Source organism: Diabrotica undecimpunctata, chromosome 7 (assembly GCF_040954645.1).
Source record: "Diabrotica undecimpunctata isolate CICGRU chromosome 7, icDiaUnde3, whole genome shotgun sequence".
Taxonomy (NCBI): domain Eukaryota; kingdom Metazoa; phylum Arthropoda; class Insecta; order Coleoptera; family Chrysomelidae; genus Diabrotica; species Diabrotica undecimpunctata.
In genome coordinates, this window is record NC_092809.1 from 55,539,061 (window position 1) to 55,611,149 (window position 72,089).

General features: G+C 31.0%; 2 protein-coding genes across 2 annotated transcripts; both read right to left on the reverse strand.

Annotated features, from left to right (window-relative positions):
• Positions 1-13,420: 13,420 nt before the first annotated feature.
• On the reverse strand, positions 13,421-44,543 carry LOC140445372 (uncharacterized). The gene is made up of 2 exons (XM_072537350.1): positions 44,067-44,543; positions 13,421-14,248 (listed from the first exon to the last, which is right to left on the reverse strand). The coding sequence occupies exons 1-2, from the start codon at positions 44,446-44,448 to the stop codon at positions 13,473-13,475; spliced, it is 1,158 nt and encodes a 385-aa protein (XP_072393451.1). The 5' UTR covers positions 44,449-44,543; the 3' UTR covers positions 13,421-13,472.
• Positions 44,544-57,309: 12,766 nt separating this feature from the next.
• LOC140445373 (uncharacterized) lies at positions 57,310-65,914 on the reverse strand. The gene is made up of 2 exons (XM_072537352.1): positions 65,343-65,914; positions 57,310-58,230 (listed from the first exon to the last, which is right to left on the reverse strand). Exons 1-2 carry the CDS (start codon positions 65,776-65,778, stop codon positions 57,467-57,469), a joined length of 1,200 nt encoding a protein of 399 aa, XP_072393453.1. The 5' UTR covers positions 65,779-65,914; the 3' UTR covers positions 57,310-57,466.
• Between the last annotated feature and the right edge of the window lie 6,175 nt (positions 65,915-72,089).

A 72,089-nucleotide genomic window follows, 5' to 3' on the forward strand; every position in this document is an offset into this window, starting at 1 on the left:
TCTCTGCAAAACCTCCTGCAGACTACACAAAAAACACCTGATTCACTTCTCCAACCTCCGCTACTTATTTATGACACCAGGACCTCCTTTTGTCAACTTGATGCAAGTAAGAATACTTTCACATATACTTTATAAAATGCCCATGGTAGATACAAGGAACCTTTTTTAATCTACTTGTTATCTCCTTCAAACTATTCACTTCTTTTCGTTACGCCGGTATCCAAACTCACGAACCACACCTTATCTTGGGACACACGACTGTTTCCTTTCGATGACCAAAATATGACTAACTTCTCCTCTCTCATGATCGACTCACCAAATTCCCGTTTTAAAAACGACCGTCCAATCAAAAAGCTTAAATTGTGTTTATCATGATTTTGGAAAAGCCTAATTTCGGTTTCAGAGAAAACTAAATAGCTTACTTTAAAATTGGTTTTTTTCAATACATCATTTATACATATTTCAAAAGATTAAAATATGGTCATTTAATACTCGACTATACAAACAATGAAAAGATTATTAACTTTCAGGTAAAATGTCTTCTAATTCTAAACAAAGGTTTTTTGATAATTTTGTTTGCAACGGAAACAGGTCGTTTGCCAAACAAATTTCTATTCTTATCTACACTAAATCTTATCTTAAATTAATATATACATTTTTGTTTATAATGATTTCTTAAAATAATATTTCGATGGATATTTTTATTTGTTTTTCTTTGGTTGGGAAAGAAAAAGTATGACAAATCCCCGCCTTTGCATATGATAAAAATTACTGAATTATGCAGGAATTTTTCTCTATGCAAAAACAATAAAGAATAGTCTTTCAACATTTTATTAATTCCTTCTTTCACTTGTTGTCGATATTTATATGGGATCGGGTAAGTCTTCGATCGAAAATTTCCTAAGTCTTTCACCTTAAATGAATGTTCATACTCTTTGGCTACTCTGTTTTCTTCATTTATTAAATCTTCATACTTTCTCAATATTACACACAATTCCTTTTCTTTTTCTTCTCCACATATCAATTTTCTTTCTTTTCCCTCAATTTCTTTACACATATTTATTTTGTATTCTGCCTCCTCCATTTCACATACTTCTTCAAATACCACTGTTTCAATTGTATCCTTTTCGTCTTCTTCTGTTAATCTTTCTTCTTTTTCTTCTTCTGGGCTCATCTCTTCTTTTGAGGAAACCCACTTTTCACTTTCTTTTGCCAATCTCCTCTTTCTTCTCTGTCCTTGTTTCATTGCCAAATTCATTTCCACCGTTTGTTCTTTGTCTTAATCATTTTTTTGTTTCTCATTTTCCTTTTCCATTTTCTTACTGTCCTGTTCTTCTTCTTTTTCCTCTGTGATTTTCATCGTGATATTTTTGAAATCTATCACCACATGTTTTTCTGCCAATTCATCCACTCCTACGATCATATCATGCGACATGTTTGGCATCACAACACATTGTAGTGCATAAAATTTCTTATCCAATCGTACTTTTATTCGTATTCCTTCATTTATCGTTGCCAAAGTCCGTTTATTTGCGCCCATTAAATTTACCTTGGGAATTTTGTAAATTAAATTTGTTAAATTAACTTCCTCTATTAGTTTTCTGTTGATCAGTGTAATTTCCGATCCAGTATCAATCATAATTTTAATCGGTGTCTCGTTGATAAAACCATCTACAAATTTCAGATTTGCTCCACTTATTTTGTCCTTATTTTCTGTCAATTTTATGAATTCATTCGGGTGACAAAAAATTCCTGTTTGTTTCTTTGTCTTTAGTGAGCGCCTTCGTGAAAAGACGCTTGCTGTTCTTGTTCGCTTCTACTTCTGTCGCTTTGTCTCTCATCCTCATATTCCTCTATGTGTGTGTTGTTGACCGCTCTTCTATTTTCTCTTGGTCTCTCGGACCCGTATCGGTTTCCGCGATTTTCCGGTTCATTCGTTCTATTATTATTTCGGTTTTCCTGATATGTGCGATTGTTGTTTCTATTCTGGTTCTCTCGATATCTGTTTTCGTTCCATTGCCGATTTCTTTGTTCATAATTTACTCTTCCGTTGTCTCTACTTTCGTTTTCCCTCCTCGGGACAAATTCTCTTCTTGTGTACTCTCTCCTAAAGTTTTGTCCTCTATCTCTATAGTCTTGATTTTCTCGTTGTCTATAATTTTCTTGCGTTCTCCTCATTTTTCTTTCTCTTAATTTTGCTTCTCGTATTTGTAAGAATTGACATAAACTGTCAATATCTTTGTAGTTTTGTAGGGTTATGTGATCTTCTAAGGTATCTTCAAAATGTCTGGCTATTAGTTCCACTAGCTGTTCGGACGAATAGTTGTAATGTAAGTGTCTTGCATTGTTGTATAGTTGTAGGGCATATGTTTTTTCTGATATACCCATATTATCCTGGTATCTCCCATTTTGTAATTCCTTGTTTATCTCTATCTGTTGTATTTTCCCCCAGAAATAATTCAGAAATTTTTGTTCAAATGTTTGCCAATTTTGCAATTCTTCTTCTTTGCTATCAAACCATAAACTTGCCTCATCTTTAAGATGGTTCCTTATCGTTTCCTTTGCTGTTTCGAAATTACCGATATGTCGTACTTTCTTTTTTAAATTGTTAATGAAAATTACTGGGTGTAATTTTTTTACGTCCCCGCCAAACTGTATTTTTATGTCACCCGGACTTTGGATGAGTACTTCTCTCCTGTCTCCCATCTCTCGTTGTTTTCTGATATCCTCAATTTGTTTTTCTATTTCTTTCTTGTCTTCTTGTAAAGCCATTTCAAATTTTGTTTCTAACTGTTCTAATTCTTTTTTCTGTACAGTCTTAATATCTTTCATTTTAGTTTCTATTTCTTCTCTCTGCATCTCTAGTTCCTTTTTCTGGCAATTTCGTATCTCCTTCATTGTATTATGGATATCTTTAATCTCTGTCTCTTGTTTTGCATTCTTTAGGGTTATTTCTTCTATCTGTTGTATCAGTTCTTTCTTTATCCCCTCAACACATCCTTTAATTTCCTGTTCATAGTTTTCCAGACGCTGCTCTATATTCCTGTTATTTAGTTCTATTGCTTGTCTTGTTTCCCGTTGGTTTTCTTCCATTGTTTGTTTTGTTTCTTGTTGATTTCTATCCATTTTATCCATTTTCTTTGATGTTTCATTTTGGTTTTTCTCTATTGTTTGTGTCTGGATTTGCATCATTGCTAATAATTTTTCCAGCATCCCTGTTTCTTTTCTTTCCCCTATTATTGTAGCATTTCCTTCATTATCCGATTCTTCATCAATAATTGTTTCCTCTTCTATCTTATCCTCTTTCCTTTCTTGCGTTTTACTTTGACTCCTTGTGGTCGACATGTTCGTTAGATTATTTATCCCCGCCAAATATGAAGCTTTGAGATTTGTGCAATAATATCCCCGCCAAATATGAAATTCGAGTAATGTTGCAAAGACGAAAACTTTTCCTCTTATCCCAAACGCAATAAATTCAAATAAATGCAATTAAATTTTAAAACTTTTGTCAGTTGTAAAAATCAATCAAATATCATAAATTATATCATGTAAAAATTTGTACCTAGAGAAATTTGAAATGTAATGTCATAAAAGGAAATATTATAACTTTAACCATCGGCAAATAAATTTTCAATCAATCTACTTTCTTTCTCTATCCGTTTAAATTTTAACTAGAAATACTTTCTACGCCTTACACGTTGGGGGCCATTTGTTATGATTGTTTATTTTGAGTTCAAACTTAGTTTATTGAGCCAATAAAAAAATTATAACTTATCTGTTATCAAAAGTAAAATAATCCTTATATTACCTGTGTTCGATGGATTCAAAAGATTTTCTAGTTGTCTTTTATCGGGAAGAGAAGAAAGGATAATAATACAAATATATTATATTACAAAGATTTACGTTTCTTTATTTTATATGAACGAATAAAACAATTATTAAATTCTGTCGTTATCTTATCAATCAGCATACAAGAAAATAAATCAAATTATTATGATAATAAGATTATAAAACTACATACATTTATATTACGTGAAAAACCAATTTTACTTAAAATTTTCTTTACTTGAAAAAAAAAGAAACCACAAAACTTTAAACTTTTGATTAGCCTAACAAAGCCTCAGTTCTTAAATTTGAATGCTAATGACCATGATGTCGAAACGATCCTTCACAGATATAAAATTCAATTGTACAAACACTTACAGTTTATTTTCTTCTTGAGTTGTATGTTGGAACATACCCAGAAAAGTCCAGTCTCCTCAAAGATGTGATCTCCCCTTTTTGGCACCTCGGCTCCTCCTTTACGTCTCTGCAAAACCTCCTGCAGACTACACAAAAAACACCTGATTCACTTCTCCAACCTCCGCTACTTATTTATGACACCAGGACCTCCTTTTGTCAACTTGATGCCGTAAGAATACTTTCACATATACTTTATAAAATGCCCATGGTAGATACAAGGAACCTTTTTTAATCTACTTGTTATCTCCTTCAAACTATTCACTTCTTTTCGTTACGCCGGTATCCAAACTCACGAACCACACCTTATCTTGGGACACACGACTGTTTCCTTTCGATGACCAAAATATGACTAACTTCTCCTCTCTCATGATCGACTCACCAAATTTCCATTTTAAAAACGACCGTCCAATCAAAAAGCTTAAATTGTGTTTATCATGATTTTGGAAAAGCCTAATTTCGGTTGCAGAGAAAACTAAATAGCTTACTTTAAAATTGGTTTTTTTCAATACATCATTTATATATATATTTCAAAAGATTAAAATATGGTCATTTAATACTCGACTATACAAACAATGAAAAGATTATTAACTTTCAGGTAAAATGTCTTCTAATTCTAAACAAAGGTTTTTTGATAATTTTGTTGGCAACGGAAACAGGTCGTTTGCCAAACAAATTTCTATTCTTATCTACACTAAATCTTATCTTAAATTAATATATACATTTTTGTTTATAATGATTTCTTAAAATTTTATTTCGATGGATATTTTTATTTGTTTTTCTTTGGTTGGGAAAGAAAAAGTATGACAATATATAAACACTCTTTTTAGACTCAAAAAGTCCGACTCTGACCTCCTGTAAAAACAGGTATATGGGTATTTGACGACAGGTTTAGTTAAGAGCATAGGCGCTACATTATAGAAGTTTTCAGAGACTTTCGGCCCTCCGTGATAATGTAATCTTTCATTCTGCGTTTAAATTTTTCAAAAATACTTATTAGGTTTCTCAGGATTCGAAAACAATAAATGCATTTATAAAGCGTTGGTCAGAAATTTTGCGCCTACGCTCTTAACGTAAAACTACTGATCAGAAAAAAATGTTTATAATTGACTTATCAAAAACTGTCCCAATATAATAAATTCAAAAAGCTTTTACGAAAAAATTAAATATATCTTGTACACTTGCAGTTATCGTCTAAAATTAAGTACATATGAGGGGTCTAGATTCAAAACCGGACATTTCCACTTTCTGTCAATTTGAGTAAACTAAAGAAAAAAACAATTTACAACTTTACTTTTTAATATATTTTAGATTTTCTTTCTTCTGTCAATTTTAAAAACAATTAGATTGATACTGTTATAAATTTTAAAATATAGGATAAGGCGTAAACTAGAGAAAAAGGAATAAAAATTGGAAATGTCCATTTTTGCATCCAAACTGCTCAATTTTAGGTCCCTAAATATTGTTACGTAAAAATATGAGTCATATTAAAAACATGTAAACATCTTGTTTATTTACTTATGTTTTAGATTTTACGAGACCCTTCGATTAGCTGGCAGAAATTTACCTGAACCGGTCGAGACGATCACCCGGATTTACCTACTGGACGAGCCGATGTGAAAATACCAGTTTACCGCTAGTCGAGAGGGCTGTCGATGTTTCTAGCTCAACGGTACTGGCATATAAAACAGGAGCTTTCATGGAAGGGAACAGTTAGTTAATATCTGAAGACCCGCGCCAGCGATTTTAATTGTAGCGTTCGTATAAAATAAATTACGTATTATTAGTGGTTAATACACTTATATAAATTATCGTGCTTTTTAATAAATTAAAATAAGAACAATATAATAAATTTATAAAGACATTATAAATTAAATAAAGACATAGCAGTTAAATAAATTCACAACAATATACATATGTGATTGGAGAAAGTATAAGGGTAATAAAATAAACGAAAATACTCATTTAGATTAAAGGATTTATTTTATATTAAAATATTACACACAAAAACTAGAAATAAATTCCGTATGTTCACAGATTGGATTATTAAAATTCTGCGTATGTCGCTCATTCTCGTTGAAAGCTTTGGCATAGAATTCTAACTCCTGCATTTGCTTCCAGTTTGTACCGAAATGTTTGTTTAGTAGCTCGTTTACATCTTTAAGTTTTGCTTCTTTGGCCTTTACACCTGGAGGTAAAACTGCAGGATTTATACCAGTCAATGCTTTACCTTTATTCGTTACTAATAATGCAGTTCCAGTATCAGATTTGTAGATCGTCTCTCCTTGAACAAGAATTCTATGTTCTCGCAAACTCTTCTCTCGAAATATTGTAATTCTTGACGATTTGCTGATTTGGAATTGCCAACTTGAGAGCCCTTTCAATACCCCAATTTTTTATGTTTTCCAATCCATTAGTTCAAATTCTGGATATTTAATTACGGTTGTATTTTCAGAAAATATATCAAAATATTCTTGGGTTTGAATTAGTGTCGTTTTTCTTCGTACCACTTTCTCAATAATGCCAAAAACTCGATTAGCAGGTAAAAAGCTGGGTCCAGTAACTGGATAGACAAGTTGAATTTTATTAATATTAATAGGAGCATCATGTTTGTCACATAAATACAAGTGTCGAATTTTTGTTTTGTCCCCACATCCGTCCCATATGAGATGGACTGTATCTATTTCAGAGGGAAAATCTGTATGCTTTAGCCTGTGATATATTGCTGAAGCAATTTCACAGAAACCTTTTGGTCGATCAAGCTCGGTCCATGTGTATGTAAACACATTGTCTTTGGAAAGTTTTGCTTTTGAAGAGCCTTGTACTATTGTAAAATTATATACGTAGAGTTGTCTCGAATTGTAGTCTGCCTGATCGGGTATTTTTAGTAAAGGCATATTTTTCTGACAGTCAAAACTAAAAGTGTAAACATTGGAACTTTCATGCTTTAGTATTTCAAAGAAACTTTTGGCTCTTAATTTATGCAGTCGAAACTTATTGACTTTTTCTTGTTCATTCTCACACCGTTTAATATTTTCTCTCAAACAAAGAGAGGTAGAGCAGACATCTGTAGCAAGTAAACCAAACCTAATATTATATTTTGTGTCAAATATATTACGAAAAAAACAATCTATTACTTTCAATTTGTTAGTGACTGATTTATTGTACATACGACACAGTTTCTTAACATTAAGTTCTGGATCTAAGAACACTCTTATTCTTGAGTATGATCTGCAATAGTGTGATTAGTTACATTTAAGTGATTCGATAAATTTCTGAATTTTTTTCTGTGTGCTTTTTTTAAATAGGAAACTCAGTCACCGCCCCTTTGATCGATAGGCATTGTCCCCAATTTGTGAAATATGTTCATTACACCCAAAACTCGGTGTTTAGAAATACCAAGTATACCTAATAAAGCCTTTCTAAATACGGGTATTTTTTATTTGTTAACAGCAGTGTATATAAAATATTTTACACTCACTTCTCTTGCTTTTTTCTCCGCCTGATACTTATGACGTGTTGGTGCACGTAGTTCACAATGCTTTAAAATAAAAGTATATTGAACATCTTTTTTTTTTAATTCATAAAAATTGTTATAAAACCGCTGTATGTCCATCATTGAAAGATTTTGAAGCAGCATTGAAATGATTGTATTTTGTGACCACACGATGGACACTGGGGCAAACTGCTTGCAGAATATCTGCAACAATGAATTAACACTGGACGAAATGAATAAACGAGACGAAAAATATTTATAAAAATAGTTACCAATCTTAGGTATATTAATATTTTTACTCGTGAAACTTGATCAAACATATACAATTTTAATTGTATATATTATTTTGTTAAATACATGAATGAAACAATTAAAATTTTCATACATTTATAACGACAAAATCTTTCGAGTCATATAAAATAAAGTTACAGATTTTCGGAGCACTTGGCAACGTGGTCTAATATTTTGCTCATATTTTTGTGTCAATCACCGAGGTAAAATGTGTTGTAAATGGTTGTAACCTAAATATATTTAATTGCCGCCAAATATTATTGGTAATGTTTATAATACTGTTTTATATTTTAAAAGTTTAAAATCTTACCTTGCAACTTTTGTTCTTTTCCAAGAACTAGGATCGCGTTGTCTTTTCATTGAATCGCTGGTTGAAACTTGGGTGCAGGTTGTTTCCATTTTTTAATAAAAAAGCAAATCTGATTCCTATAATTGTTTAACTTGTTGAGTTACCGTTTCTCACTATCTGCTTATATTCAATAACACTAACAGTGTTGCCAAGCGACAACTGATGGCAATGTCCCGTTTTGAATCTTAAGCGTTGGAGGAAAAGTCCACTTTTGCATCTAAACCAATTCTTCACACCAAATTACTACTAGGAACTGTCCACTATTACTATTGTATTTAACTAATTTTTACCAAAAAATGTAAATGTCCGGTTTTGCATCTAGACCCCTCATATTCACAATTATCAACGTTGTTTTTTCACTTGAAAATAACAATTTTTATGCCCGTATTGGAGCATCATTACTGATTTCCATTCAGTGCCGTCTCTAACCCGAATTCTTGATTTGTATCTTTTCTCTTTCTATTTCTCTGTTTACTCTACACAATTATATTTTTTGCTATCCTCAGAATGATCACCATAGGGTTATTCTATAGCTGTATATCAAAATCTAGATAGGTCTCATTGAAATATATATAGTCGTTATTCTGGGGTTAAACTTTATATAAAAAATATTTCTTTAGTTGTATAATAGACAGTAATATTTTATTTATATTATTCCGTTGTTTAGCAATAAATCTTAAAGCTCGAGACAATCAATACGGCGTAAGATATCATTTAAGTGATGTAATTAACCCAAGAATCTCATTTATTAGTGGTAGTTGACCCTCAAGGGTTTTTATTGCGCTCCTTGTGCCACTTCACCGACCTGCCAGCATTAACAAATAGGCGAAGTTAGAGGATATGCCGAGCAGCACGGCCTCTTGCAATTAATCAAGACGTTATTATCATATTACACCGCTTGTGACACCTAAATGGCTACAAACATTATAGCACTGTAACTAACGTATCCAAAATGACGCTGCTTGTTGCAGACGGTCGAAGGGTATTAAAAAAAACTAATTTGTAATTGATATAGAGTAGGGCTTGTAGTTAACGGTAGAGAAGAGGTTAATGAAGGCTGTTTGGAATATCAGATTAGATCGATAGATTAGAATATTGCATTAAAATACATAAATTAGAATAATTTTGATAGAAGTAATTAGTAAAAAGGTAAAGAGGACTTAATTATTCTGATAGAAGCATTATCAAAAAATAAGATGTATAATAAAATATATTAACACATTTATTGACAACTTTGACGGTTGTACCCGTGAGCCGTGAGAAAAAATTCTATTTTTTCATTACAGCTGTCAGTTTTTTCATAATAACATCTCAGAGTAGTATTTTATTTTAGTTTTTATCAATTTATATTACAGAAAAAAAGAAACATACCAGGCACGTTGTCGGCACTGGACAATGTTTGTGAAACTGTAATGCCGCAGAACGCGTCAGGTGTGCTGTGCAAGAAAAAATATTTTATTGAGATACGTACACACAAATAAAATGCATTAAAAAATATATTTTAAAAATATAAATAACGGCGCAGTAATAAACAGAATAATAATAAAAATAGAAACGAAAATATTATTTTAACCTTGATCAGACAGGCCTCAAAATATTCCACAAAAGAAGGGCCGGGGTCTGAACGGACCCTATTTTTAAATGGGTGAACTATGCTTATACGAAAAAAAAACTGTACCAGTAACAAATTATTTTTATAATATTGAACATTTATTAGACTAGAGCATACACATTACTACAAAATACATTCTACTGCTGACGCTAACAGACTAAATAACAACTACATACCATACAATGTACACAAACTATCTCTGATTTTTCGTGTTCTAGACATACAAAATTGTTACATTTTACACATATTTTACTAGTTTTTCTGTCTTTGCCTCTACAACATACATGGCACCGCCTCCTTGTATTTTTTGTTTGTTCTCTGAAAACATCTGCCATATGACGCTTTTTATTCTTTTTGATGTGCTTATTGTTATCTGCCTGTAACATCTGAAAACATTCCTTTATAAGTTCCTTGCCCAGTGCCTAAATATACATTTTACGCTTACTCATATTGTGCTTTTTCCAATCAAGATATTTTAGTTGCCACAATTTATAGGAATTAATACCTGCGACGTCAATAAGATGAGAGAATATAACCATCGGAAAACGGTTTGTTTTTCTTTGTAACGTATATTCTTTATCTAACTTATCGATTGTATCGACAGTTCCTTTCGTTTTGTTGTAATGTAGAATAATTTCAGGTTTATAGGAGTGTTCTTCACCAGCCACTTTGCCGTCAACATGCTCACAAGTAAGATGACTGCAGTTCTTAGTTTTGGAACATAAAAGACTAACTTTCGATGTTTTCTAAAAGCAAACATACTGAATAATCCGCTTTATATCATCCATGGATCTAAACGTCCAAGTTTGAGAACCGTAGGTGAGAACAGGAAGTATACATTGATTTTACTCGTGTTACATTATACTCTTGTTTTTAAATATTGGAGATATTTTCTATTTTTTAGTATATAGGAAAGTTTTCCGAAGGATACCCAAGCCAACCGTATCATTCTCTTTATTTCTCCGGTCTGATTTTCTTTATTTAACTTAACTAGTTGTCCCAAATATACATATTCTTTTACTTGTTCTATAGTTGTTCGTGCTCTTGTAATTATTAATTCTTCTGGTTAGTTGGTCATAACTTTCGTTTTATTATAATTCATTTCTAGACCTATTTTGATTCCCTATTTAATTCATCCATCATATTTTGTAATTCTTCCCTTTTATCTGTTATTAATACAATATCGTCTGCATATCTCAAGTGATTCAAGTATTGGCCATTTATGTTAATACCCCGTTTTTCCCATTGTAATTTCCTCATAACGTCTTCCAAAGCTCGATGGAATAGTTTGGGTGATATAGTGACTTCTCGCCGTATCTTAATGGGCTCCGTTTGTTTAACTATTTTGATGGATGTTGTTGCTTAATCATATATATTGAAAATTAAGTCCGTATATCTATAGTCTATTCTCCCATTTTGTAAAGACTTCTTTACTGCCCAATGTTCCACCTTATCGAATGCTTTTTCAAAGTCTACAAATACCATATACATTGAGATTTGATATTCGTTGGCTTTTTCAATTAATATTTTTATCGCAGATGGGTGCTTGTACTGAATCCTTTTCTAACACCGGCTTGCTCTCTTAATTACTGGTAATTATCTAACTTAGTTGTTAATCTGTTTTTTAGTAGTTTAGTTAACAGTTTGTACATTACATTCAGTAGCGTTATGGGCCTATAGTTTTTCAGATCTTTCTATCGCCTTTCTTAAATAGTAATAATATTATTGCCCCGTTCCATGTGGTGGGTATTTGTTTTGTGTTCAATATTTTATTCATTAGTACATATAGGACTTCCACTGTAGTTTTTCCCCCATTTTTTAGCATTTTTACAGTTATTCCATCTTTCCCAGGATATTTGTTACTCTTCCTTTCTTTGAGTGCCTTTTTTTATTTCATTTTTACTGATTTCTGGTTGTAGGTCAGAGTTAACGTTCTTTATTTTCAGTTGTAACTGATTACGGATTTCTTGGGTTGGTTTTTGTTCTGTATTATAGAGATTTGTATAATATTCTTTGTTCGTTGTTCTTTATGATATTAATTTGTATGTTTCCCAGGTTCTGCTTTAAGCATTTCATGTTTCCATTTTTTTCAATTGTTTTCTCCATCTTTTCTTCCTGTACTCTCCGTTTACTCTCCTTGATATTTTTTCTAATAGTTTTGTTTATTTCTTTGTATTTAAGTAATGTTCTTCTTGTGTTCACAAGAATCTTTGTTTCCTGGGATATGAAACCTTCTTTTTTTTTTTGTTGTTGACTGTGCTATTTCTTTAACCACTTTCATTAGAGTTTCAGTAAATATCATGTTTATTCAATCGATATGTTTGTGTTCTATATCTTCCTTGATCGGCAATATTTCCTTTATTCTCTCTTCGTACGTCTGTTTTTCTTGTATTAGTTTTTCCATGTCTAATATCTGATTATTTTCCATTTTCTTTCTTGTTTCAAATCTACTATCAATGATCAGCTTGGCTCGGACTAGTCTATGGTTGCTACCAGTTGAGAGGCGATTTAGGGCTGTTACGTCTCTAAACATGGATTTTTGCGTTGAAAAAATATATAATAAATCAGTGCAAATGCTTGCCTATGCTGATGATATCAATAATGTTGGTAGAATGGAAAACGCTGTACAAGAGGTATATGTAGCATTAAAAGAATCAGCTACAAAAATGGGTTTAATAATGAACAGTAACAAAACGAAATATATGAAAATAAGCACTCAACCACAAATCCTACGACCCCTCGACATAATCGAAGCAGTGAACGAATTTGTATACCTGGGAGCGCTCTTTAACACTGAATATAATACTACCGCAGAAATAAACCACATAATTTTCACTGCCAACAGATACAATTTTAGGCTCAATTTCCTCCTTAAATCTACAATTATATCGAGAATTACAAAAATTAAACTCTACAAAACAATAATACGCCCAGTCCTAATATATGGTTCAGATACCTGGACTCTAACAAAAAGTAATGAAAACATGTTAGGATGTTTCGAAAGAAAAGTACCAAATCGAATCTGTGGAGCAGAGAATGACAATTAAGTGTGGAGATACAACTTAAAACTTTATAGAATATACCAAAAACCAGATATAAAACATATTAAGATAGGACGTCTGAGGTGTATAGGGCATATAATGCTGATGGAACAAAATGACCCAACTAGAAAAACACTCCTTGATAGACCCATTGGTCAAAGAAGAAAGGGAAGACCCAGAGCAAGGTTTCTTGATAACATCGATGAATACAGAAATTCTTGAAGACAGGGAAGATTTTGCAATTGTAGTAGCCAACCTCCATTGAGGAGGAGGCACTTTAAGAAGAATCGAATTTTTTGGGTCAGCCGCATCTAAGATTAGAATAGCCATGATTATTGAAAACCTTCGCCGCGGACATAAAACGTGAAGAAAAAACTATTAATAAATACAAATTAGTATTTTAGCTGTTTGTATTTAATGCATAGTATAAAAATATATGTAATATTAATCCGACTTTGGAAGCCATCCTCGTTTATCACACTCCGCAGTAATCAAGCACACCTTTTCTTTAGCTAATTGAGTAATTCCTCTAATCATATTCTCTGGATTTCCACGCGTACTTTCATCTTCGCTCACTTTTTCAGTATTAATAAAAAAAGTCGTGTACAATACAGCATGACCGTACTCAAATTTAGAATGTAATCTGAGTTCTTCTAACAAACTTTCTAAAGTGTAAAGTTTCGTATCGCAACCAAATTCTTGTAAGCATTTAACAAAGTGTTCATGATAGTGTTTAATAAGTTCATCTAAATGTTCTTTAATGACATATCCCTGAAGACTTGTTAGAAAGAAAAACAAAATATCAGATGCTGGTGATCCATAGTTATAAACTTGGAAATCGACTAATTTATTACCAACCGACTTTCCGTCTTTAAGGTTAACCATAATGTTGTTTATCCATAAATCAAAATGAATTAAAGTTCCATACGCGTCACTGATGGGCTGCATATTGTTCACATTAAGAAAAAGAATCTTATCGGCTAAATACGAAATACTGCTACATTCTGATATTATTTGTCTAGATGCCTCATTGAGTTTTGCATATCTTTTGGCGTCAGTGAAGACAGTATTGAAACACAGTTTTTTGATTTTCTCTTCAAATACATTTGGATGCTTAAATTTAAATGCAAGAGGTACTGCATGAAATTTCGCTAAATCTTCCAGAAATATTATTGCGTTTTGTAGATCAAATCCTTCTTTTTTGTTTAAATTTTTGTATCCTGGAAATAAAAAAAAAACAATAAAATAATTAAGTAATAAACAAAACTTTTATTTAAGCAAAAAGTAGGCTGCTATGAATACTGTTCTATCCTTATATATGGATATATATATATATATATATATATATATATATATATATATATATATATATATATAAATATATATATATATATATATATATATATATAGATATATATATATATATATATATATATATATATATATATATATATATGTATATATATTGTGACGATTGGGGTTTATAGAAAATAATTTATAAGTTATATACTACATAATATTAGATATTTGGTTGTTTTAAATAAGTTATATACTAGAGAATTTAATAAAAATATATTTATGTGAGGGCATTTTTAATAAATTAGCATATAATAATTGTAAAAAGTTGTATTTTAGTAATTTTAATGTTGTAAATAGATTTAAGTGAGCCATGTGCATAGGCAACCAAAAATACTCTCGAAGTGATTGACAGATAGAAATTAATCATAATTGGGAATATAAAGTGGGGTTATAATAATATATTGTTTGAATTGTGTATTTTATTAAATTAGAGTGTTAGTTACTAATTTGAATGTTTATTCTGATCTGAAAAGCCTAAATGTCAACAAAATTATTAATGGAACATTAACGAATTCTCCAGAGTGCAGAGTGTGACCATTGTTTACAGTCGAACATTCTCGAAATAATGATTATGGCGGTGGATCGAACAGATATTTTTTTCGAGAACATCTATATGAAAGTAATGGAACAAATTGGAACATGATCTCTTACCAGATGGTTCTGGAATATCAAAAAGGATATAAATACCCGTGATTTGGATTCAAGATGGAAGTTTTTAGTCAGAAGTCAAGCAGTTTATTATGAAAGTTAGTAGAAGATAGACACAATTAATTAGTGAAGTCAATTGTTCACAGTTTTAGTAAGTCAGTCAAGCAGTTTTATAAGAAATATGAAAGTTAGTTGGAGATAGTCCAATTGTTTAATATAGTGAGTTAAATGAAGATTAAAAATTATGCATATATTTAATGCACATTTATAATTATACACAAATAATTATTGAAGATTATAAAAGTATATTAGAAGAATATTGGATGGACATTGGAAGGAATTAAAATTATATTATGATTGGAGATTAGTATAAATCAACTTATAATAATTGGATATTGGTATATTGAAAAGAAGAATAAATATAAATGCTGTTTGCTGGTTTGGTTGGTGGTGTATAAATGCTGGTGAAGAAAACTATATCTTAAATTGGTAGAAGCTGATAATTGGAAAAAGTAATTTCACCAAAAACAAGGATAACCGAAGTACGAAGACATTCAGTGGTGATTAGAATCTATATAGTGGAAAACAGTTCATTTAGGCATTCAGTGAAAGAAAGGTACAAAATTTTGTTAATATAATTTAGTTAGTGTCATAACAATTTCAAATTTGAAGATAGTTTGTTTAAATTTTACATTGTCTATAGAATTTAATTAGTTTTATAAGAGTATTAATTTAAAGATAGTTTATTTTAAATTTACATTGACTAGGTTAGATATATATGTGTGTTTCATAATAGTTATAATAAAGATAATTTAAAAAAGTACTTACAAGCTAATTCTTTGAGAACCGCGATAAAAACCCTATATTATTAAAAATACTCATTGCTCATCATTCAAACAAAAAACACATTATAACAATTTGGCGCCCAACGTGGGGCTCTCTATTTAAAAGAATTAGTTTGGGAAGATAGGTGCTCTCATATAATTAAATTAATTATCAGTAAAAAAAAAAAAAATTATAGATTTTATTTTTAATTATATTTGAACAAGTAAAGTATCAAAATGTCTCAAGGAAAGAAAGGTACAAGAAGCAAAAAGAATGAAGAAGATGTGGAAGTAGAAACACAACCTATACAAGAGGAGAGTTTAGTTCAAGTTCCACAAGATACTGCAGAAATTAATCCAGAAAGAGAGGAAAATGTCAATATGGCAGCTTTGATGTCATTAATGATGCAGATGAACAAGACAATGGAAGAGAATACAAAAAAAATGGAAGAGAATACAAAAAAAATAGAAGAGAATTCAAAAGAAGTCAAAGAAGACATGAAAAAAATGGAACAGAAAATGGAAGAGAATACGAAGAAAATGGAAGAGAATACGAAAAAAATGGAAAAGAACACGAAAAAATGGAAGAGAATTATAGAAAATTAGAAAAGAAAATAGAAGATAATAATAATAAAATTGTAAAGCAAATAGAAAAACAAATGGATAAAAAACTTGAAGCTGCAGAGAAAAAAGTAGCAAATGAAATAAAAATTATACGGAATGACTACAAGAAAAGGATAGAAAATGAGAGGACACAAGTAAAGAGGATTATTCAAGATAATAAGATAGATATAGAACAGAAAATAGAGTTACAGAAATGTAACTTAGAAGTAAAAATTAACGAAGACAGAAGAAACACAGAAGAAAAATTAGACGATATACAACAAAATATCCAAATAAATAGTAATCAAATAAGAAATGTGGAACAGAGAATAGATGATATTTCACAAATGAGAGACATAGGGAGACCTTACTTAAATTTAACAAATGAGACTGGGATTAAATTCTCTGGTAATATAAAAAATTTGCATCCTAGAGTATACATAAATAGTTTAAAACATAAATTAAGATTGGTGAATAATATTAATGATATTAAAGATTATATTAGAATGACATTAAATGACAATGCAGCAACTTGGTTTGCTAGTATTGAGAATGATTTAGATAATTTTCAAACATTTGAAAATAAATTTTTAAATTATTATTGGGGTGAATTAGAGCAAGCCAAGTTTAGAGAAATTCTATATTTTGGAAAGTATAATCAAAATTTAAAATCAAATATGGTAGATTATGCATTGAAATTGATAACAGTTGCAAAATATTTAGAACCACCACTTAGAGAGGATGAAACAGTCTTAAATGTATCTAGACATTTTGATGCTGATGTTGTGCAAACCGTAACTGTACAAAATATTCAAACAATAGATAGTTTTATTAATTTTATTCAAAGAATACAAAGAGGCAATATGACAAGTAATAATAACAACAGAAAAAACAATATTAACTTTCAATATAATAAAAATGATAATCAACAATATAGACAATCATATAACAATAATACTAGGTATGGTAATAATTTACAAAATTTTAATAATAATAACAGTAATCAAATTAGACAAAATTGCAATAACAATACTAGTTATAATAGACAACATTTTAATAACAGTACTAATAATAATAGACAAGATTTTAACAATAGAAGAAATACAGAGCGACCTAACTATAACAGACAGGTAAATTGTGTTCGAAGGAATAGAAGCTGCGAAGACAGGGAACGAAATAGTACAAGGCAAGAAAATGTGAGTAGAAGTCATAGTAGGGAAAGACATAGGACATCAGATTCAAGTGGTCAGATACAATCTGACAATTCTAATAATCAAAATTTTGTGCAGTAAACTTTCTGAATTACAAGTTAGGCCATTGCTATTATGAAAAACCTTCTGAATTTATTTCTTTAGATGAAGAGAAAATTATTGAATCTATTAATTTAATTTATATAAATGCTTTGGCCAAAAATAAAATGATTAAGATTATGATAGATACTGGTTCAGAAAGTACTTTAGTCTCGGAGAATTTTATTTTTAATACAATAAAATTATCAGATATAATAAAGATTCCAAAAATTAAAATTATTGGTGCAAATAATAAGAAGTTGGGTGAAATTGATAAACTAGCCAATTTTAAAATTAATATTCTTAATAAAGAAATTAATATGCAAGGATTTATTGTCAAGGATTTATGTGTTGATATATTAATGGGAAATGATGAATTGGAAAAGAAGAAAGTAAAGATAGATTTTGAAGAAAAAATGGTAACTTTGGAAGGGCAAATAATTAAATTTATGCAGAAAGATGAGGTGGAAGAAGGAATAAGAGTTGATAGGATATTATTAAAAGAAAATAATGATGTTTATGAAGAAGAAATGTTTTTTGATGATAGGGAAATATCCCAAAAGAATGTAAAGAATAATTATTGTAGTGAATATTTAAGGAATGGAAATTTTAAGCAGATGGATGCCTACGAGGCGGAGTGCGTAAAATTGGAAGCAAGGAATAATGAGTACATAATGAAGAATAATGTTATTTGTAAAGAAGAAGATATGATGAAAGTTTTAAATTGCCCTGAAGAATATAAATCAATAGTCGTTTCCATATTGCAGCAACACAAGGGACTTGTCAATAAAGAAAATAGAATTGCACAAAATTATATCCATAATATAAAAGTTAAAGAAGAAAAAGATTTTAAAACAAAATCATACACAATACCATATAAATACAGAGAAGAAGTAAACAAAACAATTAATAATATGTTAGAAGATGGAATCATTGAGAAAGCAGACACACGTTTTATAAATCCCATAGTAGTAGTACGAAAAAGATCAGGTGAAATCAGGTTATGTTTGGATGCCAGGAATATTAACAAGATTACTGAAAAGCAATTTGAAGCACCAATGAGTATAGATGGAATATTAGGAAGAATTACAGGAATGTCATTTTTCACTAAAATCGATTTACAGCATAGTTTCTGGTTAATACCTCTAGAAAGAAAAAGTAGACAGTATACAGGATTTCAGATAGATGGAGTAGTATATCAATTCAAAGTAGTACCATATGGACTTCAATCATCTTGCAGTGCTCTATGTAGATGTCTTCATGATATTTTGGATCAATATGAACATTTTGTAATTCACTACATTGATGATATATTAATTTTTTCTAAAACGGCTGAAGATCATGAGAAACACCTAAAAATTATAATAAATAGATTAGACAAAGTTGGACTAAAAATAAATCAAGAAAAATGTACATTTTTTCAAAAAGAAGTCATATATCTAGGTTATAAACTTAACACTAAGGGAATCGAAATGGATCCAGAACGGACACAAGTCATTCAGGAATATAAAACACCACACAATTTAAGAACTTTAAGAGGATTTATTGGAATAATTAATTATTATAAAAGGATGATACCAGATCTAAGTATAAAAGAAATTCCATTACTTGAACTACTGAGAAAAGGTGTAAAATGGAGATGGGATCAGAGAAGAGAACTAGCATTCCAAGAGATTAAAAACATTTTTCTGTCAAATTTGAAAATATACTATCCTGACTACACACAGCCATTCATATTAAGAACAGATGCATCAATAGAGAGATTATCAGGGGTATTATTACAAATACATGATGGGGTCGAATACCCAATACAATTCATTTCAAGAATTACAAAGCCACATGAAAAGGGTTACTCAGTTTCAGAATTAGAACTAGCAAGTATAATACACTGTGTCACAAAATTAAGATTTTATTTGTTGGGTAATGAATTTACAATAGAAACAGATCACCAAGCTTTAACATCTATATTAAATAACAAATATGGAAACAGTAGAATACATCGGTGGAGTCTAATACTTAGTGAATACTGCTTTGAAATCAAATACATTTCTGGAAAATCCAATATAGTGGCAGATGCTTTATCAAGGTTAGAAAATACATCACAAAAAGGGCAGCGAACAATAAAAATTGGATTAAATCAATTAGTAGAAAGTACTCGATTATATTCTAGAGAAGAAATTATAAGAGATCAGATCAATTTGAGTGAAAAACAAAAAGTCCTTAAGAAAGATGGAGTTTATTATAAAATAATAAATGGCATAGAAGTATATGTAATAACTAGAACTTTAGCAAAGAAAATATTGAAAAATTTACATAACAATTATATGCATATTGGTTCAAGAAAGATATGGATGCTATTTAGGGACAATTATTTTGCAAAGAATGACATAAGTATAGCAAAAGAAATTACTACCCAATGCCCAATATGTCAAATAAACAAAGAAAAGAATTTAAAAAAAAAAAAACTTACTGATAGATCCATTTCATAGATAGATGGTAGATTTCATTATTTTGAATCAATTTGACATCATACTTGTTGAATTTTGTATATATGGAAATTAATTTGTACCCTAAAAATCATAATTTGGGGTTAGATACAGAATTAATACTATAAATGTCTTTCTAAAAATAATATGGAAAGTGTAAAACTTACGATTTATATAGATGAAAGCCTTGTGAATGGAAATATTGTCTATAAATAAACAGAACACCATATCGATTATATTTTTAATTAAGGTTATATTTTATTCTCTGATATCGTATCCATTGCTCCATTTGACATGACAGTTTGACCATAGAATAGCCGAACTGTGATCCGTTGTTCTTTGCTTTGACATAGACAGCGAACAGGGATGTATTTAACACATTTTAAATAAAAAAAAAATTGAATTATTAATTTATTAAATTTAATAAGGTATGAGAAAATTAATATTTAAAAAAATAATAAGTAAATTATTTATTTTAAATATTATTTTTGGGGTATTGTGACGATTGGGGTTTATAAAAAATAATTTATAAGTTATATACTACATAATATTAGATATTTGGTTGTTTTAAATAAGTTATATACTAGAGAATTTAATAAAAATATATTTATGTGAGGGCATTTTTAATAAATTAGCATATAATAATTGTAAAAAGTTGTATTTTAGTAATTTTAATGTTGTAAATAGATTTAAGTGAGCCATGTGCATAGGCAACCAAAAATACTCTCGAAGTGATTGACAGATAGAAATTAATCATAATTGGGAATATAAAGTGGGGTTATAATAATATATTGTTTGAATTGTGTATTTTATTAAATTAGAGTGTTAGTTACTAATTTGAATGTTTATTCTGATCTGAAAAGCCTAAATGTCAACAAAATTATTAATGGAACATTAACGAATTCTCCAGAGTGCAGAGTGTGACCATTGTTTACAGTCGAACATTCTCGAAATAATGATTATGGCGGTGGATCGAACAGATATTTTTTTCGAGAACATCTATATGAAAGTAATGGAACAAATTGGAACATGATCTCTTACCAGATGGTTCTGGAATATCAAAAAGGATATAAATACCCGTGATTTGGATTCAAGATGGAAGTTTTTAGTCAGAAGTCAAGCAGTTTATTATGAAAGTTAGTAGAAGATAGACACAATTAATTAGTGAAGTCAATTGTTCACAGTTTTAGTAAGTCAGTCAAGCAGTTTTATAAGAAATATGAAAGTTAGTTGGAGATAGTCCAATTGTTTAATATAGTGAGTTAAATGAAGATTAAAAATTATGCATATATTTAATGCACATTTATAGTTATACACAAATAATTATTGAAGATTATAAAAGTATATTAGAAGAATATTGGATGGACATTGGAAGGAATTAAAATTATATTATGATTGGAGATTAGTATAAATCAACTTATAATAATTGGATATTGGTATATTGAAAAGAAGAATAAATATAAATGCTGTTTGCTGGTTTGGTTGGTGGTGTATAAATGCTGGTGAAGAAAACTATATCTTAAATTGGTAGAAGCTGATAATTGGAAAAAGTAATTTCACCAAAAACAAGGATAACCGAAGTACGAAGACATTCAGTGGTGATTAGAATCTATATAGTGGAAAACAGTTCATTTAGGCATTCAGTGAAAGAAAGGTACAAAATTTTGTTAATATAATTTAGTTAGTGTCATAACAATTTCAATTTTGAAGATAGTTTGTTTAAATTTTACATTGTCTATAGAATTTAATTAGTTTTATAAGAGTATCAATTTAAAGATAGTTTATTTTAAATTTACATTGACTAGGTTAGATATATATGTGTGTTTCATAATAGTTATAATAAAGATAATTTAAAAAAAAGTACTTACAAGCTAATTCTTTGAGAACCGCGATAAAAACCCTATATTATTAAAAATACTCATTGCTCATCATTCAAACAAAAAACACATCATAACAATATATATATATATATATATATATATATATATATATATATATATATATATATATATATATATATATATATATATAAACATTATTGGCAATATTGCGCGGCCAGCTGATGATTTTTACTGTTTGGAGATTAATTAACTTCTTGTTGTTTTACGTTATAATCAACTGTTAAAAAATAATAAAATAAAATAGTGTTCTTCAATTTTTATTAAAGTGATTCAGAGTCAGAGAGGGAAACTGTCGTTGAAATAAAAGCACGTAGCAAGAAGCGAAAGAGAGGTGTTCGTTATCCTGAGGAATATAAGGTTAATTGGATTACTAATGTCATGTTGAAGAATATAATATAACTTACAGAGCTGTTGTCGAACCATGCAAAAGAAGATTATCATGCTTGTAAGTTACGTTTAATCATACAATGTACTATTTCAGACACGAAATAAGATGATAACTTAGAAGTCAATTTTAAAACCTAGCTTAGTTTCAAAATAGTAACCTATTTCGAATGTTGCAGGTACAGATTAAGATGTTTCGAGAAGTTATGTGAAGAGGACCAAGTTAAAATTTCATGCAGAGGGGAAAACTTTTCAAACAAAAATGAGCAAGACCTTTTTCACCAGTCCTTAATAGAAGCAGAGCCCATACAAAAGAAGAGGTCAAGATGAAAACAAAACACTTCCGAGGATTAAGGTTAAAATGTTTGTTTTAACTGCAAACATTATATTGAGTATAAAAGTTCAAAATGATTTCTTAGAAATGTACAAAATGGCAATTAATTTCAGCTAATTGTATTGTCTTAGATATGTTTTATTAAAGTAATATTATCCATAAGTATATTATCCATCAATCAAAACTTTTCACGTAAAACAAGACTTTTGTTTATGAAAGGATTTTTGTCAACTATTTTCAATAATAAAAAAAAAATACAATAATAATATTAGTAAGGAGTAACTAACATGAAAAATTTTCAGTTTTAAGGTCCTTAATATGTTTCGAAAAATCAGAATATTATAAAATGGTTTTTCATAAAACTAAACAGTTTTTTGTTGTTTCCCAAAATTTGCATTTTGTGACAAGAGCCTTTATTAAATAAGCGATTCAAAATTAGAGTTGTTCTTTTTCGAATCGACAATGTGATAAAATTCTGCGTCACACTAAAATATAAATAATGAGAAGAAATTAGCTACAATAGAGTGAGTGAGAAAAAAATACATTCAACCAACTTACACGTCTAAACGATTAACGAAATTTGCAGAAAACCTTTCGTTGTAGTAAAAGTCACGGTAAACTGCACTAGTGTTATCCATATTGTTTAACACTTTGCTTAATTTTAGGTATAAAATAAATATTGGAAGACAACAACATACGTGGAAGAAAACACGCTATATACACTTTTCTTTGCGGATGACCAGGTATTAATTGCCAAAGACAGCTGCGATCTTAGCTATATGGTAAGAAAATTGCAAGAAGAACATGAGGTGGCAGGTCTAAACATAAATATGACAAAATGTGAATATCTCTCAGTGGGAATACATGAAATATGTGTTCTCTGGCAAAAAACAATTCGATAAAAAACCAAAAAACACATTTACGGTAGAATAGTCCAAAGTATTACACTTTACGTTTCGGAAGTATGGGACGTCACCAAAGCTAATAGAAACAAACTTATGACGACAGAAATGGATTATCTGAGACGAAGCTGCGGTAGAAAGAAACTGGAGACAGTTGCATATTTTGTACATTTCTTTTTAATAAATACTATTCTTGCATAATATTATTTAACGTCCATTTCTTTCACCTACTTGTTTAATATGTAATTATTTTCTGAAATAAATACTACCGTGCTAAGGATAATTTATATTTAAAGTATACAGGGTGGTCCTTAAGTAATTAAACAAAAAGAAACAGTAGATTCTATTCAAAATATTACGATTTAAGCCAAATTATTTTAATAAAATGTTGATATTAAGAGAGATACAGGGTGTTAAAGTGCAAATTTAAAACTTGGTACTTTAAAATATGAAAAATTATAATTTGATGCACACTTATGTAGCTAATAGAGGGCGCCACATATGTGGCATAAATTTGCCCTTTTTTGCTCTTTAAGTTACGTATATTTGTGACAAAAAATATTAAAGATACATTTTTTTAACAAAAAAATTAGTATACCTGTTAATAACTTCAAAACTCAACAGTTTTCGAGATAATTGCATTTTACAAATTAGCTGCATAATTCTGATTTAAGGCAATTACTCCATGCAACGAAGGAAAAATAGACAAAAACATTAATACTTTTGAATTTTTGTATAAAATACCTTTAACTAAAGTTATTAGTTAACGAAACAATAAATAAAATAAATAAATTTGCAGGATAATTAATAGGTAATAGGATTTGACAAAATAACAGAATAATAGGATATTACATCAAACATTTTACGTTTTATGTTAAATTAAGGTCATAATTAAAACATTTTGTAAACCAAATTAAGAAATAGTTAAACTAAATAACATAACTTTTTGTCAAAGTAAGTGTTCGATATTCCACCATTTTCTTTAATTCGTTTGTCAATATATTCCATAAAAGATCGTCTCATATTAAATAGCATCATTGGTTCTAAAGAAACTGCTGCAGTATTTATTTCTTCCCATGGTTGGTTGCGAATGTTTATGGGATTCTTATAAACACGTTGATTTAATGCGCCCCATTTACCAATATCAAGCGGATTAAATTCTGGGCTACGTGGTTGCTATAATGTATAATGGATGAATATATTCTTTTGGCTACATATCCAAATCTTATGGTATATTGTGGAACTACATCTTATTAGTCGCAGAGGTTAAATAATGTATTAAACTGTGATGTATCTCGTTCATTGGTTACTTATATACACACTGAATAACCTATCGATGACATTACGTATTTATATGATTACGTTACAACTTACGAGTACTTATAATTACATCTCGAACAAATGGACTATTATAATTTACTAACGAACTAGTATTATGCTAAACTAAATTGCCTGTGTTTTTACTGTGTAATGAATAATAAGTATTTTTTTGGGATTTTTTATAAATTAAATAATTATATCAATATCTCACCACATTGCCAAGGAATATGACTACCACGAGCAATTCAACGTTCAGAAAAGTTGTATTTAAATATGTTCTCGCTGCTTTCTCTCTAGAATGTGGCGGTACAAAATCTTACATAAACCACATATTTTGGGTTTTCAGTATTTTACAATAGAGAAAAAGTAATACAATGCCAGTTTAGAAACTTGGGAAGCGATAGAAAAGGGAAATTGTAAACATAATGACGGCCAACGTCTGAAAAAGGACACGACACCTAAAGAAGAAGACGAAAAATCTTTTCTCTAATAAGACATTTAGCAGCAATAACAAAGCATTTTGTGATTAAATGTAAATGCATTTTGTGTAAAATTATCATCTTTGAGTTGTTTTAATAAGAATACCCTATGAATTATGCTTATCTACAGATATTCAATGCTTTACCGCACAAATATTTACCGCTGCTTTACCGCAGCTGACTTATAAAATGCGATTATCTCGAAAACGGTTGAATTTTGAGGTTACTAACAAGTATAACTTTTCTTTGTAAAAATAATGTCTCCTTAATATTTTTTAACACAAATAGAGCTAATCTAAAGAAAAAAAAGTTAGGCGCAAATTTATGCCACACATATTCTACTCGAAAGCATCAAATTGTAAATTTTTGTCTAAAAATGTTTATCAACGTAAAAGTTATATCGAAAAATAAAATTTTAAATTTCCACTTTAACCGGTATCCCGGTATCTTTCTTAATATCAACATTTTATTAAAGCAAGTTGGCTTAAATCGTAATATTTTAAAGTGCAGAATCTACGGTTTCTGTTTGTACAATTACTTAAGGACCACTCTATATACAAAGTACTAAAATATCACTTTTAATTTTTGTTTAACAATACTTCGGTGTAAACTAGAACATTTTGTAAATTTAAATAGTGGTGGTTAGATTGACCAAATGTCTGTTAGAGTATACCGTTTTTGAGACGTCTGCGATTACGGGCTAAAGTTAGGGTTTTGGTAAATATATTTAACTTTTTATTTCCAAATGAAATTACTTGCACTAAAAATAAAATAATTATGGGAAACATTTTAATTTGTTTATGTACGGTTTTAAAGCAGTTCTAAACTTTTCATCAAACATAATTAAATTACAATCGGTATTCCTAATGATCATTAGGCTAATTTCCTTAATGTGTTTAGGATTTTAGGAACAGTTAGAAAGTTTCAGTTATAGTGATCTAAACTCAGTATATTGAAATTCAAACGTGTAGTTTCAAGTGACCATCATGCCTAGATGTTAAGTTGGATATTGATGAATTACTTGCAAATGTGCATAAATACTTTACCATGGAAAGAGACAATGAAGGACCTTTAAAGTAATTATTATGTATAAATCAACGCGTTTGTGACGCACTCGGGATAGGTGAAAGTTAGCTAAAAACTGTAGGAGACTGTCAGAGATTCTCAAGAAGATCTTATTGTGACTGAGTATCACGAAGACAAGAAAACAACTCGTAAACATTCTAGGAGCATTGACTTACCTAAGAGAGAAAACTTTTAAATTCGCAATTTTTCTATCGAATGCGTGAAAACAGTCATCATTTAAAGTCAGTTTAAATACTTTACCGGCCAAAATAAGAGAAAGACAAGTTGAGTTTTTTGAAGAGGTGTAGTTACAGATTAAAAAACATTTTTCCATTAAAAAAAAATATATTTTAAAAGTTTTATACTGAAAATTAGAAATCCTCTATTCTTAATATTTCACCATAAGTTTTCACCATAACAAATTTATTTTATATTTGGTAGTATTTAATAGCCACTATATTTTACCGTCCTCGAACGAGGACGTTAGGCACAAATGTTTAATTCCTGTATTTACTTCTTTTCAAATCATTATGGGGGTAAAGGATCGATCGACCTCTGAAGTCAAACGAGGTTTAAAACAAGCTCCACATAAATCCAGTTTTTAGGTGTTAAAAAGCATCAAACTAATTACAGTTTTACTTAAAAAGTGAATCTAAGTGATTTTTCTCACCACAAGTATAAAATCTGTGAGTACAAATATTTATTTAATCTAAATAATTAACATTTAAGTTAAATCCACGTAAACAAGAATCAATTTTGGTTATAAAGCAACAACTTTTTACTGCTACCGTTTATCAGTTCTGATATCAAGGGGACAGGACCGGACTAGGTTTTTGAGAATTATCGATGATAATAATTAAAAATGGATAATTTTCCGCCTCTTGGGGCCCCTGAACAAGAACTGGAGCAAAGTTCATCAAATACAAATATGAAACAATCTTTTGCAACTGTCACAAATCAAAATGTACCTAAATTTCCATCCAAAACACAAGCAATAGTTTTTCCTGCGTTGGAAAATACAAAGTTGGAAGACTATCTATTTGCAGTTGGTGATTTAATGCATCCAAAAAATATTCTCTTCTCCTCTAGAATGTCAAATGGTCGAATTTGCATTTATCTAACAAGCGAAACTTTAGTTAACAATTTTCTACAAATTAACAAAGGGATAATAACTGTAAACCATCAAAAAATTCAGGCTCGTAAATTAATGTCACCAAATGAAAGATTATTGATATCAAATGTTTGTCCTTCAATCCCACATTCAATTATTGAAAATGCACTTTCTAATTTGGGATTAACTTTGGTAACTCCAATAAATTTTTTAAAAATTGGTACATCAAATCCTAATTACAAACACATTTTCAGTTTCAGAAGGCATACTTTTATTTCTCCCCCAGTCTCATCAATACCCGACTCAATAATTGTGAATTACGAAATGACATCATATCGTATATTTCTTGTAATGGAGAAGGATCTATGTACTAATTGTAGGCAAGCGGGACATTCGGCTGGAAATTGCCCAACTACTAAAGAAACTCAAACATCTCAAACACAAAATGCTGCTTTAACTACTTCAACTGATCCAATAGACAATGAATACATTCCCCTAACGCAAAACATATCTTCCTCGGCTCCTATACTATCGACTAAACCGGATATCCATATTTTACCATCTACTCATGTTAAAGAAAGCACTGATTTTCAACAAATGTCCCACGATCCTCCCTCAAACAAACGAAATCGCTCTGAAATTATAACCCCTCCACCAAATGATACTCCAGTAAATAACCCCTTTCCAGACCCTAAATTAAAAAAGCCAAAGTCTTCAATCACAGACATAGGAACCATTAAAGTAACTGACGATATAAAAAATTCAGCTAGACGAATATATGAAGATACTTCAGTAAACCATTCGATATCTTATGAAACATTAGTAGATATACTGGAAAATGCTCATGGTACCCCTGACCCAGTAAGCTTAATAAAAACGTATACAAATGATCTAGAAAACCTATTGAAACTTTTAAATCAACTACACGAGAATTTATCAAATAGGAAATCAAAAAATAGATGCACTAGACTTCGAAACAAAATACTTAAATCCATACAATCAGAAACTAACACCGAATCCGATAACGAAATTGTAAAAGATATATTATAATGGCTTTCTCAATTATCCAGTGGAACCTACGAGGATATTACACTCGCCTTGAGATATTACAACAAATGATTAAAAAACTTACTCCATCCATACTTTGTTTACAGGAAACTCATTTTAAAAATACTAAAGTTCATAATTTAAAACACTACACATGCACATATAAAAATAGAGAAAATGTAGACCATGCTAGTGGTGGCGTAGCAATTTACACTCATTCATCCATCGATGTAGACATTCTTCAAATCAATACACAACTTGAAGCGGTCGCAATTACTATCAAAGGGCCTATAAAAATGAACATATGTAATATATACATTCCACCTACACAAAACCCAAGCAATAATGAAATCTCAGACTTGATTAAACAAATACCTTCACCTCGTCTAATAGTTGGAGATTTTAATGCACATAATTACATATGGGGATCAAAAATAATTACTCCATTAGGTCGTAGAATCGAAGTAATGTTGGACAATTTTCAGTTAAACCTACTAAACGATGGAAGAAATACTCATTTTGACATTTCTACTGGTAAATCCTCTGCCATAGACCTTTCAATATGTGATCCAGCATTATCAGCTACCTTATCTTGGGATGTACTTTCTGATTTAAATGATAGTGACCATTTTCTGATTGTAATAACAAATCCTGACAGTATACAATACTCTTATAATGTTGAAAAATGGAATATCAAAAATGCAAATTGGCAAGAGTATTATAATCTAGTTTTAAATGAAATGAATGCATTACATGAAATTTTACAATCAAATAATAATATTGATAGTCAAATTCAAGAGTTTTCCAATGTATTATTGAATGCTGCCGAAAAAGCCGTTGGTAAAATGAATTCTAAACAATTAAATTCGTCAGTCCCTTGGTGGAATTCTGAATGTCAAGAAGCTATTAAACTTTCAAAAACAGCATTAAATCGATTCAGGAAATATAATACACTTGAAAATAAATTAGAATTCAAACGACTAAAAGCACGAGCTAGATTTATAATTAAAAGAAGTAAACGTGAATCATGGAAAAAGTTTGTTTCAGAATTAAATTCATCTACACCAATTAATAAAGTATGGCAAATGGTACGAAAGATATCCGGGAAAAATACCCCAAACCACATTAACTTCTTAGAAGAAAAACAAAAAATATACACTTCCCCTCTAGACATAGCTAATATTCTAGCTAATAGTTTTGAAAGATTCTCAAGTGATAATGTTCTTCCTCCAGATTTTTTGACCAAAAAAGAGAAAGAGGAATCCAAAGGTATTGATATACCGCCTGATGACCTTTCTCCTTTAAATTATCCCATAACCATGGATGAATTAGAATACTCACTCAATAATACAAAAAACTCTTCTCCCGGTCCTGATAACATTCCTGCAATATTTCTTCAAAAACTTCCTTCATCTGCAAAGAAACACTTGCTGAATATCTATAATAATATATGGAGATATAGCAAGTTTCCAAAAATCTGGAGTTCATCTATTGTCATCCCTATTTATAAACAAAATCAACCAAAATCTCTGTCACATTCATATAGACCTATTTCTCTAACTTGTGTAATGTGTAAAGTTCTCGAGAAAATCATATCCAACAGATTAATGTGGTTTTTAGAAAATAATAAATTACTTGCCCCGGAACAAAGCGGATTCCGAAAAAGTCGTTCAACACTGGATAATCTTATTAGTTTAGAGTCTGAGATTCATGAAGCAATGGCATGTGGACAAAAATGTATCGCAGTATTTTTTGACATAACAAGAGCATACGATACAGTTTGGCGACATGGTATTATTCAAACACTTAGTCGATGGGGAATAAAAGGTAATATAGCACAATTCATAAAAAATTTCCTATCTCATCGAACTTTTAATGTACGAGTTAACGGTACTTTATCTAATACAAAAATTCAAAAAAACGGAATTCCTCAAGGATCTAATTTAAGCGTCTCCCTATTTCTTATTGCAATAAATAATATTATCTCCACTTGTGACTTACCAATAAAAGCTAGACTCTTTGCAGATGACTTAATCATTTTTGTTAAGGGGATAAATGATAAAACCCTTCAGACCCATCTACAGAAAGTGCTATGGAATCTCGAATTATGGACAAATTCCACAGGTCTTCAATTATCAACAACAAAATCAAAGGCTATGCTATTTTTAAAAAAAAGAAGTTATATCACTCCAGAATTAAAACTATTTAATAAAGAAATAAAATATGTTGAGAAAATTAAATGTCTAGGCATGACATTTGACAACAGATTATCCTGGAACCACCACATTCATGATCTAAAAAGTACTTGTCAATCTGCACTTAACATTATAAAAACTGTTGCACACAACACGTGGGGAGCAGATAGTAAAACACTGACCCTTATGTACAAGTCATTGATCAGGTCCAAACTCGACTACGCTTGTATTATTTATGATTCAGCAAAACCATATATCATAAAACAACTCGATCGAATACAAAATAGTGCTTTGCGAACTATACTAGGTGCTTTTTATACTAGCCCTACTGAAAGTTTACACTGTGAAGCTGGAGAAGTCCCCCTGGAATTCCGAAGAAAACAACTTTCACTAACATATGCGGCATCAATACAGGCAAATCCTATGAATCCTGTTAATCACTATGTAAATTCAGACCGTTTTAGGAATATTTTTAAAACTCATGCTAGGCTTGACCTTCCTTTTTATGAAAGGGTAAATAGATACCTCAATGAACTTGAATTCAAATTTCAAGATATCTATTGTATACCCGATATTAACACTGTTCCCCCTTGGACTGTTCCCATCCCATCTATCAATACCAAACTCTCCATATATAAAAAAGCAGATAACCATTCCAAAGCATTATATCAATATGTCCTCCAAGAATTAAAAACATACAGTAACCATACACTTATATATACCGATGCCTCTAAAACTATAGATGGAGTGGGAGCAGCATTTATGTCTAATGAAACAAAAATATTAATGAAACTCCCTAAATTAACATCCATTTACACAGCCGAATTAACTGCTATTCTCAATGCAATAAATTTTGTGGTAGAAAATAGTATCAAAAACCCTGTCATTATTACGGATTCCCTAAGTTCTGTAATTGCCCTAAATAACTTATATCCTAGTCATCCAAGTCTACTACTTATTAAATCAGCATTAAGCCAACTGCAAACTATGAACATAAATGTCAACTTTGTATGGATTCCTTCCCATATTGGAATTGCTGGTAACGAAGAAGTAGATTCCTTGGCAAAACTAGCAATCTCGAGTCCGGACGCTGTAGAAATTAGAAGCATTCCACATCTAGATATAAAACCTGTAATCAAGAACTTAATAATCAATGATTGGCAGACCAAGTGGAATCAATCAACATCCAAACTACGAGAAGTAAAACATTCCATATTACCTTGGAAATCAACCCCAAATAAGCGTAAACATCAAACCATCCTATCTCGTCTGAGAATAGGCCATACCGCCATCACCCATAAACATCTGCTAGAGAGTGAATTAAAACCAAAGTGCAACATATGTGATATTGTGCTCAGTGTTCGCCATATTTTACTGGAGTGTCCTTTATATCGCATGGAGAGACTTCAATATAAATTACAAGATACCTTACAGGCAATATTAAGTGACGGAACTGATATGAAAAATTTGACATCATACTTACATTCTATAAATGTACTAAATAAACTGTAAAACTCTAAATTGTACAACGCCAATGACCCTATGAGGTTGAGGCATAAATAAATAAAAAAAAAAAAAAATCATTATGGATTTTACAATATTTTATGGCTCCAAAACCTTCCAAAAATTGGAACAAGCCTTGGAAGAAGATAATAATAAAATGTTCAACTGGAGAATATTGATTTATGTGTTCTGCCACCAAATTTGGATGAACTGACACATAACGAAGAACTTAATGATGATCTTCTAGAAGATTGTAATTTTATTCCAAATAAAATTTCTGGAACTATAAAAACTTCTTTAAAGTATCATGATGAACTAAAATATGTAAGAACTTCTGATGAAGTTTCGGGTTCATTATCCAAGAAATATGTTAATTTTTTAAAACCCAAGTGGGTAAAAACAGATTTTCAATCTCTTACCATAACAGTATCATTTAAAGATGAAAAGAAAAGCGTTAATCTGAGGAATTTATCACCAATTCAAATTTTTAAAAAATTACGTACTGAAGAAAATATTACATACATTTGTGACCAGTAAATTTTATACGCATGGCAAAAAAATAATCACTCTTTTACAATATCTCCAAACGAAATGCAAAGTTTTTTGTAATCTTATATCTAACTGAGTTTAACAGATTACCACAAGAAAGTTTATAGAACTGTCATTAGATAAGAACCTATGAGTTTCCTGTGTTTACAATGCTACGAGTAGAGACAGGCACTTGTAAATAGAAAAGCTTGTTCATCTAGCGGAAAATGCAAAAATAGGCGATTATAAAGATCGTATGTACAAAATTGGACCGTTAGCAGATAAAATTATAGAAAAATTCTGCTAGTGGGGATTGTTTCATAAAGATATACCCATAGACGAATTCATGATGAAATATTTTGGCTATGACCCAGTAAAACAATTTATTAAAAGGAAGCCAGTCAGATTTGGATATAAGAATTGGATGATAACTGGTTCCACTTTATACTGTTATGGTTTTAACGTTTATGTGGAAAAACCCCAATGATACTAAATATACCAAAGAATACCACAAGAGCTTAGGCGCAAAATTTCGGGCCAATGCTTTTTAAAAAATGCATTCATTTTTTTCGAATCCTAAAAAAACTAATAAGTATTTTTGAAAAAGTTAAACGCAGAATGAAAGAATACATTATTACTGAGGGCCGAAAGTCCCTGAAAACTTCTATAATGTTTGTTTTAATAAGTTACAGGGGTGAAAAAAAAAAAAGAAAAAATTTAGTGTGATTTTTAATTTCAAATACCTCATTCAAAAAAACTTTTTGTTTATTCTAAGGGACTTTCGGCCCTCGGTAATAATGTAATCTTTCATTCTGCGTTTAAATTTTTCAAAAATATTTGTTAGTTTTCTCAGGATTCGAAAAAAATGATTGCATTTAAAAAGCATTGGCCCGAAATTTTGCGCCTACGCTCTTAAAGCCAAAGTAGTAATTGACCTTTTGAAATACATGTACAAACCATCTAGAAATGAAATTTTTTGTTGGTAATTATTTCACGACATATCAACTAATGACATATCTAAAACAAAAAAAAAACATAAATTTGAAAGGAACTGTAAGAGACAATCGTGTGCAAAAATGATGGAGTCTAAATTAATAAAGAAAAGATGTACATATGATTATAGATTTGACAAAACTAATGAGAGTTTGCGTGTGAAATGGTATGACAATAGTGTTTGTTCTGTTCTCCAATTATAATACCATTGAACAACTAGGTCACGTAAACCGGTGGTCCAGAGCAACAAATTTAAAAGAAAATGTAGTACAGCCACAATTGTTTGCTTCTTACATTTTTTAAATGGGGGAGTAAATGGTCATGATCAGTGCATATCATTAAATCGAATCAGTATAAAAGGTAAAAAGTGGTGGGTTTTATTTACGTACTTTCTTGACATGATCATGACTAATTGCTGGGAACTTAATCAAATTTCTTCTGAAAATGTGATGGATCAGTTAGAGTTTCGTCGTCATATAGTACGTAGTTATTTGAGAGATGGTGTCACTTCAAGAACACAAAGAAAAAGAAAAATTGGTTCTTGCATTAAAGTTATCAAAGGTTTCTATTTTTTGGGAAAACTGAAAAACCAGTTAAAGTGTTCCGTATGTCATATAAAGGTAAGGGTACATGCAAAAATTGTAAAAAAACAATGTGTATTGAAAAAGGATGTTTTGAAATATACCATAAAAACACCTAACGTCCCCATTTGAGGACGCCCTTGAATTTCAAAATGTTTTTGAAAAAAAAATTTTTTTTTTAATATCTGTAATAAATGTAACCCAAACATCTCAGTTTTGTATCATTTACCAATTTGTTCCACGCTAGTTTATTTTAGGCATTAATGGGTTAACAAGGTTGTATCTACTGAATTTAAAATAAATAATTTTAAAAAGTTCTATCTACAGCCATTCTGTTATCACATATTAATTTAGTTGAACCGTTAAACCGTCGACACAGTAATAGACAGGAATATTAATTTACTTCTAAAATTTTGTCTTCTAAAAAAGTATTTAATATTTTATAGTATTTAATACTTTCAAATAACATAAATAAAATGGGTGATAGTGGAGATAACAGGATAAGCATGTAAGATTACATTTATTTTAATTTAGAATGTATATTACAGCGATGCAGATGCAATCATTAATTCGTCGCTTCTCAACAATGGCTTAAAACAGACAAGAAAATGAAAAAGAAATTCATTAAAATAGAAAGTATATGAGAGAAAAAGTATGTGCCAAGTAGAGAAGTCATATATTTATCCCAGGGGTAGACAGCTTCGAGAAAGGAAACGCACATATTATAAAAAAATTGTTTAAATAAATGCAAATTCAATTGTGGAAAGCAAATTTTCGAGAAAGGGACACAAGAGATTTTTAATACATACTGGAGTTGGTCTCAAAACGAAAAATACATATATTTGAGCCATGCTACAAAAAAAGTTTAAAAGTCAGGGGCACTACGCAAGAGCATTCACCGCTAATGTAAAAATTATTTTTTGGAACATTAGGTATTTCACAAAAACCAATATACACGGCCCTTAAAGAAGGATCCACGCCTAGAAAGATAGGACAGGTAAAGCAAGTAGTAGGTCGATATCTGATGATAAAAGGGAAGACCGTAAAACTCATATTAACTTATTTTCTATAATTGAATCTCATTATTGCCGACAAATCACTAAACGAGCATATTTAAAAGAAATTAATATTTAAATCGGAATAAACCACAATTAAAGGTTAAAATACGTTTATTGACATTTTAATTTCCACTTCGGAAATCGTTCTCAAAATACAAACATTAGTAAATTAAACAAATTTTGTTTTTTTGTTACTTGGTGAAAAATTCTTCTAATTTAATTTTATCTGACTCATTTATATTGACAATTCAGACATACTTTTTAAAGTAGACGACTTTAAAATGATATTGCCAATATTGTTGAGTTGCGCTCCTGGGACGACTTTACTTATAAGATAGTTCATTCGATTACATGAAATTAACTTTAACTTGAGAATATCCGTCAGAAAAAAATAATAACACGTAATTCGTCTTTAAAAAGACAAACACATGTCATGATGACAGTTAAATTCTCCTGTTAGTGATTCCATAGTAAATGATGAGGGAAAACCTCCCATGCATGTTTACATATTTGAGATCTATCAAATTCTCTATTTTTAATATAAGATATTTAATTTTTAATTTAATATACAATCTTATATTAAAAATAGAGAATTTGATAGATCTCAAATATATAAACACGCATGGGATAATGAACATGGGTTCAATGTAAACGGATCTAAACGGTTCAATCTAAAGTAAACGGATGGTAAAAAGAGAAAAATCAAAGAAGCGGCTCTAATTATGCTAAATGAGACCAATTGTGTCTCAAATTCCTCGGCAGAATGTAGTAGGATCTGGTTACACATATTTAAAGAGGAAGTTATTAAAAGGAAAATACCAGTATTATAAAGTCAGTACCATATAGAGGATACATCATTTATGTTTTTTTTTAAACAAACATATAAAATCAGAATTTGGTGTTTATTGAAGGTAAACTGAATGCACGACCAAATACTTACCATCTCGGGATAGGATTATCAGGTTTTTTCCTGGTTTTTCCTTATAATTTACTATGGAATCACTAACAGGAGAATTTTACTGTCATCATGACATGTGTTTAGCCTTTTAAAGACGAATTACATGCTATGATTTTTTCTGGCGGATATTCTCAAGTTAAAGTTGATTTCATGTAATCGAATGAACTATCTTTTAGTAAAAGTAAAGTCGTCCCAGGAGCACAACTCAACAATATTGACAATATAATTTTAAAGTCGTCTACTTTAAAAGTATAATGTATGTCAATTAAAACGTCAATAAACGTATCTTAACCTTTAATTGTGGCTTATTCCCATTTAAATAATAATTACTTTAAAATGCCACAAGAAAACAACTTCAGAACAATATTTAAAAGAAAGTTTAAGTGTAGCAAAATTATACGACTTGTACTTGAAGTAGTGTGAAGAACTAGAAAAAGATCCAGTTAAATTATCCTATTACCGATTTGAGTTCAAAAATAAAGTTTAATTATGGTTTTCATATCCCTAAAAAGCACCGTTGTGTAAAATGTGAAGACTACAAACTAAAAAGTCGTGAAAACCTTTTGACAGAAGAGGAACACCGAAAATGTAAAGAACACATTGAAATAAAAAATAGTATGGGGCTAGAAAGAAATAATGATAGGTAAAAAGGAACACCTGTTCTTAGTTTTGATTTACAGAATGTGATAACGTGTCCAAGATCGGAAGTTGGAAATTTCTTTTATTTACAAAAATTAAACATCTATAACTTAACTGAATATTACTGTGTAACAAAAACAAGGAAGAACCGGCAATGTGCTAACTAGTACTTTTCATAAAATTTTGGATAGAGTTTTGAAAGATAATAATATCACTAATCTATTCATATGAAGTGATTTTTGTATATCTCAGAATCCTATCTCCTCTATTCTATTTTCTGTTATGGAAGCACTGAGATAGCATCTGGAATTAGAAGACTTACAAGGAAGTACTCTACACCAGGTCATGGAGCAATTCAAGAAGTGGATAATGTGCATAGTAAAATTGAAAGATTCATGGAACAAGTGGAATTTTATTCACCAGTTTCGTTTATACGCAATTTAAAGTCTGTGAATAAAAGACATCCTTATATTATTTTGCAATTAAAAGATCACGATTTTAAAGACTGTGAAACATGTTCCAAAAATTTGGCTTTCAAAAAAATTCCATTTTCCATAGTGGTCAGCGTTGTTTTCATTGTGGTCAGTGGTAGCGTTAATTAAGTTTAGACAAAATTTAGCAGAAGTAGAATATAAGATATCCTAATCAGAAAACATATTTACAAAAGTGTCTCTACGGAAAAGTATACCACAATATGTTCCTCATTCCAAACACGGTGGTCCAAGAACCCGTGGCAGAAAAGCTTCTCGTTCTCGACATGGCATTTTTACCTCCTAAAAATGAGCCCTCTAAGGATAACATCAAGGCAATTGAAAAAAAAAGAAGATAAATATGAGTATGCCCTGTATCGAAAAACAATATTTTCAAGCGTTTCTGAATTCTTTAAAATAAACTGTTTTATTTTCAAATATAATTATATTATACATTAAGTAAGTAATATTTATTTCGTTTCAATCTCGTATGATGATCTTATATAAAATAAACATTTTTTTTTTAATTATTAGTATTATTTTCTCCTTTTTTAGTAAGTGATAGCGAATTCCAATCTTATTTATAAAACAAGGGTGTATGTGAAAAATCAAAGTATGTTAAATAACTGGAAAGTATTGAGATTTAGAAACAGAGTTCTAACTGCGTTTTGATGCATTTTTTGTTTATTCTGTTTATTGTATATTTAAGCAAAATAGTACATATATTAGGTTATTTTTTTTTAGTAATTTACACTAATGTAATCTTCGTGCAGTATCAACAAGAAAATAAATGTGTAACTTTAAATCTTTGATCACCTGTAACTTTGAACTTTGTTATTCCTAAACAACGATGTAAAATCGACAAACATAACGATTCAATGATCACCTTAGAAAAACGTCAAAAAACTGACAAAGTGTTTAGACGCATTTCAAAGTTTCTCTTAAAAATTTAAATATTTAAACGATTATTTCTTCAGTTCTGAAGATGTAAATAATGAATAATATTAAAATCAAAATTCTGTTCGAGTCTAATCTAAAATAGCTCGCAAAGAAGTTAATTTTAGTGGTTTAATAACTTAGTGAGAAAAGTAATTTTCGCATCCCTTATATCAAACGGTAGAATATGCATATATCGATCATCCAAAAACCTAGTAGATAAATTCATAGCAGAAACAAAGAAGATAATAGTAAATGGAAATATACTAGAAGCGAGAAGATTAATAACTCCATCAGTCCGCTTAATTCTGTCCAATGTATGTCCAAGCGTACCTTCTAACATAATAATGGACGAATTAATAAAACTAGGTTTAAATCCTCTCTTAGACATATCATATCTATGGATAGGGGCAACCAATCCTGCCTTTAGTCATATTCTAAGCTTCCGAAGACAAATTTTCGTTTCACCTTTTCCAGACAACTTTGTACTACCTGAATCTTTTATTATCGAGTTGGAACAAACATCATACCGCATATTTATAGCCCAAAACGAAAATTGTTTCAAATGCAAATTAACTGGACACCAGGCAGCTAATTGTCCAAATATTTCACCTTCTAACCATCCTCACAATGATAGTGCAATGCAAACAGAAATAAGACAAAATTCATCAATAAATCATACTCAACAAGATAATTTACAAAATACTCCCGCAATCTCAAATACCACTCCCTACACACTTACTACGTCTTCTCAAACCACATTACAAACAGTAGCAATCCCAAATTTATCAATAAACCAAACCCAACAGTGCTCACTACAAAATACATCTATACATTTGACCACTTCTTCAGTTAACACTACAATCGCAACACCTTCATCGTCTGAGTCATCCTCTAATACCCAAAAACATAAATCAACCTTACCCGAAACAAGTCAACACTTACCTCCAAATAGAAATACACATTTGAATTCTTACGAACCCCAAGTAACTTCGAACAAAGCAACCGGAAAATGAACCTTAGAAGATGCAATCACGCCACCCTCCGAAGAAAACTTTGAAAAACCTAAGCTTCAGTTAAAGAAAAAAACCAAAACTAATGACAAAAACTTAAGAAATGATATACCAAATCTCCAAACATTATTGGAACCAGTTAGAGAATATCTAGAAAGGGAAAAGCGATTGTTAAGCTTCAATCAAGTAGTGGATCTATTCAAAAATATACAAGGATCAAAAGACATAATCAGCGTAACAAAAAATTGTACTCAGAAGACACTCATGCACTTATAAAGTTTCTATCGGAATTACATCTACACTACATCGACAGAAGAATGAAAACCAAAAGCACCAAATTAATACGAAAACTTGGCAAACACATAGGTTTTCTCTCTGCAGTGAATACTTCATTGTCAGAAGAAGATTCCGACTCATCGATAAATAATTCCTTTAAAGAATAATTACATTCACTTCTCTGCTTCAATGGAACTTAAATGGGTTTTACACCCATTTTGAAAAACTAAAACATATTATCTCTGAAACACACCCATCTATTACCTGTCTACAGGAAACAAATTTCAAAAATTCAAACCATGTATATAACTTTCGTAATTATTCATGTTTTTATAATAACAGATTAAACCAAAACATTGCCAGTGGAGGAGTAGCAATTTACGTGGATGAAAAATTCATGAGCACACAGTTACCAGTGACTTCAAATAACATTGAATTAATAAGTATTGCAATAAATATACCTCAAAAGATTTATATATGTAATATGTATATCCCTCCAAATCAAACCATATCCCAAGAAGATTTAACAGCTGTTTTGGAACAAATTCCTTCACCTAGAATTATCGTTGGAGATCTTAACTGCCACAATCCGATGTGGGGTTCCATAAAACTCAACCCAAAAGGACGAATAATTATAGAAGATATTACAACATCCCAAAATCTGAATCTACTTAACGACGGAAGACCAACCAGATTCAACATACATAATGGCACATCATCGGCAATTGATATTTCTCTGTGTGACCCTGTTCTGTCCACTACGTTAACATGGGACGTTCTACCCTACTTATATGGTAGTGACCACTACCCCATTATAATTTCCTTAACGCATTAAAAAACCACAAATATCGAATCGCCTATCTCAAAATGGAATATTAAAAATGCTGATTGGACTAATTTTACCAAACAGATCGAACAGGATATTAACCAAACCAACTTTACATCATCAAATGACATTGACAAGTTTTTAAGTACATTTTTACAAACCATCACAGCAGCCGCAGAGACGTATGTAAGAAAAACAAAAATTTTAAAGAAACATAAACCTCTTCCGTGGTGGACATCTGAATGCAGCCAAGCTACAAGAGCGTATAAGAAATCTTTTAATAAACTAAAGCATCATAAAACAGACGAAAATATAACAGATTACAAAAAACGAAGAGCTGAGGCAAGATATATTCTAAAAAAGAATAGAAAAGAATCCTGGAGTAAATTCATCTCATCTCTAAATACCTCTTCAAGCACAAGTACAGTTAGGAGAAACTTAAGGAAAATCTCTGGCAAAAGCCAACCATATAAGATTCCTTTTCTAGCAAAAAATAACAAAATAATTAGTGATAGAAAAGAAATCGTGGATATGTTAGCAGACCAATACGAATTAAATTCCAGTGACGAAAATTACACTGATAATTTTAAAATACATAAAATCAACGTAGAAAAAAACGTATTGGGATTAGACGGACATGAGATTTACAACCTTAACGTTCCTTTTTCCCTCATAGAACTTACTGAAGCCTTAAACTCTTCCAAAGATTCAAGCCCAGGACCAGACGGTATCCCCTTAGCATTTCTACTACATCTACCAGACAATGGAAAAAATTTATTACTAGACCTTTATAATTTTATCTGGAGTAACCAGGTTTTCCCATCAACTTGGTCCGAAGCAATAATACTACCACTTCTTAAACCTGAGAAATCCCGGACATCACCTGAATCATATCGACCAATATCTTTAACCAATATTATATGTAAAGTGTTAGAGAAAATGGTAAATAAAAGGCTGAGATGGTATTTAGAACAACAAAAACTCCTTATTCTACAACAAAGCGGATTTAGGCAAAATAGATCCACTATAGATAACCTAATAGACTTAGAGTCAGGAATACATGAAGCATTTGCAAATAAGCAAGATTGTATTGCAGTTTTTTTTTTATATTAATAAAGCTTATGATACTGTCTGGCGATACAATATCATATCAAAATTGCATAATTGGAATATCAGAGGCAATATGTTAAAATTTATTTCCAATTTTCTTCATTCTCGCAGCTTCATAGTTCGATCAGACAAGGTTAACTCAGATAAAAAAGTTCAAAAGAACGGAGTACCACAAGGATCAGTTATAAGCTCAACCCTTTTTCTAATAGCCATAAACGACATACTTCAACAATGCTCACCGATTGTTAAAGGAAGGTTATACGCTGATTACTTAGTTTTATTCGCCAAAGGAAAAAACTCTACATCTATTCAAAAACATTTACAACAAACAATTAATCAGTTAGAATCATGGTCTAGGACTATCGGATTACAATTTTCACCAACAAAAACTAAATGTATTTTATTTACACGAAAAAATAACACTCTAACTCCACATTTAAAGCTATATAATCAAACCCTTAGTTTCACAAATAATATCAGATTTTTAGGTATGGTTTTCGACCAAAAGCTCACCTGGAAAAAACATACAGAAGAACTTAAAAAATCATGCCAAGCAGGACTAAATTTTATGAAAACTATTTCCAGCAAAAACTGGGAAGCAGATCAAAATACACTATTACATGTATATAAATCTTTAATTAGATTTAAACTCGACTATGGTGCGATAGTTTATTCATCAAGTAAAATATCAGTATTGAAAACATTAGAAACTGTTCAAAACACAGCTCTACGAATAGCTACAGGTGCATTTCAAACGACACCAGTTGAAAGTTTACAATGCTTAACAGGAGAACCACCACTAAGTTTACGATGCAAATACCTTTCTCTCTCATATGCTTCTAAAATAGCTAGTAATAAAGAACACCATACTTATACCAATACGTTCACAGATCGATTTCAAGACACTTTCTCTACAACAAGACTAGATCCACCATTTTACGAAAGAAACCTTCATGACCTACATCTTAAATTTCCTGAAATTCTCCCAACAAATTTCGCAACTTCTCCACCTTGGTTAATACCAATTCCCAAGATTAATTTTATTAGATTACCTTAGTATATATAAAAAACGTGAGACTATAACAGACCTGATCAAACAATCATTCTTAACAGAAATGGAAACTTATAAAAATCACTATAAGATATACACTGACGCATCCAAATCTTCAGACGGTGTTGGTGCAGCAATCCTTACACCGAATACATCCTTAAAATTTAAATTCAAGCCCATTACTTCGTCATATACTGCGGAGTTGTTTGCAATATTACAAGCACTTATCCACATAAAAGAGTCGAAACAGTCCCCGTCTCTCATAATAACCGATTCACTAAGCTCACTTCACACTATCAAACGTTTATATACCAATAATCCAATCGCCTCACATATCAAATCAGAAATAGAGATTCTAAATAATAAGATCACTGTTGACTTCATGTTTGTTCCATCACATTCAGGTATACAAGGAAATGAAGAAGCAGATGAACTAGCACGCTTAGCATCCTTCAGCCAGGACTCCATTCTTATTAATGAGGTTTCTTCAGATGACTTTTAGTCAGAAATAAAACATAAAGTGTTAAGTGCGTGGCAAAATAAGTGAAGTACATCACAAAATAAACTCAAGGAAATCAAACAATTAGTGAAACCGTGGCTCCAACCAACAGCGAATAGACAGGACCAAGTGAGAATAACACGTTTGCGACTAGGACACACTAACTTTACACATAAACACCTCTTTACGCGAACTGTGCCGCCAATGTGTGAAAATTGTCAAGTAACACTCTCCGTGAAGCATATACTAACTCAGTGCAAAACATATGAAGCAGCAAGAAAGAAGAACACTATACCAAATAATATAAAGGAAGCCCTAGGAAAAAACATGAACATTAAAAACACAATAAGTTATCTTAAAGACTCAGGACTGTATCAATTATTGTAATTTTTTCTAACTTTACCTGTATTATATATTTAGGTCGCTAATAACCCTGGTGGTTACAGCGTAAATAAATAAAAAAAAAAATGATCACCTTAATTCAAGACATAGCTTTAAATATTTTTTTTCTAATCCAGAAATAATGAAAATATATAAATACTTAGCACTCCTGTCTTCTCACATAAAATGTGTCACTCTTTCTTATACCTGACCAGACCCTGCACAAAAATTATATAATATTTAGTTTAAAACTGTACGTATATACTTACCCAAAACAGCTAAATTTTCCAAAACTAATACAGCATCTTCATCGATCACGTCATCGTCTTCTTTTAGATTATACCGGGATGCATAATACTTTGGAAAAAAGTCCAGTCTCTTCTTAGCAAATTCTTCTAAAATCTGAACAATAGTTTTGTACAGCTCAACCTCCTTTCTATACGTCACCTGTATATTAAATATATTTTGATATAAAACACTTTGTGGAATTTTTTTTGCTACTAGGTTTAAAATTTTGTCTTTTAAAGTTACATCAACTTTTAGCATTAAACTACCAAAATTTTCACCTGGGGCGGTAAGTGATGTTATATCTACATTTCGAACTTCATCTTTTATGCCCAACAGCTCTTTTAAATCGCGTATTTCGCTCATTGTCACTGTTAACAATTTTGTTCAAGGTTTATAAATAAATCAAATACGTTTATGCAACTGTTGAATTAGATAGCGGTGAGATAAATAAAGAGAATGAATTCGTAGTATCATTATTTAAACGAGTATTTCTGATAAAAATATTATTTAAATAATGAAAGCTTTTTTTTTGGATAGATTGGTGTAATTTGTTAAGTAAATGTATTTAATAATATGATAAAATCAATTTTTGTTCATATTTTATGCATCCTAATCAAAGAATATGAGATAAGCACACGACACATTTAAAGTGATTACATTATGTGTACACAAGGTAAGTGGTGATAATAATTTATCATTAATATTTAGGTACTTAAAAATGCAGTAACTGTGCAAGCTGTGCTAGCTGATACAAGGGCAAAACAATTAAAGAAACCAGAAAAGAAGAAGTCAATGTTATTTTAGGCGACTTCAATTACTCCAAACTAGAAAAAGAAATAGACAGAGAAGTAGTAAGCGAATATGAAGAAAAGGGAATACGTAATGGAAGAGAAGAAAAGCTAGTCTAGTTTTGCAAGGACAACAAATTCATGATCAAGAACAAATGCTACAAACGATCAGTCCGAAGAATATACACATGGAAAGCCCTTAGAGATGACGGTAAAAACATAGTAAGGAAACAGATAATAACATCATTATTAAAATTAAAAGTTCTGAAAAACTTAAAAAATCTTAAAGGATCAAACATAAATATATCGCAAGATCTCACCAATCAACAACAGGAAGAAAGCAATTTATATAAAAAATCATAAACTCGTTATTAACAAAAAATCGTATACAGCCGTAGAACTGATAGAACAAGAAAAAACTCTTACAATAGATATAAAACCTGCAAGTAGTGACCTCGGGACCCCTCGTTATACTAGAGAAACACATTCGTTTGAAATAAAAAAAGAAAAGATCTTCTCTGACGAAGATGAGAATTTAATAGAAAAAAAACCAGAAAAATCTCAGAAAAGAAACAGTTAAGAATCTAAATACTAGAGGGAATCCAAGCGTTATTTCACATCAGGCACCGCTGAATATTACATCATCAACAACAGCAAAGAGTGGAAAAAAGACTCCAATCAAAAGATCCGGTGGTACAGATAAAAATAAATCAACATATAAAACACGGCATAACTCTGCATCGAATAAATACATGATTACTCTCAAAGCTATTTATATTGATCTAATTTTCCTTATATTTTTGATTTTTAATTTGTTGTCATTTGTCTCTTTTGTAAAATTTAATAAGTGTGATTCCTTTATATTTGTTGTCATATACATAAAGGTTTTTAGAACGTATATCATGGATCAGTTTATACGAGATGTAGATTTTGAACCCATTGATACAGATGAGTCAGATAATATATTGCAATTAACTAAGTTTGTTAAATTATTCGAAAGATGCTTAAACGGAGAAGTTCCAGAAGAATAGAAACAATCGTATATCTCTCCAATACACAAGAAAGGGACAAATACGGATCCTAAAAACTATAAAGGGATCGCACTTATTGCTACTATAGGCCGACTATACTCAAAAGTACTACGAAACCTGATAGAAAATGATATTGAAGACAAACAACCCGAAGAGCAAGCGGGATTTGGGGCTGGACGCTCCACTATGGATAATATTTTCACATTAAAAATTGCAATGGAAAAACGAGTGCAGAGAAATAGAGAAACCCATATAGCTTTTATCGATTTGGAAAAAGCATATGACAGTGTACCGATCAGTGAACTAAGGATAGAAATGGGTAACTTGAAAATAAACCCAATTCTTATTAACGTCACTCAAAAATACTACGAACAAAACTTTACAAGAATTAAAATGGGACAAGAAATCACCTCTCCTTTTCAAACAACAAAGGGACTAAGACAAGGCTGCTGTCTGTCACCCACCTTATTTAAAATCTATTTGGACAGATCCTTAGTAAAATGGGTAAAAAAAAATTGAAACATGGGAATGACGGTGGAAGAAAATACGCTATATACACTTGCGGATGAGCAGGTAGTAATTGCCTAAGACAGCTACGATCTTAGCTACATGGTAAGAAAACTGCAAGGTGGTAAGTCTAAACATGTATATAATAAAATGTGAATATCTCTCAGTGGGAACAGATGAAATATATGACCTAGTCTTAAAAGACGACAAAACCAAAGCGTGCAATCATGAAAATATTTGGAGTCATTTTCAACAAGATGATTACAATAATTTCTAGGCTCCCGACTTATCTCCATAAAAAGATGGAGTAACTACTAATGGTGTGGGTGACAGAGAAGCAGCTTCAAGGAGGAACCTTAACACAAAGCATTATATGTGAAAAGGCACGAGCGATTTACGAAGATTTTATGAAGCAGATCCGATACACTTCCACAAATAATGAATCGGAAGACTCGTTTAAAGCCATTCGGGGCTGGTTTGACAACTTTAGGAAAAGGACCGGCATTTACTTCGTCGTCAAGCATGGTGAGGCAGCAAGTTTGAATGTGAAAGCAACTGAGGTTTACATCAAAACGTTTTCCAAACTGATAGAAGCCGAAGGATACATCCCCCAGCAAGTCTTGTGACGAGACACGGCTTTTCTGGAAAAAGATGCCGAAAAGGACTTAAAGGCAGAGTAAAAGAGGATGCTAAGTCACAAACCCATGAAAGGTATATTAACTCTTCTACTTTGCGCTAATGCGAGTGGCGACTGTAAAATCAAACCTTCTTTAGTGTACCATTCAGAAGATCCCAGAGCCTTTAAGTAACATAAGATTTAAAAAAACAAACTACCAGTTATATGGAGGACAAATCCAAAAGCGTGGGTCACTAGGAGATTCTTTGTGGAGTTCATAAACCTGGTGTTTGTCCCTTCTTGTCCTCAATAATGCTTCTTCTCACCCATCCAATCTCGAAGATGATTTACTCCAAGAGTTCAAGTTTATAAATATTCTCTACCTACCAGCCAACATCACTTCTATCTTGCAGCCCATGGATTAGCAAGTTATTTCTAATTTTAATAAGTTGTATACCAAGCACATTTTTCGGCGCTGCTTTGAGGTGACTGAGAACACAAACCTTACCCTTCAAGACTTCTGGAAGGACCACGTTAACATAGTAATATGCCTAAGAATTATTGAACAGGCCTGGCTAGGTGTTACAACAAGGACCTTAACCTCTTCATGGAAGAAGCTGTGGCCTAAGGCTGTAGATGAAAGGGCATGCGAAGGACTGGAACCCGACATGTCAGTGGTAGATGAGATTGTTTCTCTTGGAAAATCCATGGGTCTGGAGGTGGATGAAAGACATGTGAACGAACTTGTCGAGGAACAGTCTCAGGAGCTGACAACCGAGGAGTTAGACAAGCCACGTTTACAGCAGCATACGGTGGTTCAACGAAAAATTACAGGATTTATTAGAGATTTTGAAGAGGAGCCAGAATTGGGAGACGTTGTCTCTACAAGAGATATAAAGGAGATCCTGGTAATGTGGGAGAAAGTTGCAGAATTTGTGGATAAAAATCACCCCGAAAAAGTTACAACTGGTCGTGCATCGGTGTTGTCCAACGAAACTTCCTCACACATTTACGCAATATTCTGAAAGGGAGAAAGAAACAAACCTTATTGAACAGTTTGTTTAAACGATCTGCAGATGAAAATGAGCAAAGTGTGACGAAAAAAGCGAAGACCACCGACGAAAATTAAGCGCTTCCGTAAGCAGTTCACTTTTTCTTATGTTTTTACAGAATATATATGTATTTTTTGTTACTTATAAATAAATATTTCTTCCTTTAAATACATTTTACTTATTTAAAAACACTTATCAAAAACAACTAACGTGTTTTTTTGGGGACTGGAACGGATTAATGACATTTCAGTTAATTTCAATGGGGAAAATTGCTTTGACATACGAGCAAGATTACAGAACGAATTACACTCGTATGTCTAGGTACTACTGTACTAGAAACCAATTGATCAATAGTATTGAATCTATGTAAAGAACCGCTATTTCGTGAAGTGTTTTCATGGCTCTAGTTTTGTGACGTTTTTCTTAACATTTTACTTTAAAAAAAAAAGTAACACAATGTCAGTAAGGTAAATCCACATAACATTGACACATCTTCACAAAATATTTTTTTTTCTCGCATATGACTACACTTAGAAATTTGAATACATGCGTATTTTTAGGCAGCTATATTAGGAGTAAATCTAGAGTAAACTTTTTATTGTAAATTTCAAAATTTTGATACACTTTTTTATTTTTGTAAATATGCCAGATGTCAATGTTGCCCACACTCTAAGAAAACATTGAAACCCCATATTAACTACGTTATAAGTAGACTTCGGCAAATATGCATATTGCATATTTTGCATATTGTGCATATTTTATGCACATATTTCATATTTTGGCATATTTGTATAAAAGTTTGCATAAAGTGCATAAAAGTTCAGATTTTTATACTGTATTTGAAAATTTTTAAACATACCAATTTATTTCAATTCTTGTATAAAATTTTATAGTCATTTTAATCAAGAAATGATCTAAGTACGTAATCTCTACAGGTACAAAACATTTACAATTTCAAAGAAGATCAATTTAAGTAGCCCTCAACATTCTTAGAAAGTCTCGGTCACTGAGGCATTCAGTTATTGGATAATCGCTAAGGGTTCGCTCATTTGCATTTTATGATCTAATCCCCAAATCTATCTACAATTTATTGTATCTTAACAGCAGGTAAACGGCTAATAGTTTTGTTCCTAATTTAGGGATTTTCCAAAATCTCCCAGTTTATTGAATTAGGTACCTAAACATTTCTAATTTGATGCTCAGATTTGTAAATCATTTTTGTTTTGATATTCAAAGCGTAAACACTCGTTGTGCGTAACAAAAAGGAAGATTGTGATTTTATAATGCCTAAAACAACCAGTGCTTCAACTTGGATTAAACCTTATAAAGAGCTGTCTATGGATATGGGAAAAATCTACTGTTCAGTCTGTGGCAAAATTGTAAGTATCTAATATTTTCTATTAAATATCTAATATTTCATACATACAGGGTGTTTCTAAATGACACTTACAACGTTTGACTGTAGATACTTCTCGAAAAATTGAACAAAACGATATAGTTAATGAGGGGTCAAACTTATTTACTTTTCGAGATACAGGGTGGTAAAATTAAAAAAAATTAAATTCTTTTAGTTAACAACAATAACTTTAAAACCAATAAACGTATTTACTTGAAATTTAGTACTCGTAGGTTGTTTTTAAATGAAAAATAGCTTCCTTTAGTGAGAAAAATTTGCCCATGGTACAATACAATGGTGTGTATTTAGAAAAATTTTTCACCTTTACTTTTTTTTATGAAGTCAGCTATTCTAAAACACCATTATTTTTATTGTAATTGAATTAACAAAAAAAAAAACTTTTGTTGAATTTTAAAATAAGTTATATGATGTACTAATGGTTAGTAACAAAAACTAATTTGTGGATTAATACTGCATTTAAAACACTTAGCGAGTGTTTTTTTTCCAAACCAGTTATTTGATTAACCAAAAACACCTTGTATATTTTTATATTTTAAAGGTTGGGATAAAATAAAGGTTTTTAATTTTATTTATAGATAGCATGTGAGAAGAAATTTCAGATAGACCAACATGTGAGAAATGCTTCACACATTGCAAAAAAAGGAAAAATAGGAGGAAAACATCAAACTTCAATGGCTAAATGTTTCCAATCTACTTCAAAAAAATTAGATGAGCAAAAAACTTTTAATGAAGACTTGTGTCGCGCATTAGTGTCTGCAAACATACCGCTTTCAAAATTAGCAAATGTAAATTTTAGTTCGTTTCTAAAAAAATATTGCAAACTTAATGTTCCAAGTGATCGGTCTCTAAGAAGAAATAATGTGAACGGGCTATACTCGTCGGTGTTAATTAATATTAAGGAAGAAATTGCAGATAATTATTTTTACATATCTGTAGACGAAACCACTGATTCCTCAGGAAAGTATATTGCTCATTTATTGGTTGGTGTTCTTAAAGAAGATACCTTACGAAAATCTCATCTTATTTCATGCCAGCAACTTGAGAAAACAAATGCTTTAACAATTTCGCGTTTTATACAAGAAACATTAGCAACTTTTTTTCTTCCGACAACTATTCCTTCTAATAAATTACTGCTTATTTTATCGGATGCTGCTCCTTATATGGTAAACGCAGGACAAAATTTAAAAATATTTTTCCCAGATTTAATACATGTTACTTGTGTAGCGCATGGATTAAACAGAGTTGCAGAGGAAATACGAAAAAAGTTTCCTCTTGTAAATACCATGATATCCAGTGTCAAAAAAGTATTTCTTAAATCTCCTATAAGAATTCAACTTTATAAAGAAATGCTACCTAACATTCCTCTTCCACGACAACCTATTTTAACGCGATGGGGAACATGGTTAGAAGCATCTAATTTTTATGCAGATCATTTTGTTAAAATAAAGAACATAATTGATACGTTAACAAATGAAAGTTCCCAATCTCTTTTGGATTCTAAACAAACTTTTCAGAGTAACTTGCTTCAACAAGAACTTTCATTTATAAAATCAAATTTTAGTTTTGTTCAAAAAACAATTACTCAGTTAGAATCACCAAAACTGTCATTGTTCGAAAGTACAGCATTAATAAAAGAATTTGCGTCATGTTGTCGGAACGTTAGAGGTAATATTGGAAAAGATATTTTAAAAAAATTTGAAGCTACTATGGAAAAAAATAAAGGTTACCATATTCTTTCTGAAGTAGTCAGTGTTCTAGCTGGAAATATTTCGGAAACAATTAATTTAGAACCAAATGTTTTGGTTAGTTTGAAAAATGCTCCCGTTACATCAGTTGATGTTGAACGAAGTTTTTCCATATATAAATATAAGTACTCAAACAGAAGCCACAAGTTTTTGTTAGAAAATTTTGAACACCACTTGGTCATTTATTGTTATCATAATTCTAAATAAGTTTATTCATACTTAAAAATGATGTAGTTACTTAAAATAAATGTAAATCTTAATGAATAGTAGGAAATATTTAGTTATATACACTTTTTTTTTAAATAAAATTGTTACTATTTTACGATTTTTTTATTTATTTGTATGCATATTTTGTAGAATATTTGCATATTTTCGGGTAAACACGTGCATATTTATGCGTATATTTTCTACATTTTTATTTGCATATTTGCCGAAGTCTAAAGCCAATATTCACTAATGGTCTAGTAAAATTGACAAAAAAATAGTTAATTATTCACTATTTTTATTACAAAATTATTCAAAACCCCAAAAAATTGAAAATTATAAAAATCAAAACTAACAAATAGTGATCGCTTTTATTAACGCAAAATCTTAATTTAAAATGTGCATCCCACTCCTACAATATCTTTTATCTAAACTGTGGCTTTGATATCAACGGTAGGAAATACAAAACATTTTTTTTTCTTTCTCAGGAAATTCACTGCTATAATTTAATACATTTGGAAATAATTTGTGTTACCTTTCCAATGTAATGATGAATTTCATTCCTAAGCTTTTCGACTGTAAATTTTATCACAACCCAAGAGTTAATCCCAATTTTGGTAGAATAGTGTTCTTTCGTTTTTTTGACTGTATTGGGGATATCATCTTCTTTCAATAGAGGCTCATCTAAATCTGAATCGTCATCCATTTATAAACTAACTTTTCTCTCAGAATTCGATTCAATTGTTTTCTTTTTCGCTTTTATCAGCTTTTTATTGTTTTTTTTTTAACTTATTGCAGTGCTCTCTAAACGAATTCTTTCTAAAACCTCTGCACTAGTATGACATTAAGCAAATTTTCTTCGAACTGTATTCCATTTCCGTGTTTCTGGTCTTTTTATTGCCTCTTTACTGCTGAAAATAATGAGAGTCCTAAGGTTTCCTCGGTATCACATCTTTCTGCATGGTGTGTAGCTTTGTAGTATGTTTGATGAAAACGTTTTTAAACCAATTGGCAAATTGAATTGATTCCATCCATCCCTATGGCGTTTTTTAGCTGTCTATAAAAGTCGCCTAACACTTCAGCTTAACAGGTTTCAGTGCCGATCTTGGGAAGGTTTTGAGCAAATGTACAACTTAGTTGGTCTTTCCAACGTCTCTCAAACCCTGCAATAAAAAATACTTGTTAACTATTAAATTCAACTTTTATTTGAAACAAATATGTTACCAGCAATTTAATCTTTTCCCGGCAATTCGTTTTTAAAAGGATTTGTACAAACATTCGATCCAATCCAAATCCCCAGTCTGCTAATTTGTTTAATGCATGAACTATTTGTCGCTCCTCTTCTTTGTTAAGTACATTAGGTTTTTCAACATTTTTACATTTAAAATTATTTACATGATTTAATAAAGTTGTCCGATTAATGGCATATTTCAGCAGCTCGTTTTACGCTTATACCATCGTTCTTAACAGCACGCATGGCAGATTCAATCTTTTCTATAGTGTATGTTTTATAGGATCTCTTTTTTTTTTTCGACACTGTTGCTGAAAAAAACTTATATTTAAGTAAGTAGCTACCTAATAATATCAAGATTTTAAATATGACACTATTCAGTAGTGTAACAGTGACACATGACAAAATTATTCTCAAAACAAGTTATGGATGTTTTCTTGAAAGAAAAATATAATACAATAGTTCAATAAGTAATTAATATTGATTTAAAACAACTTATCTTAACTGTAAAAAAAACGTAAAAATTCACCAGGATGACTTAGAATAATAAAGATTTACTTATCATGTAACAGTAAAATTCTCTTATGTTCAATTTTGACTACCTTCGACAACGGATATTTTAACAAAATACAACGAAAATGTTTAAAGTTTGGTATTCCAATGGTATGGAGGGAACCAAAATATCATTTTGACCATTGCTATTTCTGTCTTGTAAATATAAAGGGAATTAATCGTAACAATCGACATACGTGGACATATCCTAACCTGAATTCAGCAATAAGATCAATTCCATATCAGCTTGAGCATATAGCCCTTTTAATATTTAGTAGTCTACCTATGTTACCAGAGCATAATGTCGAAACGTTATCTGACCAAGGGATTCTTCTGAGTTGCTTGCCTCCAGACTAAAGAAAAAGAATCTTCTTTACCCAGACACCAAAATTACCTACTACAGTAATAGAGTAAAAGATCTTTTGTCTTTTTTTTTTCAGCAAGTTGATATAGTTTTTTGTAACAATATTAAAGGACTGTTAGACAAAATGGGTCTATCGGATTATATACCGGATCACTGGCGTCTTTTTATCGACAGTTCCAAACGAAGTTTAAAGTGTGTCCTTCTATATAATGGCAACAAATATGGAAGTATACCAATTGGCCTTCTACAAAAATGAAAAAAGAATATAAAACAATATCGCTGGTGCTAAAAAACATTAAGTACGACCTACATAAGTGGGCGATCTGTGTTGATTTTAAGATGGAGAACTTTCTCCTGGGACAACAAGGTGACTATACAAAATATCCTTGTTTCCTGTGTCTTTGGGATAGCAGAGCTAAGGATCAACTCTGGAGTAGAAGGAAATGGCGTTCTAGAGAGATGCTTTAGTTCAAGGAGAAGCTAACTTAGTTAACGAAGCATTGGTCAACCGGGAGAAAATAATATTAAACTAGGGCTGATGAAACAGTTTGTAAAGGGACTAGACTAGAATCGTCCTTGTTTTAAATACTTTGTAATTAAAAAAATGCTTAACAATTTTATTCACCAGGGTTGTCATATGAGTATTAAAATTCATTACCTCCACAGCCATTTAGACCGTTTCCGAGAAAATCTTGGTGACCTTAGTGAGGAACAAAGGGAACGCTTCCACCAAGATATCAAAGAAAACGATCGAAAAGAGGTATCCGGGAAGATGGGACCCTTTTAAAGCCTTTACAAGAAAATACTATAAAAGGAAGTTTTTAGGTGACACCGAATAACAGATTTGTGCTACGATGCAGGTTAGACTAGATAAATAGTTAAGCTTTTTTGGCAGATATGTGTAATGATTTTGGTAGGTATATTGTTGTACAATAAATATCGTACTTTTTATTCGTGTTTTGTTTATTTGATGGGTAGCAGCACTATCTATATGTAGGTAGTGCTGCGTTAAATTACTCTATATGTTAAAAATGTCATCTGTTGTCGTATTTTCTGAAAACGATCAGATGGAGCAACTCTGGTAGCATTATTTAATATTATACAATATTTATTTATTTATTTATTATACAATATCTAAAGACAACGAAAAAAAGACAATAGAACCAAACGGAAGAAAAGGATCTGCTATTACCAAAGAGGAAATTGAAAAGGCGCTAAAATCTTTAAAACTTTAAAAGCCATGAGATCGGTTGAAATACCTACAGATATTTTAAGACTACAGACAGAGAACCAGGTTGATATACTAGTAGAATTATTCAATAACATCTATGATAATGAAACAATTATTACGAAATAATGACTAATATTTGTATGCATTCCAATACCCAAAAAGTTTAACTCGATGAAATGTGAAGAATATAAAATGATCAGATTTATGAATTTTATTTGGGATTTAGAAAAGACTTTGGCATTAGCGATTAGTGTACTCTAGTAGAAGCATTATTTATTTTACAAACACTCGGTGGCATAGAACGTGATTAGTAGAACGGTGGCGAGATATCAACTAGAACCTATTCATATGTATCGTTGATGTTGATAAAGCCTTCTACAAAATGTAACACGTAAGGCTTAAAAACTTATTACAAAACAAACACAGAAATAGATGATCAGAATTTAAGAATTATTGCCAATTTATACCGATATAAGAAAGTCATAATACGAGTAGACCAACAAAAATCTAACGAGCCCCCCTTTCACTATAACACAAAGAGTACTACCAAGATGTGGACTATTTTCTTAAGTTTTTATTGTGTGCTCAGAAAAGATGATCAAAAGCAGAAGACGTGAATTAATTAAATTATTAACCAAACTAATAACCCATTAACCCAATTAACCCAACATAAGTGAATAATCTTAGATATGCAGATCATACGATATTTTTTTCGGAGAGGAATTTTATGATTTTGCTTATTATGTAGAGGACTAGATATTTTAGTTGGTCGCAGTACACAGTACTGCGGGAGAGATGACATGACTCTGAAAACAAAAAAATAATACATCATTTTTGTCAATAAGTGCAAGATTGAAGACGAAAGAATCTACATTAACAGAAAAACTATACAGAAATTGTTTGGTTACCCATACAACACCAACGTTGTACCTTAAACAATTTGTCACCCTTTTTTGAAGTAACCTAATTTTTGTAAATACAAATGCTATAAACATTTAACAAAAATTATATTGTTATGTCATAGTTCAGTATTACACTAGAAAAGTGAGGTTGCTTTATTACTTATAATAACTTCCAAAACCCCAATTGAGTAAAAAAGTATCCGAGGTACACCTTACCTGATTATTGTGGCCTTATATTATTTCAATTAAAAAAAGAGCCAGCTTGTGGGTAAGAAATAAGAGATATGTTTCAAACGTTAAAGTACAGACATTATTTAAATCTGTATATCCCGAAAAGTAACGGTATATCAATTTGTTTATGGATATTTTACACTAATGTTTGCAATATACTTGATTTAAACTTTGATTCTACATGTTTTGCTTTTTAAATCGATGTCCAACGATTGAGAGATAGCATCGAAAAACTTCAAAATTCTCTTTTTTCGGAAGTTTTAATTTTTTCTCTGTTTTTTAGACTTAAAGTCAGCATTTTACGAAAAACTCACAAGAATAACTTTCGTCGTAGGATATTTCAATTGACTAACAAAATCGCAATTTTTTATAACTTGTTTAAAAATTGTTGCAAATAAATAGTCTGCCTTGGAAAATTTTCGGCAAAACATTGCATATTGACATCATGATATATCGATGAAAACAAGTATCTGCTTATGAGTACGAAATAGTCAGATCTCAGTAAATAGGCGAAAAAATTTGCAGAATATTGAGCAAGGCAATGACAAAGCTTTCTAAGGCCGTTATAAAGCTTTATACTAAACCGTACTTCTCTTACAAATTCCCAATTGTCAATAGAAGCACGTGAAAGCCAAACAGAGTAGTACTGATGTGTATCATATGATTTTTTTAAATATTTACTTTTGAAACTGTTACTGTAAGAATTTCTTGAAATTTAATCATTGTATTACAATTAAACTAAACTCCAAAAAATAACACGACCAGTAAATAACTTAACAATAACTATAATATAAATATAACACAATATATTAACTTAAAAATCAACACGATACAATTTGAATTTAAAATGCTGGCAAGTTTGGATCTGTAACATGAGAATCTGTCTGGCTTAAGGTAATAAATTACATTTAATAGCCTCTTGACGAATAAGACGGTCAATATTAACACGTGCTCATATTTACAGATGGGAATTTGCTAAATGAATGTACTTTTTAACACATAGGATCAGACATACTCTCTTATATTAATGTGAAATTTGGATAACGATTAAACTAGATACCAGAAAAATATTCCAGATACTTGTAGCAAATAAAAATAACATATGAACAAAAAGGATTATTCAAATAACTAAACAAATGGTATTTTAAAAATAAAAAGGAAGAAGAAGAAATGTGGGACATCTTATAAAAAAAAGGATAGGAGTTTTATTGATGCTTTAGACATTGGACCAAAGGTGCCGTAAATCCATTTTGAAATTAATAAAAAAAATTAAAGCAAATAACAGATGATACGATTTGGATATGTCAAAGGAGTAGGGACTTAAACGCCATTGTTAGGAAACATTAAAAACTCTTTTGAATTTAAACAATAGCTTTATTCATAACCATATAAGATATAATTTTTCAATTATGAAAAACTTAAAATTTAAGCTTTAATTAATTTAAACTATAAATTTTGTACAGGTTTAGAATCAATTTATTGTCACAAACATGTCAAATGATTGATTCGATCATAACCAGCCTCGTTTTTCAAAATCTTCCAGTATAAACCACACCTTATCCTTGCCTTGTTGTGTAACGGTATCATATAGCTTATCGCTCTCCTCTGGCAGCTTTAATTCTTCATCTCTTTTTTTGGCAGTTACAACAAACAAAATAAACTGTATGGCATGCCCTATTTCAAAAACACACTCGTTTTTGATCTCTTCTATAAAATGTGATAAACTAAATGGTGTACTATCACACTGTAATTCTTCCAAAGTTTGAACGAAATGTGTATGATAAAACTGAATCAGTTCATCGAAATTCTTAACTAAAATATTTGTTTCAGTACTGGTTAATACAAGAAATAGAAAGTCTGACGCTGGAGAACCGTATGATAGAAATTGAAAGTCAAGGAATTTATTTTCTATTGCTGTTCCATCTGGTCCGAATTTTTGCATGGAGTTATTACACCATAAATCCGCGTGTACCAATGTGGCAAAAGGCTCCCGTACAGCAGTCCTTTCAACTTGGCCTATAAATTTGATTTTTTCAACTATAGGTGCCAATTTCTTTTTTTCCAAAATAATGCTTTTTGTTGGATTCCAGAATAAACTGTGAAACTGCGAGTTGAACACAAAATCGTTACAATATTTTTTGATATCTCGTTCAAATACTTCGGGTCGCTTAAGTTTTAGTGCTAAAGGTACTGCATGAAACTCAGCTAAGTCTTTAAGAATGAGCTTGATAGATTCTAGGTTAAAACCTTGCAATCTGTTTACATTGGTATATCCTAAAATTAAAAAAATATATAAATAAACTATGTACCTAAATTAACTGTAAAAGTAAATAAAACTGAAAAACGTGTTATTAGTGAATTAGCTAACTTTCTTAGTAAAAAAAAACAAAATAAATGAAAGTTAATTTATTTCCCACCGACAGACTACGAACGGTCGGAGCCTTTGAAAATGCAAAAAAAAAGTAAAAGGATGGAATCTATTGCAAAAGGAAGATCATATAACAAAAATTAAAGGAAAAAAAATTTTTGGGTGATCTGACGGTAAGGGTATAATCGGTTTATAAAGCTAAATAGCAAAGTTGTAGGCAATAAAAAGTTTTAAAACTTTTATATTTACGCTTTTTTCACATATTTTCACAATTTATGCGAAAAATTCAAATAACCAAGAATTTGGTTTTTAATTTGTATTTTCTACAAAAAAATATTTTTTTTTTAATTATTTTTTATGTCCGAAGCACACTGTAAATTTTTATATTAAAATATTTATTTTCTTTTTCCTTATTTTGATTAGTTATTAATATCGAAAAAGCCCCCTTATTTTCAATCAAAAATTCTCAAGACAAAATAACCTGTTTTATACTTGTTAATATCTTGAAAACTCAACAGTTTAAGAGATAATTGGATTTTACAAATCAACTGCATAATTCTGATTTAACGCAATTACTCCAGACAACGAAAGAAAAATAGACAAAAACATCAATACTTCTGAATTTTGGTATAAAATACCTTTAACCCCGCGTCACATACGTGGATTTTTTTGTCATTAGTACATATGTGGGGTGTGACAAACCCCAATTTCTAAGAAAATCAGAATTTTTCTGGCAGTTTTTTTATATGTTTTCATGGTCTGAAGTGATCATCTAAGGACTATTTAAGCAAAAAAGAAATAATCAGAACACCTTTATTCAAAAGAAATTAAAAATAAACTAATAATAGGCAATTCTCCATAAGCAAAAACCACAACTTAACTGAATAATCTTATCAAAAAATATAAACACCATAAGATCAAAAATACAATACAAGGAAAAACTCTGCCCGGTTGTATAGTGAGAGAAAAAAAATTAATCGCTATTTGAATTCATGCAATTTTGACAACTTATGACAGCATGCTCCAGGCACAGTAATGATTAACAGTTTAAACAGAAATATTTAGTTTTCCGATCTCGGCTTCTTGGACATACTGAACATCTTCCCATGAGTTTTGGAATCTTGGCAGGTGGTACTGCAGGGGCATCTTGGCCAAAATGTGCAATGTTTTGACGAATACTCCTTGGTCTTCTTGGATTATTTTTCTTTCAGATATGTGGTCCTGGATTAATTCAAAGCCCAACATTTTGATAAACAATCTTCTGGCAAGTTTGAAATCTTGATTGTTTTCTCTGTATATCACCAAAGCATTTATGGCGGCTGTATTCAAGAGAGAAAACACGATCGTAAGAGGCCATCTCCGTGAGTTTCTAGATACGTTATATGATGCAGACAGTTCATCCACTACATCTACTCCACTTTTAGTAAAGTTGTAAAAGCTTATTATTTCTGGTAAATTTTTATCGCCAGTTGCTTCATCAATAGCTCCATCATGGTGCATGGTGGACAACAGTAGGACGTTTTTATTTGTTTTCGGCACATACGATAAAAGTGTAATATCTTTCTGAAAGCCAAATAAAGATGTCATTTGTTCTCTGTTCTGGACTGTCAAAAATTGTGCTGGGATGCATCGTTTGTTCTTTCTCAGCGTGCCTACTGACGTAAGTTTATGCTCGTTTAGCAATTTTATCATTAATTCATAAGTTGTCAAAGGTCACATTTCGGTTGGAACCAGAAATAGGTTGTATTAGCCTCTCTACTATATCTATTGGGAAATTACTAACCCTGTAGGGACCTTCTGGCTGTTTTCCTGAATACACTTCCAAATTTAAAACGTAGTACGAACGGGCATCAACTAGGGCTTGCACTTTGATCCCATACTTTGCAGGCTTGTTGGGCATGTACTGTTTAAAAGCACATCTTTCACAAAAAGACTTTAACTTCTCGTCACATATTGAGAAGGAGTGTAGGCCTGCTTACAATTTTCAATAAATTTGTCCAGAATTCCACGAACTGGAGCTAATTTGTCAATCGTCAATCTGTCTTTACGATTATCGATGTTATCGAACCGAAGACAGACCATAAGGAATTGAAAACGATTTATAGACATCGTATTGTGGAATATATCGACACCAGTCCCATCTGTTGGCCATAAGTTTCTCAAATTATGACGATTAGAATGAAACATACCTGCTAAATAAAGAAGTCCGATAAATGCTTTAATTTCACATTCATTGGTTGGTTTCACCATGCATTTATTTTGATATGCAACTGATTTTTGTTGAATTTTGAGATTGGTCCAGCGCACTATGTCTTCGATCATTTTGTCGGTCAAAAAACAATTGCCAACAATCTAAAGCACGTTTAGCATTTTTTGCATAATGTTTCACACCCGGCAAATGAGTAATAATGTTCTCTGATCTTGTTCGAACCCGTTTATTATTTGAAGCAAGTTTATTCCATTGTGTTCCGTCTTTTCCGAGATATATTTCTTCGTTTCTTGGAGGTCCGTCAGTGCTTTTATTTTCCGTCTCATTCTGAAGTTCTGTTTTTGATGTCTCCATGTCTGAATCACCGTCAGAAACTACATCTTCTATTGCGATATCCTGCTCCGAGTCGGTGTTTGGTCGCTTTCAGAGATATGGTCAATATCGTCATCGCTTCCCGATTCGATGGCATCGTCATAAATTTCAGCCCATAGAGCTTCAAGCTTGTTCTGTTCCGCTTCGTATGAAATGATATTTTAGCTAAAAAATTGAATATGCAGATTCAAATAAGTCAAAAATAAAAACTTACTTATAATGTCAAAATTGCAAACGCGAGTACATAGGTGGGGTTTGACACACCCCTGAGCGTTTCAGGCGCGTGTAACTTCAGTCACTGCCTACAATGTACTGAGGTAACGCCTAAATTCGATGGTGGGGACATTTTTGGGAAGCTATTGGGGTGGACGTGCCTATAAGTCTGCGTTTGATTTATTTTAAGAGCGATATTTGGGAGCTGGGGTTTGTGAAACCCCACATATGTAGTCCGGGTTAATAAAGCTATTAGTTAACAAAATATTAAATAAAATAAATATATCAACAGGATAATTTGCAATAGCATTTGACAAAATAACAAAATAATTGGATTTTACATCAAACATTTTACGTTTTATATTAAATTAAAGTCATAATCAAAACATTTTATTTACAAACCAAATTAAAAAATAGTTAAACCAAATAATAATAAACTTTTTGTCAAAGTAAGTGTTCGATATGTCCACCATTTTCTTTAATTCATTGGTCAATACATTCCATAAAAGATCGTCTCATATTAAATAGCATCATTGGTTCTAAAGAAACTGCTGCAGCATTTATGATGAATGATATACAAGATACCTCTAACACCACAGAAACCCATGTATCTTCAAAAATTACACTTAACCCTGTAAATGGCAATGAAAATCATATGCAATATACAAGATATTTCTATTATTACAGAAGGAAATCTACTTTCGGATTATCGAGTTCAACTTCCAGAAAATGGTGATATTACATATACTATAAAAGATGTCACAGAAGATACAATGACTTTAGATATTTAACCAGCATCCAATAATCTGATTTTAATTTAATCAAGGTAACTCATTATCTAAAGAAATTGACAAATTCTTTTCTTGGTCAAAAACTACACAAAGAAAGGACAAAAAGCAAACAGAAAGGTTGCCTTTCGTGCTCACTTCTTCAGATCGTCAAAATCCAGATCGTCAAATTTAAAAAAAGCAGAACAAGAAAAAATAAAATTATAACGAAAACAAAAGCAAATTGACGTAAAATTATTCCTATAATATATCTAAATCAAAAGTTGGAATAAAGTGTCTATTTTGTTTTAGAGGCTACCATATTGGTACTTATGCAAAGAAAAAAAGTAATTGAAAACTTAAATAGTTTTGTATGCCTTACCTGCACAAACAAACAAAAAAGAAAATTAGGAATTTTATGGATAGCCATTGACTGTAATTCTATATATGCCAATAACTATGTTTATATGGCCAATAACTGTGTAGTTCTGTAAGTTTTCAAATTTGTGTTTATTTTGAATTTACAATATTTTTTCTGATTAAAATAACCTTTTTATAAAAGGTTTTTATATATTAAAGAGTTTTTATAAAATTTGATGTTTCATTGCTATTAAAAGGAGAACGTCAAAAAACTGTCAAAGTGTTTAGACGCATTTCAAAGTTTCTCTTAAAAATTGAAATATTTAAACGATTATTTCTTCAGTTCTGAACATGTAAATAGTGAATTATATTAAAATCAAAATCATGTTCGAGTCTAATCTAAAATAGATCGCAAAGAAGTTAATTTTATAGTGGGTTAATAACTTAAGAAATGTAATTAAGTATAAAAGTGAAAGTGATTTGTATACTGAATATTGGAATTGTGAGTAGATAAAATATACTTTTTTCATCTATTTGGATTTATATATTTAAGTAAACAACTGCAATCAGTTATAAGTATTATCCAATTTACATGAACTGGTATCACAACGAAAGCTCTAAAACAGCACCGGTTTTAGTCGGATTTTAAAATCCATTTAAAAGATGTCATCTTCCAATCAGCTACCACAAAATGCATCATACTCAAAAGCAGTTAGTCAACCACGGAGTATATTAATCCCAAGCAGAGATCAAGCTATTTTGTTTAACACTCTAGAGAATTGTACAATTAATGACTATCTTGAAGGATTGAGTCAGCATATAGAACCGAAAAATATAACTTTCGCATCCCGTATATCAAACGGTAGAATATGCATATATCTATCATCCAAAAACCTAGTAGATAAATTCATAGCAGAAACAAAGAAAATAATAGTAAATGGAAATATACTAGAAGCGAGAAGATTAATAACTCCATCAGTCCGCTTAATTCTGTCCAATGTATGTCCAAGCATACCTTCTAACATAATAATGGACGAATTAATAAAACCAGGTTTAAATCCTCTCTCAGACATATCATATCTACGGACAGGAGCAACCAATCCTGCCTTTAGTCATATTCTAAGCTTCCGAAGACAAATTTTCGTTTCACCTTTTCCAGACAACTTTGTACTACCTGAATCTTTTATTATCGAGTTGGAACAAACATCATACCGCATATTTATAGCCCAAAACGAAAATTGTTTCAAATGTAAATTAACTGGACACCAGGCAGCTAATTGTCCAAATATTTTACCTTCTAACCATCCTCACAATGATAGTGCAATGCAAACAGAAATAAGACAAAATTCATCAATAAATCATACTCAACAAGATAATCTACAAAATACTCCTGCAATCTCAAATACCACTCCCTCCACACTTACTACGTCTTCTCAAACTACATTACAAAGAGTAGCAATCCCAAATTTATCAATAAACCAAACCCAACAGTGCTCACTACAAAATACATCCATACATTTGACCACTTCTTCAGTTAACACTACAATCGCAACACCTACATCGTCTGAGTCATCCTCTAATACCCAAAAACATAAATCAACCTTACCCGAAACAAGTCAACACTTACCTCCAAATAAAAATACACATTTGAACTCTTACGAACCCCAAGTAACTTCGAACAAAGCAACCGGAAAAAGAACCCTAGAAGATGCAATCACGCCACCCTCCGAAGAAAACTTTGAAAAACCTAAGCTTCAATTAAAGAAAAAAACCAAAACTGATGACAAAAACTTAAGAAATGATATACCAAATCTCCAAACATTATTGGAACCAGTTAGAGAATATGTAGAAAGGGAAAAGCAATTGTTAAGCTTCGATCAAGTAGTGGATCTATTCGAAAATATACAATGATCAAAAGACAGCGTAACAAAATTGTACTCAGAAGACTCTTATGTACTTATAAAGTTCCTAACGGAATTACATTCATACTACATCGACAAAAGAATGAAAACCATAAGCACCAAATTAATACGAAAACTTGGCAAACACATAGGTTTACTCTCTACAGTGAAAACTTCATTATCGGAAGAAGATTCCGACTCATCGGTAAATAATTCCTCTAAAAAATAATAATATCACTGTTGACTTCATGTCTGTCCCATCACAAGTCTTATAAAAAAACATGAATATTAAAAAACACAATAAGTTATCTTAAAGACTCAGAACTGTATCAATTATTGTAATTTTTTCTACCTTTACCTGTATTATTTTTTAGGTCGCTAATAACCCTTGTGGTTGCAGCGTAAATAAATAAATAAAAAATTGCTATTAAAAATCCCTTACAAAATATTTCACTTTAAAAGATAGCAATTTACAATTTTAATTCAATTGGCAATTCCTTAAGTGGCCAATCACTGTATTTGTTACCTTATTATAATTTTTTTATATAGACCTGTGTCCTTTTGTAATGACCTGTAATAAACTGTTCTTACTGTATGGAAATAAACTCTTTTAAGCTGCTAAAAACAATTTCTTTCCCGCCCAAAGGTTTAATAAGCTTTTTAATTTTCTTATAATTTTAAACAGATTATCAAAAAGGAAAAAAAATTAACCATAAAAATTTTGCTTTTACTTTAAAAAAGTAGTGTTTTTTTTTTAAACTGGAATATCTTAAAAAATTTTGGATTTTTTATTCTGAAAAAAGCGATAATTAAGAAAACATTACACTATATTTTTACCATCTTTCATCAAATTTGAATAACTTTTACAGAAATCAAAAATAAAAAAACGAAGTCATCGAAAAAAGACAATTTTGTGAATTTTACTCTGTTATTTTGAAGTTATGTTAAGAACTTTTACACTATTATCTTTTATATTATTTACAACTTTTATTTGTGCTGAACCTAAACCTGAAATTTTGAGCTGCATATTTTATTCTTATTTTGTGACGTCTACTCCCACCTACCATCTTCCATTATAAAATTTTAGATAACATTTTTTATTAAAATTGAGCTAATTTGCCTGGTCTATATGTATCTTACCGAGTACGGAAAAAAAAGAAGAATCGAGAATAAAATAAAACACGTTTAAATCTTACCGTTAGCGAACAGATTTTCCAGAATAAGCACAGCATCAGAGTCGACTTGCTGACCACCGTCCAAATTGATCCTGGCACCATAAAATCTAGGAACACAATTGAACACGTTTTTCACACCGGATTCTTTTTGAAAACTTTGCAAAATTGGAACCACTGTCTGGTACATTGCGACCTCATTTTTGAATGTTACCTGTATATTAAAGTTTTCTCTAAATAACTCACTGGTTGGAATTTTCTTAGCTACCAAATGAAGATCAGTTTCCAAATGTTCATCAGATTTTAAAGTTACGTCGAGTTTTAACATAAGACTTCCATAATTCTCTCCTGGAGCCGTTAATCTGGTTATTTTCGTGTTAGTTATTTTTGATACACCTATAACAGACTTGAGAATACCGTTCAGATTTTTTATGCCATCTTTATCGTCTTCGCTTGACATTTTTCGGAGAATATTTATGAGTGATTTATGGTTAAATTGTTTAGTTCTAACAAAAAAATTATACAACTGTAAAACTAGGTTAATTATGATAGCAATTTTGTTGGCGTCTTTGCGAGGTCGAGTGTCTGAATCTACGTCTCGTGTATTTTATTAGTAGTAGGGGTAATCTGCGAAAGGTTGAATTATCATAAGGAATGTGGTAATTCCTTAAGTATAAGATCATCAAACATTTTTCTTACGAGTGGGTGTTTATCATAATGGGAATTTACTTTTTTTGGAAAAACGATTTAATTGATCTATAATTTCTTTAATCTTAGTTTAATTTATTATTTATTTAATAACATATTTAATTTAATTTTTCTTTGATGGTGTGGCGGGTCACTAGGATGGAGTTCAAATTAATTTTTTTTTAATTTTATTTTCGCATGGTGCGGAATTGATGTTCATTCCATTTTTGAATAAAAAGCTCAGACGACATTCGTTCGTATTTTCAGTCTGAAAAGTGGCTCATCGTGATGGGACAAAAAAATGTTTTGTCGTCATCTACGCGGGGTACAGTGTAGCAGTTTCGCTAAGATACCAATCAAAAACCTTTATGACAATCTTTGTTATTTTAGTTTGGGCAACTGGCCCAGTGATTTCGAAATTTTGATGATTTTGTCAGTTTTAAATTGTTAAGAAAAAAATTCGGTAGAGTTAACGATACTGCTTTTTATTCATTTAGTTCAGCTATTGGGACTATAATATAAAGAAAAAAGAAAAAATAGTTAATATAAAATGAAAAAATTATGCTTATAAATTGAAAAATAACATAAGAATCACTGTGGGCGATAGTTTTTTATCTCTCCTCTGTAGCCCACAGACATAAGGACTTGCTTCTGTAGCCAATTTGACAGATCTTTCAGTTAATTGTGTGTGACACGGAATTTTTCTAATATTTCTGAGGATTTCATTTTCCACAAGCTGTGGCTCTATGATGGCCTGAGATATTATTAATATTCTTCGTAAGTAATGGCTCTGTCTTGATCTTCCAATCTATCATATCGACATAATCAATAGCATCCATGGTTAAAGTAGTTACTTGAAAAATATGTAAAGCTCTGATGTTTAATCTATTAATGCCCAGCGTACCTGCACGGGTACGGCAAATATAATTTTCTACTGACGCCATCTATGGTTGAAAATCTCAATATATGGGACACAAGACGCTTCTGCATAGTTTCATTTCTCAGAAGGTGTAACAGATTACTGTATTTTTTTGCATTTTACATTAGGCAAAAGGGTATACAGTATAATATATATTATTTTAGGTCTGAAATTCTACGATGAGTCTTCCTGAAATAACCACGTCTACATTTTATAGAAAAAGGTATCAAACCTTTGCAGCAGCTGTAAATGATATTGAAAGTATAGAGATTACCAATAGTGCTGAAATAGATCTGGTAATAATTCCACCAAATGTTGACTACTAAACGGATGAGGAGAAGTTTAATGAAGATGATTTAGTAACAACCCAAATTCCTAACGATGTTCATGGAAAACTTGAAGTTTTCCAGGGGAACTTCAAGTTATTGACGAGTCAGAAGATAAGGATGACTATAGAACAGTGGATGCTCCTACCTACGATGATTTTGATAATAGAGATGAACCGAATGAAACAGATAATGACATTCCATTGTCCAAACGAATAAAATCATCAAAGTGGGAACTGACAGCTAACAAACTTCCAAAAAACAAATTACTGATGAAGCCCGGAGATCCCAAATGGTGTCGTAAAACAGTGAATACGAGCATGAATGGTACTAATGGAAGATATAAACGAATGGAAAAAGTAAAAGTTGAGCTTGCAGAACTACTTACGTTACAAGTTTTTGAAAAGTTACTTAATAATGAAGTTGTAAATCATATTGTAGAGCAAACCAATCTGTATGCAACAGCCTCCAATAAATATCATTTTATAATTACAAAAGATGAGATAAAAATGTTTGTTGAAATTCTTCATTTTACCAGGTACCATAAATTACCCCGTGAAAGGATTGTATTGGAATTTGGATGAAGATCTAAATGTTCCATTTATTTCCAACGCAATGAGCAGAAATAGGTTTACAAAAATTAAAAAGTATATACATTTGGCAGACAAGACTAAAGTCAACAAAATTGATAAAATGTCTAAACGACCGCTTATGGATTTTCTGAATGCTAATTTTCAACAAGGGGGCATTTTTTATAAAAAATTATCCATTGATGAGGCAATGGTCAAATACTTTGGCCACCATTCGGCGAAGCAATTCATTAAGTCAAAGCCCGCACGTTTTGGCTACAAGGATTGGATGCGTACTGCGGAGCTAAGCCCTCACCTAACGAAGAACAGATAAAACCGAAAAGGTCTAAACTGCCACTAGGATCACAAGTTGTTTTAGATCTCCTGAGTATTATTACAGTTCCAACTGATCACATAATACTTTTCGATAACTATTTTGCGAGTTGTTAACTTTTAGTGACATTAAAACAAAAAAGTATCAGAGCTACGGGCGCAGTTCGTGATAATCGCACCAAAAAATGTCCTACTTGAATTGCTGCTCTATATCACTACCTCTTCAGTCGTCGCTCAACTGTTGGTGAAGTATATGTGCAGTATAAAAAAGAGCATTTTAATTGTATTATTAGGCAACACGGTCCGGTACACCGGGTGCGAGTATTGTGCACACATTTTTGTGCTTTGGATCAGACATCGAAAGTTTGACTCTGTAAGGTGATATAAGTTATTTTTGTTATTCATAATGTGTATATATTTGGCTAAAGAATCTACGGGAATGGTATAGCTGTAGCAGCAACGAATTGTTTCGGTCAGCAGTTTCGAAAATACGTATAGCCCTGATGATCGCCAACCTTCGGAACGAAGATGGCACTTGAAGAAGAAGAAGATATATTTGTATATTTATAGGTATAAAGATATGGATTACGAGAAAGAAACGGAAGGTTATTAAAATTATTTGAGGAAGTATCGACCGACGAGGAAATGTATAAAGATGGTGATGAACAAAATGAAATTGACCATGTAGAAGACCGATCTGAATGTAGTGATACTAAGTAAGAATTTGAAGACAATCAAATAGAGAAATGTTAGTTTCAGAAGGGAGCCGTACTTTATAGGTAAAGATAAATTAACCAAGTTGAAAAAACATTGTTCATCAAAGAATGTAAGAACACGCAGTACCAAGATATTTGTACGATTGCTAGCTACAAAAGAATTTGTTAAACAATCAACACCTATTGACATCTGAAATTGCATTTTTGACAAAGAAATGCTAAATCTAGTTGCTGACTGTTCAAATATAAAAATTTAGAGTGTTACATTTGCCAAAGAGATGCAAAACTTACCGACATTGCACTTGAAATCAAAGCCCTATTTGGTCTTATTTATCTCGCTGGTATTAGAAAAGCAAATCACATGAACGTAGGGCATCTATAGAAACAGATGGCACTGTCATTGAAACTTTTTGGATTGTAATGAGTAAGCCTAGATTTAAATTTCTTTTGCAGTGTCTGCGATTTGATAACATTCACACAAGAAATAAAAGAATACAAGTAGATAAGCTGGCTCCAGTACGAACATTGCTAAAAAAATTTAACAGCAACATTAAAAAATGCTATTCTCATTCTGCTTATGTTACCAATGATGAGAAACTAGAAGCTTTTCGAGGAAAATGCCGTTTCAGGCAGTACATTTCCAGCAAGCTGAATAAATATGGCATAAAAATTTTTGCTATTTACGATATCAAACAATTCTGTAGAAGCCACTTAGAAAGGTACATCGGAAAACAACCAAATGGCCCTTCTCAAGTTAGTACAGCGACGCAGAACGTGGTATAAGGACTTTGTGAACATATTTACGGGAGTAATATGAATGTTCTTTGGATAACTGGTTTTGTAGTGTCCCTCTGATTGACTAAATTCAATAAAATTAACTTTAGTGGGTAAAATTCGAAAAAATAAAAAACAGTTGCCATTAGAATTTGTACAGAATAATGGTCGGTGCATTGGCTCTTCAATGTTTGGTTTTTACGACGGAATCACCTTAGTTTTACATATTCCAAAAAAAATCGAAATGTCCTACTCATCTCTACAATGCACTATATAGATGATATTTATCCTACCACAAACAAACCTGAGATAATAATTACATATATAATGAGACGAAGAGCGAAGTAGATGTGGTGGATAAATTATGCACGCAATATAATTGCGCCCGTGCCACAAGACGATGGCCTATGGTTCCTTTTTTTAGTTTGTTAAATGTAGCAGAAATAAAATCTTTGTAGTTTATACTAGTCTAAAAAAAGAATCAACAACACGTAAAGAATTTTCACTGCAACTCTCGATGTTACTAACCAGGGACTACGAACAAAAAGTACGGACTATTTCTACTAACTCACCTATAACCATCAGAATGATGCTTACACATATTATGTGACTTGCCTGCGGAAAAAGTACCAGTCATGGACTTAAGATTGCTATGATGTTTGTGTTTGGCGGCAAAAAATATGAAAACAAAATATGATTGCCAAATATGCACAAAATATCTATGTTTGGAACATGTTACACCATTGTGTAATTTATGTTATAAATATGTTAATTAATATTTCTTATTTTTTTGTTACAATTACTCTTTAATTTTGTTTTGTTGTGTATTGAATTAATTTTTTTAAGTTCCTATAAGTAAACCTTAAAAGTAAAGTTCCTTATAGTAAACAAATTTAACAATATTCAATTTTTTTATTTTCCAAGTTTTTTTGTATATATTAATGGATCACTATGAGAACTAGCTAACTTTTTATTAAAATAATATAATGTTGGAACAAACGCATATCTACAAAATTATAATAATATTATCATATATTTAGTAAATAAGTTAATTGTACACAATTTTCAAAAACAAAAAATTAAAAACTATTACTGACCCATATTTTCGGACCCGGTCTTTTGCACCGTGAGCGAGTATTTGATCACAGAAAATTGGCGCGAGTAACGGAAGGTTAATACCGTTGTAATAATGTTAAAATGTATCTATCTTTAACCCTGCGTTGATGTGCCTAAATAAATTAGCACGAGAGGTGTTCCGGGGTATGTCATACCCTGAACTAAACTAACGTAGAAAGTTAAAATTTTTAAATTTAATCATTTGAAATGGTTAATCTTGGTTTTTTTCTTATTTATGATTCAAATAAATTTAATATGGTACTGTAAAAGTCTTATATTTTAATGGTAAACATCATTTATTCAACATATTGCAATTATAGTCAAAAAACACGAGTGAACAATAATACACTCGGATATTATGAAAAATTTTATTGGTATATAGTATCACATAGCATGCATATGTAAAAAGTTTTCCTATCTTTATCTCCTGGACAAACAGAACATCTACTGCTTGTCTTACGTCGCTTAGGTCCCAACCGATGTACCTCTGGTTGCTGATTATCACGTAGTGGTCGACGCAAGGAAAGGTTTTGTCTTCGTTGGTTTCGAAACTCAGAAATCAGCTGCACACCCAGTCCTTTCAAAAAAATTCGTCTTTTTAATTTTTTTTTTTTTTTGTATTTGTTTTATATATAACTTGAGCATTCACACCAGCTGTATTCAGAAACGAAAAAAATAGTGTCAAAGTCCAACGACGACTATTTCTTGATACGGTGTAATTAGCAGATAGCTCATCCAATGTGTCTATACCGCCTTTGGTCGAATTATAAAAGTCGATAATTTCAGGTAATTTCATTTCACCAGTTTCTTCAATTATAGTATTATCATGATGCAATGTAGAAAAGAGGATTACATTTTTTGACTTTTTATCCGTGACAGCCGTTATATCTTCTTTGAAGGCAAATTTTGAACTGCTAATTTCTCTCCTTCGTGTGTTTAGAAAAAAGCGGTTGGAATTTGCCTTTTGTTCTTTTTAACTGTGCCAACCGATGTAAGATAATGGGTCTGAAGTAGATTGATCATGAGCGGATAACTGGTAGACCAGTTATCGAAAGTAATATTATGTTTAGTACCAGAAACTGACTCAATCAAACGTTCAACTATATATTACGGATTGTTACTTTGTCGGAAAGGTCATTCTGGCTGTGTACCGACGTAAACTTCCATGTTTAGACAGTAGTAAGTTTTGGCATCCACTGGCGCAAATACTTTTAAGCCATACTTCGCTGGCTTATTCGGTATGTATTGAAGAAATGACACACGTCCCATAAACGATTTCAGTTTTCCGTCTATTGTAAGATGTTAACTAAGTATATAGTGTGTCTTACAGC

Excerpts from the sequence above, each read along its gene's own strand:
- LOC140445372 (XM_072537350.1), bottom strand. The coding sequence starts at position 44,448 with ATGAGCGAAATACGCGATTTAAAAGAGCTGTTGGGCATAAAAGATGAA. Across the intron at positions 14,249-44,066 it reads GGAAAATTTAGCTGTTTTGG|GATACAAAAATTTAAACAAA; the intron begins GTAAGTATATAC and ends TTTTATTTCCAG.
- LOC140445373 (XM_072537352.1), bottom strand. The coding sequence starts at position 65,778 with ATGTCAAGCGAAGACGATAAAGATGGCATAAAAAATCTGAACGGTATT. Across the intron at positions 58,231-65,342 it reads GGAAAATCTGTTCGCTAACG|GATATACCAATGTAAACAGA; the intron begins GTAAGATTTAAA and ends TTTTAATTTTAG.